Genomic DNA, 71,887 nt, shown 5'->3' on the forward strand with positions numbered 1-71,887 from the left:
TGTAACAACATGTGAGCTGTTTGAATTGTCTCAGCAAGGAAGAACTGACTTATTGAGAACCCAACAGAACCTAGCTACTTTGCATGACAGCAGTCTTCAGAATGCTATACTCATTATAGGCCCATTTGGGAATCGAGGGATTTGTTGGCGATTTCTAATTACAGAGGGTGGATTTATAAGTGGAAGCCTTTAAGTTTCAAATGTATCTATCCAAAACCACCAAAATAACTCTGGCTGCACTCTCCAAACGAGCTGGGCTTGTAAGCTCATATGGAAAGGGCTTACTGTTTTTAAAATAGGACAGGCCAGTCTGTTATATCTTCAGCTCCCTTCTGAGATGCCTCATTGTTTATGCCAACATAGTAAGTGCAAAATGTTTCCATGAGGAACCAAGCTGATGTTTTGCTAAATTTACCTTGGTGCCCATGCTGATGAGCTGCCAGGTATCATCAGTCACTGAAGCACATGCTTCTGCTGTGTGGTGGTGCACAGACAGTGTTATAACAATACTACACCACACATGCAGAAATTTCCTTAGAGTGAGGAAAATGATGAAGATAAACATAGACATAAAAGTCTGATAGCTTAGGACGGTATATATTGGGAAGTTTCTTTATTTGATGCCACATCATTCATGCTTATCGTTCCATGTACCTAAAAATACAAAATGAATATCAGCACCTAATGACACTAATTGCTAAAAAATTTCAGACAGCTTTGTGCCATCCACCCCATTCAAATAAAACAAAGGAATGTTGCAATTTGAGATGCCTAAAAATTTAGGCTGAGATGACAAGAATAAGATCTGGCTCTGTGTGGTCCAGGAGCTTGGGCTGCACAAACACAAAAAATAATCAGATAATCAGTGTTCAGAATCCATCATTTGCTTGGGTGGAGGGAAGGGGGCACATAAGGCTGGATTCAGTCTCCCTTCCTCAGTCCACTCCATGAACAGACAATTGGCAGTCCTGAATACTAACAGACTAGCTTCAGGATCAAGCTCTCAACTCAAGGAAAAAGGCACACAGTTGCCCTTCTGCACACACTTTTCTTTGTATTCGATCAGGGCATTAGACACAATCCTATGCTCACTTACTTAGGAGTAAACTTCACTGAACTCATTGGGACTTACTTCCAAGTAAAAACATGCATTGGATTGAACTGCATGACATAGGCTGCCCACAATAAACATTGTGTGCAGGCAGATCCCATAAAGGAGAGAATATCAGTATAAAAAACAGGGAAGACACATCAAATAGGAGATAGCTAAATTCATGTGCAGAGCATGCTTTAATAAATGAAAATATAGTCATATCTTCAAAAATAAACACCTCAAAATTTCATAAAAGTGCAACAGAGCAAACCTCCCCTAGACATACTTCTTTAGTAATTTCCCATCCCCCCACGCAATGCCTTGAGGGTTAGCTCCAGCCTATGTATATCCCACCAGCCTCAGTGTGTTGGGGAAGGTCTTCCTCATCCCCATGCATTTCTCCTGGTCAATGAAGAGGGTATTTGCTTTGACAGCCAGGTCATGTTCTAGATTGGCTTTGGTGTGAACCAGTGCCTGGAGCGTATCTTCTGCATCTCTTAGCCTCTGCTGAAGGTCCTGGATGGTGTCATCAATTTCATACACTTCGTTCACAAGGCTGCATGGAACATAAGAAAGAATGTTAGCAAGTTCTCCGCTTTCCATTTTTCTAGGGAGTCCTCCTTCCATCTTTCTAGCCACACTGGTACCCTCCAGATGTTGTTGGACTCCAAATCCCCAGTCAGCATGGCCAGTGGTCAGGGGTGATGGGAGCTGTAATTCAACAACCCCTGGAGGGGTTGGCTAGTGAATCTTCCGCCTGCTTCTTGGTGGCATTCAATACAAAATAAAATAGTTGTGATCTCCTTGCTCAGGATAGTGCTCAGCAGGCTCTCTTTCCATTAGGGAGCGAGCACAGTACTTTTTAGCAAAGTCGTAAATAGTCCTTTCCCCCATGAAATGAGCAAGACAAAACTTTAGAGTGAATTACGGAATAAGTCCATGCGACAGGCTGTACCACTTAGGGGGGAAAGAGAAAAAAAAGAAAGAAAGAATGGAAAGCTGTGGTTTCCTGTTCTCATTTTGGCATTCTGGTTTGTCAGTGTGTTGTTTTTTTTATGGGGTTCACATTCCTCTGACAACTAATGTGAGTAGGCAAAACCCAGCAGAATTCACAAATTAAAGAGTGGTGAATAAATGAAAGGTAAATAAAAGCACTCAGTGTGCCAAGGGGGCACTCTAAGGTGAGGCCCATTTGTTTCCAGTTAGTGAACCTTAGAATACCAATGTTGGTTTAGACGAACAATCCATTTAGCCCTGTTTCCTGTCTCCAGCTGTGGCCGGTCCAAGGAGGTCAGAGGAAATGTGCAAGAAGAAACAGTTGTTCTTTGTTACTGCTATATAAGATGGAACCAGCTGATCTAGAATTCATTCACAATACCTAACCAGTCAGAAAGTCAGGATAACCTGAATATGCGCTTGCATCTTCTGGCTCTGGGTTAGATCCAGAATAAGTTAGATGCTCACAGGCCTCACTTAAATCAACTAAGGAAGTTAACATAAATCTTTGTAACTAGAAGACCAACTCTAGGAAGGGTTAGGGAAGTGCAGAAATGTTAAGGTGGGGCGTCCCCCCCCTCTTTTTGCTGCGTCAGCTCCAGCAGTGTTGTTCCATTTGGAGCTGTGCTTTTATGCAGCTGGTAGAGGGGTAACTGCACTGCATCCTAACCACCACTACTTAGCCATCAAAATAGGGGAAAGAAGGTGGGATTGCAGCCTTAGACAGGATCTAACCCTACGTGTCTCCCTACATCAATTGCAGAGTATGGGTCCGATTAATATCTTCCTGGTCTGTGCGTGCACACACACACAAATGTGATGAAATAGACCAGGCATAGGCAAACTCGGCCCTCCAGACGTTTTGGGAATACAAGTCCCATCATCCCTGACCACTGGTCCTGTTAGCTAGGGGTCATGGGAGTTGTAGTCCCAAAACATCTGGAGGGCCAAGTTTGCCTATGCCTGAAATAGACAATTAAGTTCAGAGGACTAGTCGTCTTTGCTGGCTGAATTAATGGCAAGTGGAGATATAAGAGTTAATTTAGAGACATACAAGTGCATATAACAAAAAGAAAAGCTGCAAAATCACTGGTTTGGAAAAGCCTAAGCACCCTTCTCAGTCTCTTACCACTGATCCAGTCCAATCATGTCTCTCCCCAGAAGCAGCATTTACAGTTTAAAGCAAGGGTTGTTGGGGTAACACTGCATGAAATTACGTGCATTACATCTTGTTTGGCCCAGGACCAGACTGGACTTCTGCAGGAAAATATGCTGGCTTTCACAGATGATGTGAGTAAATATACTCCATCATCTGTCCAAGAGGATTCGTTGTTTCCAGAAAACAAACACAAAACAATCTAGCATTTTAATTCTTAGCAAGAGGACCCATCTCATGCGAAGAGATGTGTGATTGAAGTTCCTGTTGATATTGGTGAGCATTGATGACACCATCAACATTGCACGGCAGGGGACAGTCATAACGGCCCAAGACCACACCAGAGCAGATGGAGAATTTGTTTCAGTGCTTTGTTTCCAGCAGAGGAAGAAGGAAACTATTCCAACAAGTTTCCTGAGAAGGTACAAAGGCCTTGTGGAAGGTCATTGCACTATTACCATAAGCCCAGGGAGCTAATTCATCTGCAGATGATTTATGAATGCACTTCATCCAAATATGTGGCTGGACCCTTGATGCCTCTAGGCGTAAAAGACTGTAGACATCAAAGGAGAGCTGGTAGGGCTGGTTACTCAAGGGAGGGACTGCAGCTCAGTGGCAGAGCACATGTTCTGCATGCAGGATTGCCACAAGTTTAGTCTCTGGTGCCTGCAGTTAAAAGGATGAAGTGATGGGAAAGATCTCTTGGAGTGCCACTGTCTTGTCAGAAGATACAATACTGGGTAAGATGAACAATTTGCCTGTACTGTAGTATGTGGCCGATTCCTATGTTCCTATTTTCAAAGGGCATGGAAGGCTGTAGCAATTTATGAGACTCATCAAACAGCATCACATTCCCGCCTTCCCCACAAGGAAGCAAGATGGCTGCCTTTGCTTACCGTAATTGGGCAGAGTCCCGGCAGAGTTCTATGTTGGGTCTACGCAAGCGCTCATCCAGACGTGTTTGGGCAACCTTCAAGGAACACCCTTTGTCCTTGATGGCCTTACGAAGTGCTTCTATAGTCATCTCTGTCTCAAAGATTTCTTGTAGAGTCTGCAAGTTGGAGGAATAAGGGGGTTGAAAACCCAACAACAAATGTCTTCCTGTCTTAAATACAGAATGTACATTAGTAGAGATTTCCCCCACTGCATGTTTTATTATTATTGCACTTCTGTAATAAAACCTGAATCCATCCAGAAGCTGGTATGTTGACTCAACAGAGTTCCCCAGACTTAGTGCGGTGACTCACTGGTCTTCCATCTGAAAGCCCCTTGAATAACTCTCTAAAAGCAGTGGATCCCCAAGAATAATGAGGATACTCATCTCAAGAAAGATACAGCATAGAACAGTCTGCCCCAATCTGTTGTCTTCAATACAAATCTGAGGTTCTGCACCCACTAACAAAAATCCTGGCTATGCCCATAACTTGGAGATGAGTTCTTTTGAGGACAGAGTGAAAGAATATGGCATGTTTAGCTGACCAGAAAAGAAGACTGGGGAACAAGAAAAAACAAATATTGTGCTTCTCAGGAAAGGATGAAAGAGAAGATTTATGTTGAACATTCAAGAAGAACTTTTTAATTGCAATAACAGATTTACTATGGAAAAAGTTGCCTGGAGAGACGATGGATTCTTCAACACTGGAGGTTTAAAAATATATGAGTTTTTTTTTTCCTTCTTCCACTCTCCCACAACCCCCATGTTGTGGGGGAGGAGTCCCTCTTCAAGGCATGAACTCTCTATGGACTCTTTCCAGCTCTATGTTTCTGAGATTAAACAATCTAATTACTGTAGAAAAGCCACATCAATTCATTATCTCACTTTGCTCACTCAGGGGGAAAAGGGAGGACCTTCACCAAGTGTTGCTGTCTCCCTTTAAATATATTTTCAGCATGTAGCTGTCAAAGTCCATCTGGATCAGGCCAATGGCCCATCTAGTCCAGCATCCTGTTCTTACAGTAGCCAAAAACATGCATGTGGGAAGCCCACGAGCATAAGAGTCCTCTCCTGCTGTTGTTAATCAGCAACTGGGATACTGCATCCACCAGTGGAGCCACTGATAGCCTTATCCTCCCGCAATTTGTCCGAGGCCCTTTCAAAGCCATTTAAGTTGGTGGTCGTCCCTATTTATTGTAGGAGCAAGATCCATAATTTAACTATAAGAATGTACCATTAGGCTACCCCTGCTAAGACAGAGAACCAGAAGATTACAGACCTCCTCAACAGACTAGACAGTACTCCTTTCTGTTCCAGAAAATGTTGTTTTTTATAGTGAAATTCAAGGAATAAAAAATGCAATCCTGTGCATGTCTAAGCCCCACTGAGTTTAATGGTACTTGCTCCCAGGTAAGTCTACATTTAACCAAGCAGCACATATCCCCCCCTCACCAGACAACAACCCCCCCCCCCCGAACAACCCTGTGGGATAGTTTAGTCTGACAACTAGAGAATGACAAAACAGCACCCATTGAGTTTTATGGCTGAGTTGGGATTTTAACCCAGATCTTCCCAATTCTACACTCTAACGACAACGTCACACTCAAATGCTGCCTTGATCCATAAAATAGGACACAAAACATAAATCCATTTGAAACGTGCCTTGTAAAATAAGCAGGAATCACATTGATGTTTTGGAGGAGTAGTGGAGGAAAGGCTGGATTTAGTCTTCTTACTCCCTACCCAAAATTGCTCAGTGCAATGATAGCTTATTGTTCAGGGCTACGCAACTGCAGCCCTAGCTGCTATGTGTATACACTGTTGCACAGGTGTGGGGGATGCCTTGTGAAGGCACCATGCAATTCCTACGCAAGTTGTTGTGCTTTCAGTGCTGGGCACATAGAATCAAGGATTTGTAGCAGATCTGCAGGAGGTTAGAGAAGGCTGTGGTGTGTGCCACAAGCTGAGAGCAGGCACAAGGAAGAGCAACAGTAGCCAATCACGTGCAGTCCTGGTGTCGGATTTGGACTCCCACCAACCCCAACCAGCCTAGCCGACAGTTTTGGATGCCTTGAGCTGTAGTCCAGCCACATCTGGGGGGCACAACATTGGCTTAAAGGTAAAGGTAAAGGTAAAGGGACCCCTGACCATTAGGTCCAATCGTGACCGACTCTGGGGTTGCGCGCTCATCTCGCTCTATAGGCCGACGGAGCTGGTATACAGCTTCTGGGTCAAGTGGCCAGCATGACTAAGCCACTTCTGGCAAACCAGAGCAGCACATGGAAATGCCGTTTACCTTCCCGCTGGAGCGGTCCCTATTTGTCTACTTGCACTTTGATGTGCTTTCAAACTGCTAGGTTGGCAGGAGCAGGGAACAAGCAACGGGAGCTCACCCTGTCACGGGGATTCGAACCGCCAACCTTCTGATCGGCAAGTCCTAGGCTCTGTGGTTTAACCCACAGCGTCCCTAACATTGGCTTAGCTCCAGACAATTCATGCAAGCAGGCAGGGGAAGGCAGTTAACCCCAAACCGAAAGTTTGGAAATGAATCCCACCTTAGCCAGATGGGCCTGGATCTTGTTTTTGGCATCAGCCGTTTCAGAGATGCGGTTGGTAAAGGCAACATTCACTTTGTTGAATTGGTTCCACATCTCATTGGCAGTCGTCACGAGCAGCGTTTCAATATCATCCCTGAGTTTGCCGGAGGCAGCCCGCTCGCTCTGGGAGCGCATAATGTTATCATCAGTAAACTTGGCCCAGGATTCTGGCACAGAAATCCTGGGAAAGCACAAAAAGAGACAAACAAAAGAGTTTGTACACATCGTTTGCATGGGACTTCCTGAAATAATAAAGCCTGGAGGATACAGAAGGAATACCAGCTACATTGGCAATATATTGCATGTTTTAACATTTCCACGAGTACTAGTTGGACTTTTGGTGTGTTTTTTAAACAAGTGTAACTGCTTTTAAGTAGATTTTCTGGATGCTAATTCTGGAGCATCTTTTTAGATTACTTGTGGAATTCGGGATGGGAAATAGGGAGGGAAAGGGGTTTAAATGAAGAAGAAGAAGCAGAAGCCAGAAACACTAACATTGCATTTGTGTCTCCATTCCATTTCCCCTCCCACCCACTATTTGCCTCCACACCCCCTCAACAGCCAGCCAGCATTCTGTGGCTACTGAGCAGGTTCAGTTTTTATTGGGCTGCTTGAGGTTTTCTTCACCTCACCTTAGCTTCCACCCCACCCTTCTGCAAACCTGGGGCTATCCCAAGCCTACTGATACCTCCCCTCTTGTGCATGGATTGTGCCATATGCAACAGCACTTACAGCCTGATCTTTGGAAATAGAGTGAATAACAGATGATTGCTTAAGACAGCTCAGTTGGTTAGAGCATGGTTGCTGATAACACCAAGGTTGCAGGTTCAATCCCTGTAAGGGACAGCTGCATATTCCTGGGTTGAACCAGATGATCCTCAGGGTCCCTTCCAACTCTACAGTTCTATGCTCCCAAACTAGTTTGGGGCTCAAACACACATGTGTTATCATCTGTATCAGGTGATGGTCTTCATGGATGAGGCATCAGAGGAAACCTGACATCGCCCAATGTCAGCTGTAGCACAATCCTTGTTTCTGTTGGCATGCCTTCTGCGGCTAGATCTGGTGCTTGTATGCCAAGCTCCAGGTGATACTTACGTGGCATCAACTCGCTCGACGCCTCGATAAAAGGAAATGCCATCCGATGTGTTCCTGAGATGGTGGCACTTGTCATCGATTCGTTGAGCTGCTTGCTTGTCACTCAGGTCTTTCTCCAGTTCATGCTGGGCTGCTCTATTGGCTCTGTAATAAAATGGGTCAAAAGATGCTCAAGGGAAAAGAACCTGAGTAGTTACAACATAAATAGCCACACACCCACACCCCGAGACCACCTTCTCAACCTTCTATTTCCCCTTCATGACAACGGTAAGATGTTCAGTTTTAAATCCTTACTTCATGTTTATGGCATTCCTATGATAAAGAACTCCAGAATTGTATTGGCAGAACTGACTGCATACATCATCAGCATGTGTACTAGGGCACAAACCAGAGGTTATAATCCTGGCCTTATACCATGCATTCATCTCCTGTAGAGACAGCACATTTTGCACTTGGAACATAGACATGGTTTCTCTATAGACAGTAAATCTTCTGTAAAGACGTTAACATCTCATGCAGTGTCTGAATGGTCAGACACTGACCATTCAGGCAGAAGAACTTAAGATGATTCCATACATTATTACTAGGGCTGAGCCAAAGAAGCACATTGCTCGCTTTGAAGTGGCTTTATGGCAAGGGTGTGGAACTTTCTTGAGACTGAGGACCACTTTCCCTTTGGGGGGCCACATGCCCATGGGTGTGTGGGGCCAAAGGTTGACAGAGCAATGAGTGTAAATGTTAGCTTTGTGCAGTAGGCTGGTATCTTTACACTCGGCCTTATCTGTCCTCCATCCAGGGAAGCATTATCAGAGAGCAAGGATACATACAAGCCAGGAAGAAGTGCTCCAGGTGGGTGCAAAAGTCAGTCAGTAGGGGTGGGCGGCTGAGGAGTGGGGGGGGGCTGGGGGGGAGGACTCCAGAAGGCAAGATAGAGAGGCTTGGAGGTCTGCATTCACCCTCATAGACCCGAGGCTCCCCTCTCCCCCCGTTTTACATCATCATAAAGCCAAACATTTCAATTCCACCGAAGTGCCAGTTTCATACCAAAGTTGCATGTGGGTGGATATTTGGCACAGATGAAATTGCAAATGCTACAGCAAGCACAAGCACACATGTGATGTACATACACACATGTACCCACTGTGTACGCACATCTAGCAACCCTGGCCTAATCAGCTTCTCAGCATAAGTGTGTGTGGTGTCTGCATAATATGTGTTTGTTGTGAAAACCACTAATCCAACACTCCAGAACGTGAATTTTTGAATTAGAAAATGTTGTACTTTGTAGGATAGATACAGTAGATAGTTAAAGCTTGTTGACTAATTTTATGGTATCTATATCATTTTTAAAAATGTGGGCCTGATGAAGGAGAGCATCAGCTGCTTTATATTGAACTAAAACAAGCTTCAGTAATCTGGATGGGAGACCACTGGGAGTCCCACCTAGGAGCAGGATATGAATATTTTAAAAATCTGTATTTTTGCACTTCACTTTTTTCAACAGTAACCATGATTGGGAATGTTGAAAAGCAGTTCACTTTAGCAACGAGAGGCAGATGTCTCTTGTAAAACTTAACAAGTTCAGTATATGTGGAGAGACATCTGGATCAAATCTGTGCGCTGCTATCGGGGTAGCTCTTTGGGCTGTTGGAGATGATTTATTGTCCTGATTTCCCTTGCCTTTCTCTCTGCTATATCTATCCCTTCTGACTGGCTGGATTCAGACATCATGCAAAACTAAGCTTAGTGTGATGAGTACAAGCCCGTGAGCCCTGGGTTTGTGCATCCCCCCTTCCCCTCTGGCACAGCTACATGGAAGAGATGAAAAGCTTCTGCTTCCATTAAACAGTTAAGTGTTATGTCTGAACCCTAAAACGGTGGTTAATGGAACCAAGCCAGCTTTGTAAACCATAGTTTCACATTCTTTTAGTTCCCTGTTTCTATAAGGTGGCATGCACACTGGATTTGGCAAGCTGTTCTCCCATAGGGAATTTCCATTATCCCCCTAGGTAAAAAGCTAACTTCCAGGGTCATCTTTAATCTTGCACATCTGCCTTTTAGTATGTATGCTTAGAAGGCAATTTTGTAACTCTCCTAGACATTTGGTTTCTTTCTGGTCTTGTTGAATGAAAAGGCCAAGAAGCATATTGGAGACTTTTCTCCCCCTCAAGTTGCACTACAGGGAAAATGGATGAGGTGCTTGCATCAAAATTTGTTTTTAAAGATCCTTTGAGAAAGGTGGAGATTAAAATTTTCCTTACGCAAGTTGGGCCGCTGTCTTACCCAGGTATCTTCTCATTCTCTCTTGGCATGATAGGATGACGTCAACCTCCTGATCAAGTTACAATAGCAAAAAATCCTGTCAACATTTCCCTTGATTAATGAAGGATAATGTGAATTACAGTTTTAAAATCCACTCCTTTATGGCCTCCTCAAGCATCGGAAGAAAATGCAATACAAGATGGTTAGTAGTTTGCCATTCTATTAGCACGGGAGTAATCAATGTTGCGCCCTCCAGGTGTTGCTGGAATACAAAACTGTATCATCACTGACCATTGGACATACTGGCTGAGCAACTGGGAGCTGAAGTCCAGCAACATCTGCAGGGCATCACATTGGCTATCCCTGTTCCAGTAAAAGAGTAAGTGTCCTCTCTTTTAAGATTGTTTGGAAAGGACCAATGAAAATTCCTTTCTATTTGTTGGGTCAGATTGGTAGGTGGGCACTGCAGGGGTTCATATTTTCGAATTCCCTTCCGCAAAAGCCTCAATTTGCAGACTGGCAATACGAGGCCTTCTTAAGACCACTGCACGCTCAGAATAACTTGAGTCATCAGAAGTATTCTTTTGGACTGGAGAGCCGTTCCCCCCTTGATATTTGCAATAACTGACTAGGTAAAGGGACCCCTGACAGTTAAGTCCAGTTGTGAACAACTCTGGGGTTGCAGCGCTCATCTCACTTTACAGGCCAAGGGAGCCGGCGTTTGTCTGCTCCGCAGTTTTTCCAGGTCATGTGGCCAGCATGACTAAGCCACTTCTGGTGAAACTAGAGCAGCACACAGAAATGCAGTTTACCTTCCCGCCGGAGTGGTACCTATTAATCTACTTGCACTTTTTGGCATGCTTTCAAACTGCTAGTTTGGCAGGAGCAGGGACCAAGCAATGGGAGCTCACTCCGTCGTGGGGATTTGAACTGCTGACCTTTTGATTGGCAAGCCCAAGGCTCAATGGGTTAGACCACAATACCACCCGCGTCCCTTATAATAACTGACTAGAGCTTTCTAATTTTAACTCTTGCCATGTTTAATTTCTTTTCACCCTTTACATTGTATAATAATTGCATTTCATGATATATTATATCTCTGAGCATACATGTTGCAAGTTGCTTTGAGAAGCTTGCCAGAAATTCAACATATAAATTAAGGCTAGTAATTTTAACGCTAATGTGACAAGACAGATGGGCTATTTGCTATCTGTTCATACAGAAGGCTTGGTCCCCAAAACAGGAGTGATGCAAGTGATTCTGCTTCTCATTTTTAATTCATTGGGCATGGCCAATTTCTTGACTGTGCAAAGAAATCCAAACTTTAATCAATCCAGGGTTTGCTACAAAAGGTGAATGAGCAAACTAGCCTATAGATCTGTCCTGAGCAGTGGTGGTTAGTACAGGGTAGAGAACCTTGCACACATGCTTCTTCCTTTTCTATCCACTTAAGAACATAAGAACAGTCCTTATGTAGGATCAGGCTATTGGTCCATCTAGTCCAGCATCCTATTTTTACAGCAGTCAACCAGATGCTCCCAGGAAACCTGCAAGCAGGACCTGAGTGCAGCAGTACTCTCCCCTTCTGTGGTTTCTAGCACCTGGTATTTAGAAGCATACTGCTTGCAACATTGGGAGTAGAACCATCATCATGGTTAGTAGCCTTTGGCAGCCTTATTGTCTATGAATTTGTCTAATTGTCTGTGATACATTCTCAGCAAACCAGAGTCAATTTTGCTTGACTTTGGTTTCCAGAAACACATTTAATGTCTGAAGCTCTCCTGATACCCACATGCCTTGGCTCTGGCAAATGAAGAAACAGGCAGCTCCCAAGGACTGGATTTTTCCATGTGGCGCTCCCTATTGGAAACTCCTTATTTCCTTTGGATGACAGCATCCTCCAGATAGCTTGTGGCATCCAGCTGTGCTGTAGGTTGCTTGCTTTCATGAGCTAATAAGCACCTTGGAACAAATGACAGTAGGGCTTGGCCGGTGCTATTTCTAAGGGAACAAAATTTGTGCTCTGGACAGAGTGGCAGGAACATTGATGGCTTGGAAATGGACATTGGAATGGGCTGGTGCTGCTGTTATTGACGTCAGTGTGAAATCTTCCATTGATGATCATGGGAGGTGACGCAGGATTTTAAAATAACATTGTGAGAAGGGACTCTGCATTGCCCAATTACCTTTCTTGCAGGGAAATGTTGTGATGAAGCGAACACCATGCAGAAGACCTGAAGCACCTCAATAGTCAGCAGGGGTGGGCCAGAACTGAGCTACACTGAGAAGTTCCTGATCCAGAATCTGAGCTCAGTGCTCTTCAGCAGGGCTAGCACTGTATGCATGTATGTTTGAGGGGAATCAGTAATTATAGGACAAATCACAGGGGAAAGATGTCACTGTCTTCACATATGAGGAAGAAAATGCAAGATAAGCAGACAGTTCATGTGGCAAGGAACACTAGTGGTAGTGGATGAAGAAGCAAACACTGGAGAGAAGGCAGCGCAAATACAGGAAGACAAAGAGGCAGGATGTACCATGGAAAGCAAGGCTGGGAGGCACATCCAGGTTAGCACTGATAAATACAAAATTGTTCTTGGGAAACTTCCTGCCTGATATGGCTCCAGCGAGGTTCCTAAATACTGTCCAGGAACTACTGGAAGAACAAAAATAAATCACAGGCAGGCTGCTGCTGAACTGATTCAGATGGTGGACTGCCAAGGCAGTACTTTGCTGTCCTCCATTTCCAGACTAGTTGCCTTTCTACTAAAAATATATTTCAACATGCAGCACTATAGCAATATACTCGCTGTGCATTTATCCCTTGTAATAGGATGTTACACTTATTTCTCATATGCCCCCACTTCTCAACTTTCAATGGCTGAGGTCAATGTGTATCAGTTTGAAGTTACCTCTGCGTAGCCAGCAAAGGCTTGATGTGGATATTCCTGGCTTTTTTATTCTGTACCTGCTCCTGACCCTGAAGACAAGCACTTACGTGAAGTACACTGAAATGCTCCTCCTCTCTGCCACAGTATTGTTTACAGCTGCAGAAAGAGATGACAAGGACAGCACCGTGCAGACCCAGTGCCGGATTTACGTATAAGCTAAACAAGCTATAGCTTAGGGCCCCACTCTCTTGGGGCCCCCAAAAGAATTTAAAGGAAAAAAACCTGGATGTGCATTTCCAAAATATAAGATAAAAACAAATAAAATGGATTTAGATACCTATTAGGTCCATAAATTACCATATAGCATATATTCAACACAAAAAACAGTGACAATTTGTTGTTGACAAAGGACAGCTGGACATATAAAGGGCACCATTACCTTCAATAGCTTAGGGCCTCATCAAACCTAAATCTGGCCTTGTGCAGACCACATTTAAGACTCCGAGACCTCCCCTGTTTTAAAGGTCAGGGTACAAACTGGGAGTGGGGAACCTGCAGTTCTCTAGAGATGCTGCTGGACCACAACTCTCATCATATGTGACCACTAGCCATGGTGGCCGGAGCTGATGGGAATTGGAGGTCCAATGGCATCTCACAGAACAAAGGCTTCCCAACCCTGCTATAAACAAACACTTGCATATATGTTCAAAGCTACTTACTATACAACATACCACTAGCCCACAGTTAAAAACTACAAATTTCATGTTATGTACTAAACGGGCAACTCACTGTCATTAGTTGTTTTTCCACATCATCATGAACAAGGTCAATGCCCATCCTCTTCTCTCGGTGAAGCAGACATTCCTGGGCTACCTGTTTGACATTACAGGGGAAAATGGTGAAAGTTATCTTTCTGTGTTTTTAACATGTAAAGTGGTATAAAGTAGTATATTATGGAATAAAACAAGAACAGTAACTTATCACTGTTACAAGAACACCTTGCCGATCTGGCTAGGTTGCCCCAGCCTCTCTGGACGGCTTCCAACAAAATATAAAGGAAAAATACATAAAACATTAAAAGCTTCCAGAAACAGGGCTGCCTTCAGATGTCTATGAAATGCACGGCTTGAACTTCAGCCGCGAAGCCTAGCCATAGATGCAGTTGTAGTACCGGTGTTTGAAAGGCAGGCTTCTTAAGCCTAACACAGCTCTGGTGTGCTCATTCGCCAAAAGAGAGAGCATATATTGATGATTTGGATCGTTGCCTAATAACCTCAAATGGGTTCAGGTGAACCCTAAGCAGAGTTTTGCATGGCTGTGTTTGCATGGCCCCTAGTAGTCTGAAGGTAAAGGTAAAGGGACCCCTGACCATTAGGTTCAGTCACGGACGACTCTGGGGTTGCGGCGCTCATCTCGCTTTACTGGCCGAGGGAGCAGGCATACAGCTTCCAGGTCATGTGGCTAGCACGACTAAGCCACTTCTGGTGAACCAGAGCAGTGCACGGAAACGCCATTTACCTTCCTGCCGGAGCGGTACCTATTTATCTACTTGCACTTTGACGTGCTTTCAAACTGCTAGGTTGGCAGGAGCAGGGACTGAGCAATGGGAGCTCAACCTGTTGCGGGGATTTGAACCGCCGACCTTCTGATCGGCAAGCCCTAGGCTCTGTGGTTTAACCCACAGCACCACCCGCGCATTACTGCAACCCAGCCAGATGGGTGGGGTATTAATATAATAATCATCACCATCTGCCTGTTTACCTGGAGTTGCCCTTCTGTTTCTAATATGGCTCTTTCAAGTCGTTTCTTCATATCTGAAAGAGCATTTGTCTCCCCAATCATTCCATCAATCTCGTGGTTGAGCTCTGATTTCCAAAATATGATGTCATTGACTCGTTCTCCTAGATTTCTTGTTGATTCCGTTTGGGTTTTCCTTATCTGCTGGTCCTTGTCTTGAATCATCCGGGAAGTGTCCACCCTCAACCTCTCGGCATTGTGGCGTGATGCCTCTGATTCCTTGAAATTTGTTAGGTTAGCTCTATACCAGTCTTCGGGAGTGTACCTAGTGAAGAGTGCTGTTCTGTTGGAAACATAGGGGAGCATGTTGCATGGCGTGAGCCCTTGAGAACTCTTGGAGAAGGGGGCCAAAGTTGGAGTGATAGCAGCGACTTTGTAATAGGCACTAGGTCTCCAAGGAAGGCTCAAGCTGTGGGTCAGGGCATAGTGAGGGAATCTGTTCTTATAGCTCGATGCCATGGTGCTGATGGCCGGCAGAAAATTTGAGGGCGTTGGTCTTGGATGGGCATATGTTGCCGTCAAGGTAGAGCCTACAAGCTCCATGATTGAAAATGTCTTTCCAATCAAGTTTCCTATATCAAAGAAGAGCTAGAAAAATAAAACACATTTAATGAACACTTGTGCAGGTAGTCTAGAGAGGGTTCATGTCTATGAGTGTCTAAGCAACCATGACCCCCATATATTGCTTTTCTTACCACTATGCACCCAACTATAGCAGCATTTTGCTTGGTATAACAGAAAGTGGTACATTTCATACAAACAACTTCTCCAAAGAGGACAAGCACACCTCTGGTCCAGTTCCATTGCAGCTCTTATGGCAACAAGGTGGTCAGTCCCATGATGAACCCAATTTTAATGCAAATTCATAGAAAATGAATGGGTTAATCTAGAGAGAGAGAGAGAGCACCTCTTTTGCTTTTGGACACTGAATTAACAAGCCTATTCTACTAGTCTCATTAGTGGGGTTTACACCTGCCATCTTACAGACCCCACTGTAGCATGTTATTAGACTTGTTTGTGGGAAACCCAGGTTCAAATCCCCGTTCAGCTATGAAGTTCACAAGGTGTTATTGAATGAGTCACTTTCTTACCTAGTTATCTCACTGCATGAATGGCAATGACAATAGATGCAGCAATGACAAAGTGTAAGTATTGCAGATGAGGGAATTGTGGGCAATGGGGTGGGATAAGAGAGTGCAGTTGTCAGGGACTAGGCAGAGAAGGAATGGTGGAGACCACCTCCCCATCCTGACCCTTTCAGGGAGGAGGAAGAGGAAGACATTATAGATTTACAACAGGGGCTTGAGGGAGGTTGCAGCTCAGAGGCAGATGAGAGGGGAGGTTGGGAAATCATGGGAGAGCCAGAGCAACACCTGGCTGACACGTTGTCATTAGAAAGCATTCCAGACCCTCCATCTTCCAGAACCCGGAGAGCCTTAAAAGTAGGAGAGCAGAGAGCTCAAAGACAGAGGGCACTTAGCAGCACCCATAGAGGAGATGATGAGGATGACGAATGAGGAAATGGGAGAGGTGGTAGGTGGGGATTCACTCATGCCAACGCCATTATCCAAGAGGCTGGGTTCTATAGCCTCTCTCTGTAAAGATTGAAATAAAAAAGGACTGTAAGAAACTTTTCCTTGTCTTTATACTTTCCTGGGCAACCAGCTGGGAGCTGCTGACAGCATCCTGACAGCAATATAAGTAAGGGGAGATGGGGAAGTTTCAGGCATGTGGGATTTTCTTTATTTCCCACCCTGGAATGCTGAGGTGCAGCAACTGGAGCCAGAGCTGCTTCTCAATTCAGAATGCTGAAGGAGATGGACCTTGTTCTTAAGGATGTCCACACATAGTTTGCTGTATTTTGGGCTAATTCCAAGGGCTAATTGGTACAAAATGGATTCTCTCTCCCACATCTACTTTGCACAATCCATGTCCTAGAATCATAATAGAAGAGAAGAGTTGGAAGGGATCCTGAGGGTCATCTGGTCCCACCACCTGCAATGAAGGAATCCAGCCCACAGCCATCCCTGGGTGAGCTCAAACCACCAACCTTCCAGTTAACAGCCAGTTGCACTGGCCCATTGTGTCAAAGTGCATGTGCAGTTGTTTTCACAATCCAATAAGTGAGACGTTTGCAAGCAAATCCCAATACAGGGGCTCTTTCTGAGTAGTCTGCCTATATATCTAGCAGGGGAAACCCACTATTTATATACATATAAATCATATGTACACCACAAATATAAATCAAGCTCTGCAATCTTGGCCCTGACTGATGGTGATGACATAGTAAAGGAAAGTCAACATAGCATAGCCAACTGTAATCTTGACCAGGTGAATATATATATATATATATATATATATATATATATATATATATATATAAAATTATATGGAAGTCACTGGTTTGCAGCAAATATACTTAGCAAAAGAGATCACCCAAGGAGAGCTCTTTGACAGTGTCTTTTGAAAAAAAACATAATAACATTTCTGAAGTTATCTTCAAAGCTCACCTTGGAGAATGTAACCACACAGAGAGATTATTGGCTCAAGTGACCGCAAGCTGACTTGCAGTCTATTGTCCTTTTCACTTACCTAATTGTATGCTAGTGGAAATCTAATATGCATTGCTATCTAATGTAAATACTTCAGCATACATAATACACAATCCAGTAACAAACACAGAATAATCCATTCAGCGGAGGTAACCTTCACTTTGGTTACAAGAGTGGATTGTGGATATAGCAATGCCTCTCTAAGTTCATCAGGCAGGGTGATGGTTATTTTAAAACACCTTCATTTTCAACCTAAATATTTCCTTCATCAGCTTTTTCTTGGTTGTCTTCCAAGCCCATAGAGGACAAATGGTTCTAACGTACTCATAGTGGATGAGTTCTTTATGAGAACTCTTATCACATTCCATTCTGTGCTGGCTCCTTACTGCTTCACAAAACTTATTGTGCAGTTGTGGCCCCTTTGCATTTTTCTCACGTTTACTTGAGGGCTTTCCACCACACAGTTCCCTCTGCAATAGCCCTCTCATACCACCTGCTAATAAGCTAACTCCATCCTTTAAACTGGGAATGTGGAACCTGTGGCCCTTCAGTTGTTGCTGGACTCCAACACGCATCAGCCTCAGCCAACATGACCAATGGTCAGAAATGATGAAAATTGGAGACTCTCCCAATACATTTCATCCACTGTAATTTTCCTGTTGCACCTGTTCTGTGTTATCTGCTGCCCTTTAACCTTTATCTAGTTCATTAATATTACTTCTCTTTCTCCAACATGCATTTTTCTTCCACTGGGCATGGACTGAGGTTCTTATATGGTTCTTACACTGATAAAGAGTTTGTCTTTTATTTTTTACATTATTATTTTATTACAGTATTTGGGAACAGAATGGGCTTAAGACATCTAAATAACAATAACTATACTGCTACAACTACAACTATTATTACTAAGCATGAGAGCACAATCCTACCCACTGTGCAATGGATTAATGTCTGTACTTATATTGTGCTTTTGCTGAGGTGTGATTCTTCTTTAAAAAATGAACTCTGCTACTCTATTCCAGGCAAACCACTAAGATCTATTCATTGTCACATCCAGCGCATATTCAGGTCTTGGAAACAGAATAACGTGGAGAAAGTGGTGAAGATGTTCACATGGCAGCAAATCCTCCTCCCACCTAAGCAAATTATATTCCTTCTGTTACTTAAATCCCACACCTCTACATTTATTCATGACCTAAACTTGACAATAAAGGTAATGAAAAGCTGTTTTCCAGCACTGCCTGCTCCCAGTTAATATTACATATGTCTATATCCTATTTTCCCTCCCATTACTTTCCACACCTCTGCTCTCCCCTTTTCACAGCATCCTTACCACCTATTGACAGTAAGTGGCTCTTTTGTGGTCTGTGCAGTGGATTATTATTAATTTTGGAGTGGCTCAAGAATACATTCTTTTGACTGCTTCTCCTGACCAGCTTCTCCATCCCTTTGCCTCATTTCCCACAGGCAGATGCAACCCCCTGTCTCCAAGGAAGCCATCCTTCCTTGGAGGATAACTGGCCCTGCACCTAAAGTGAGGTAAACATCTTCCGACTACTTCTTTGCTCAGCCAGGGAGCAGTGGGGCAAAGTGTCCTGCCCAGGCAGTTTGTGTGTTCTGTGAAGCTGGTGGCTCCTTAGTAGACTTCTTCTTCTTCTTCTTCTTTGCCCTACTGCTTCCAGACCTGCTACTCACCTGTCTGCAGGTTAGCTCTGAGGAAGAGAAAAGGACGGGCTGGAGGGGAGGGAGCCTCCAGTATACCCAGGCTGCTGCTCCCCAATGCCCAGGAGAAACATCTTCCTGCTCTTCCCTCCCACACAAGACTTCTATCCCGCCCTCGCCCTTTGTGACACGCATACTTCCAACACTTCCCATTGGTCCAAACGAGGGTGGAAGGGAAAGGAGGGGGAGAAGCGGGGACGGGCGTCGCTAAGGACTCAATAGCTGCCTAGTAACTCTATTCCCCTTCGGGGCGGGGCGGGGGAACAAGGTGGGCAGGGAAGAGAGAAAGGAAGGAGGGAGGGAGGGTTTTTCTTGAACCTGCAGCTCTTGTCACCCGCGCATGGGGGCTCGTCTCGTCCCGCAGCAACCAGGCTCTGTGAACGGCTGCCGTGCCCCGTTGGCCATCCCTAGTGCCCATTTTAAATGGGGAAAGAAAAGATCGTGTGTCACCTATGCCAACAGTGTCGTCCTCCAGATATGATAGAGATCTGAGGATATACAGCGGGGGCGGGGCAGAGGTTAGAACATCGGCAAGTTAAAAGCGCCTGTTGTATCTTGCTGTCTTCTGCCACAGTGTATACCGAACAAAGTACTAAAAGTGGGCAGAAGGACGCCCCGCAAGCGTGTATTGTGGGTGCCTGTTGTTGTTATTGTTGCTATTATGCGCTGTCTTTACGCTAACAGCGACTCAAAGCAGTTTACAGATAAAATAACAGCTAAAACCATGTGCGCGGGGGAGGGGGGGAACCAATCATTAAAAAAACAATTGAACATTAGGATTAAAACTAAATCTATATAAGATCTATTGAAAATGTGCAGACAATCATAACAAAAACAGCAGGGCACTAGCCCCCTCATTCAAAGCAGTTAGTTCAGCAAAGCAGGTTGGAACTTGCCAGCAGAAGAACAATAAGAAGGGAGCCAGTCTAACTTCTCTAGGGAAGGAGTTCCAAAATGTGGGAGCAGCAGCCACCAAGTTTGAGCTGGCCCATCAGTTTAACATTAAAAAATAATAATAGTTGTCTCGTATGACTGCTCTGATTTTATTGTGTTTTGATTCTGTTTGTAAGCTTTAAGCCTTTACAAAAGCAGGGCTATTGATTCCTGTCCAAAGTTCCAATACCTTGGAGAAGGAGCGTAATTTCATATCCAGGGCTGGGGAGAAACTCCTTCCTCCTTTTAATGTTCAACCAATAATCCATCCATTTTAATGTCCTGGTCCTACGCATGTTTAGGGAAAGGGAAAAAAATACAGTGAAATCCCAGAGAGGCTAGTCCAAGGGTCAGCAAACTTTTTCAGCAGGGGGCTGGTCCACTGTCCCTCAGACTTTGTGGGTGGCCGGACTATATTGGGGGGGGGGGGGAATGAACGAATTCCTATGCCCCACATATAACCCAGAGATGCATTTTAAATAAAAGCACACATTCTACTCATGTAAAAACATGCTGATTCCTGGACCATCCACGAGACGGATTTAGAAGGTGATTGGGCCGGATCCGGTCCCTGGGCTTTAGTTTGCCTACCCATGGGCTAGTCCATTAGGGCACATGGGGCACCGCCCCACCAACCTCAACCTGCCCTCAGCCAGCCCCCACTTGCTCACCTTTTTACTTAGAACCACAGCAGGGGCTGTTGCTGCCGGCCAGTTTCTTCCTCTAGTCTTGCTGTTGCCCCTTGGGAAACTCAGCAGGGAAGGGGTATAACATAGAATTAGCCAGCTGTGCCTGCCATTGGCATTGACTCCACTTGCCTTCCACCCTACCAGCCCAAACCGTCACCAGTTGCCACTGAGGCAGTGGCGTAGCGTGGGGGGTGCAGGGGGGGGCCGGGCGCAACATCTGGGGGTTAGGGTTAGGGGGCGCAAATCCACGGGTTAGGGGGCGCAAATTACTTGCCTTGCTCCGGGTGCTGACAACCCACGCTACGCCACTGCACTGAGGTAATTGAAGTGACCACCCATACCTCTGGGTGTGGTTAGTGCTCAGATGGGGGACCACACGTACACTACTTTGGGCCCCTGATGGTGGGATCTAAATATAAGAAAATAAATAAAATCAATTTATTTATCGGTCTCCTTCGGGAGGTGGTGGACTCTCCTTCATTGGAGGTGTTTAAGCAGAGGTTAGATGGCCATCTGTCATGGATGCTTTAGTTGAGATTACTGCATTGCAGGGGGTTAGACTAGATGACCCTTGGGGTCCCCTCCAATTCTATGATTCTATGAAGGCTTACTAAAAAGTAAGCCCCGTTGTATTCAATAGGACTTACTCCCTAGCAAGCAAGTTTAGGATTGCATCCTAAATTTATCCATGTGGTCACCCAGGAGTATAAGAGAGGCAGTGTGGTGTAGTGGTCAGAGTGTCCAACCTGAGAGACCAGGGTTCAAATCCCCATGGAGCACACTGGGCAAGCTTAGGCTAGTAACTGCCTGACCTGCCTCACAGGGCTCTTGTGGGGATTAAATGAGGAGGGGGAGAGCCAGGTACATCACCTTGAGAAAAATGGTGGGGTATAATAGTGTGTTTTTAATACAGTGGTACCTCAGGTTAAGTACTTAATTCGTTCCGGAGGTCCATACTTAACCTGAAACTGTTCTTAACCTGAAGCACCACTTTAGCTAATGGGGCCTCCTGCTGCTGCCGCGCTGCTGGAGCCCGATTTCTGTTCTCATCCTGAAGCAAAGTTCTTAACCTGAAGCACTATTTCTGGGTTAGCGGAGTCTGTAACCTAAAGTGTATGAAACCTGAGGTACCACTGTATTCGATTGGGAGCTGCTCAGAGTGGCTGGGGAAACCCAGCCAGATGGGCAAGGTATAAATAATAAATTATTATTATTATTATTATTATTATTATTATGTGATACATATTTGGGGCTTTGCTCGTAAGAGCTGAATGTATGGGGCATACATTTAAAACATATCAAGGTTATTTCATCCCCAAAGTGCAAACAGAAACTAAACTAAACAAAAAATGTCACCAAAATTTGAGGCCAAACTTCAAAGCGTTGCCAGGCAGCATTCCTTCTCGCTCGAGGCCTACCTCTGTGGTCTTGGCACACAAACAGATGGGATCAACAGCATTTTGAACTCTTGCTGCTGCTGCTGTGCAAGAACCTTGAGAGAGCAGAGATGTACAGCTCCTTGTTTCAGGACTGCTCTATTATTAATAATGAGCTTCAGGGTTTTTATTTATTTATGTTATTCAGGGATGAAATCAAAGCTAACGTTCAGGGACGAGCCAGACGTGCAGCCCCAGCACACAGAGTGTCCCAGACAAGCCTTTGACTGGCAAATCTACGAGACTTTTCCAAAGGTTTACTTTGCTTAAGTGAGATTTTATTGAGAGATTATAAAACTTCTATGCCAGAGCCTCTTAAACCTGTGTGCTTGTGGAGACACTTGCTCAGATATGAGACTTCCAGGTATAGGGAGGTGCATAAATTCAATTAATAATAATAATAATAATAATAATAATAATAATAATAATATACTTGAGAGCTGATTTGCCCACTGCTACCCATGCATCTACTGTCATTTGAATCCCCTTGCAAATTTTGTGCACAACATTGTAATGGGTAGGTAGCCGTGTTGGTCTGCCGTAGTTGAAACAAAATAAAAAAATTCCTTCCAGACAAAGTCTCTAAGGTGCTACTGGAAGGAATTTTTAAAATTTTGTTTCAACATTGTAATGGTGTGTTAATAGGGCTTCAGATTCAGCAGAGAGCTGCTCTGCCACATGGTAGGATCCGTTATCTTCACCGGACCACCACTGCACTAAAGCAATGGATACAGCTGTAGAAAACGCATCAGGATAACTTTTTGGTATATAGATCAACCTACCAGTGACTAAGCATCTTATCTGAAGTCTGGTCCTGGAGCCAAAGGGTCAAAGGACTATTCTGTAGTCTCTGACTGACTAGAGTACACACTTGAGATGGGAGTAAAGTAACTTGCACATCCTTTGCTAGTTTTATTCATTTACATTTATATCCCACCTTTCCTCCAAAGAGCTCAAGGTGGCTTACTGGGTTTTGCTCCTCCCCGTTTTTATCCTCACAACAACCATGTGAAGTAGGTTGGCTAAAAGTTAGTAGGTTGGCTGGAAGGTCACCCAGTGAGCTTCATGGCTGAGTGGAGATTTAAACCCTGGTCTCCCAGGTCTTAGTCCAGCACTCTAACCACACTGGCTCTGTTCAGCTTGTGGAATCAGTCTGGACACAGGTGTAGTTCAGTCTCAGACACAGCTCCCTGTTATTGGCAACTTTCCAGGGAACCAGACAGCAGCCTCCTTTCTATACCACCCTGCAGAGCCTCTCCTGTCTCCGGCCTAGCAGCGGCACAGCAGCAAATCTCACTGTGCTGCATCTGAGCATTAAAAACCGTCATTTCCTCACATTAATTCACCACTGGATAAAAACCAGCAAGCTGCTCAGTTTCATCCGCAGAACAGAAACCACCCAGGCAGCTGCTGCAGGAGACAAAGCAAATACCTTTGTCTCATTATTGCACTCAGAGTAACTCTGCTATAGGTTTTGCCACATGATCCATCAAAGCTGATCCCACTCCAGCCAGGGCTGTAGAGGAGGTGGGAGGGCAGCTGTCTCTTTTCAGTAACCCACATGCACTGTAGATTTGTACAGCTCAATCCTTTGGTGGTAAATCCCATTGAGTTTGATGAGGCTTACTTCCCTAGTTTGCTTGCATAGGATCATAGGTGCCGGCTCCCTGGGTGCCCGAGCACCCACAACATTCCCCATGAAGAGGCCAGGCACCCACAAATTTCAGCACCAGGGCAATGCACACTGCGTAGCACCCACGACCTCAGGCACCCACAGCCGCAGAGCCAAGCTGGCACTCCTGCATAGGATTGAGGCTTAGATTGGGCAAACTAGCTCAAATTCTACCCCGCCCCCCACCGGCATCATTATTGTTGGTATTACCGTATTTTTCGCCGTATAGGACGCACTTTTCCCCCTCCAAAAATGAAGGGGAAATGTGTGTGCGTCCTATGGGGCGAATGCAGGCTTCAAGAAGCTATCCGCTAGCTTGCCTGCACCCAGAAGCTTGGGGCGCGCTGAGCTCAGCACGCCCCAGGCTTTGGGCTTCGCGCAGCTCTCCGCTAGCCGTGGGGGAGCGGTGTGAAGTCGCGCAGCTCTCCCACAGCTTGCGGATAGCAGCCTGTTCTGGGGGCTGGGGTCGGGGGAAGCTCCTGGGGGGGAAATTTTTTTTTTCTTTATTCCCCCCCCAAAAAAACCCCTGGGTGCGTCCTATGGGCCGGTGCGCCCTATGGGGCGAAAAATACGGTATACTGCAGGTGACAGTCTTTGATAGGAGGCTTCCTGCTTCATGCAATTAACTCCGCCCATGATGCCCCACCCCTTACATGCCCCACCCCTCACAATCAGGATTCTAAATCACAGTGAGCTTTCCTGCATAGATGATGATGATGATGATGACAATAATAATAATAATTTATTATTTATACCCCACCCATCTGACTGGGTCTCCCCGCCACCCTGGGTGGCTTCCAACAAAGTATTAAAATACCGTGGTCTGTTAAACATTAAAAGCTTCCCTAAACAGGGCTGCCTTCAGATGTCTTCTAAAAGTCTGGTAGTTGTTCTCTTTGACATCTGGAGGGAGGGTGTTCCACAGGGCGGGTGCCACTACTGAGAAGGCCCTCTGCCTGCTTCCCTGTAACTTGACTTCTCGTAGGGAGGGAACCGCCAGAAGGCCCTCGGCGCTGGACCTCAGTGTCTGGTCAGAACGATGGGGGTAGAGACGCTTCTTCAGGTATACTGGACCGAGGCCATTTAGGGCTTTAAAGGTCAGCACCAACACTTTGAATTGTGCTCAGAAACGTACACAAAATCAGGCTCCCTCCTTCAGACCTTCCCCTGAATGTGCAGACAGTGTGTGGGGTGACTTGAGCAGCACTAGTAGAGGAAGGGGTGTGTGGTGGGTGCAGCCCACCATGGGTGTCATCCTTGGGGGGGTGACATCGCTGCGTGAGCAGTGACCCCCAGGAAGCTTGCCCCGTCCCTGTGGGTGGCTAGCCCCATCCCCACAGGTGGCTAGCCCCATGCCCCCGGGTGCACAGCATGTGTGCCGCTCCAGGTGCCGGAGCAGCTAACTCCGCCTCTGTTGAGCAGGGCTGGGCAATATCTGCTTTTCAGCATGTTGATATATCACCAGCTAAACATCGCAATATGCAGATATATCACAATGTCTGAAATTAGGATGGAGCTAGGTAGAGGCACTGGCTGGCTTTGCAGTTTTCCCCTCATCGTGATTTTGGCTGGCGCCTGCTCTTGAGATTCGCTGCCCCCCTGCAGGAGACAGGGAGTCTCTGAGCCGGCAGAGTTAATAGGGGCTGCAGGAATTGAGAGAAGCATTGGCTGGCTTCATGGTTTTTCCCACGTTGTGATTTTTGCATAGCACATGATATATTGCCAGGTCAAGAATTATGAAACCAATATCCCAATATGGACTTCAGACTGGTTTTGGATAATATATCACGCAGCCCTAGACTTGAGCAGGGCATTGGGACATAATGCAGCACCGCCTGCCTCTGGTGTGGATCATGGCCAGAGGGCGGGCCTCTGCTCTCCTGCATTGCATGATGTCAACACAGGCATAGGCAAACTCAGCCCTCCAGATGTTTTGGGACTACAACTCCCATGATCCCTAGCTAACAGGACCAGTGGTCAGGGATGATAGGAATTGTAGTCCCAAAACATCTGGAGGGCCGAGTTTGCCTATGCCTGTGTTAACAGCATGGAGCAAAGTGTCGAAAGAGGTTTCCTATGAGGCTTACACTAGGACAGGGTTAACCAGTGTAATGCCCTCCACATCCCTCCAGCTCCCATCTGCCCCAGCCAGCATGGCTCACAGTGGTGGATGGTGGGAAGTCCAACACTCTTTGGTGGCCACCCTGCAGCAGTAGCATAGGGGGGCTGGGTTTGTTTGTGCCAAAAGCATCGGAGAAAAGGTATGCTAAGATGCACAGGCCTTGCTTGTCTGGTAGGCTTGAGTCCTAGCATGTTTTGTGTTAGAAAACAGATCTCAAGGAGCAGGACAGGAAGCAAGTGGAACAAAAGAAATCCAGATGGCCCAAGTCAGTAGCAGTGTTAAGGTGGTGATGGGTGCTTAGGGTTACACTTGGGGGCACTGTGGGTCAGTGCAAAATAACAAAAACCTAAATCAAATCTGTTAAAAGTTATATGATTTAATTGTTTTATTAAAATAAAACTATAACAACATAAACAAATAAGTGCCAGATGCTTAAGCACTTATCAGTTGTCCAGAAGCGTTGCACTCTTTGGCCAGAATACAGGAAAGCAGGAGCTAATTTATTTCTTGCTGAGCTACTGAACTATCTGAATATATTCCCCTTAGCATAACTGAATATTGGCTTGAAATTACCTCCTTTCCAGAAAACACAATACAGGGGCCTTCATTTCAACTAGCCTTGTATTGTAATCTCCATTGCAACTAGTAATTCAGAGCCAATCAATCAAATAATTTAGTATTGTTTTTGTAGATTGGATAAGAGACTGTTAATGTACAGTATGTATTCATTCATTATTATAAAATGCATCCGTGCCCCACCCTTCCACAACTATCATAGCGCTCAGGGCAAGCATGAATCAATCCTTTCTTGGGGAACCAACTTTGATAGCACACAAGCTTTTAAATCACACAAAGCTGTTCAGCAGATTGAATGAAATGGTAGCAATAACATGTTACCTATAAAGAGAGCAGATACAACATACAATCAGATGTATAGTAAATGAAGCAAAAAGTAAGAACTGGAATCTCAAAATGCAGGCTTGTTTGTCAGAGTTTGTATGTATAAATGTATTTATTTATTTTTAGAATCCTGAAATACACACACACATCAAAAGCAGGCAAAAGTTGTTTGGCAAAAATGATTACACTGTATTCTATTTCATTTTTGTCTATGACATCTTCATTGGGAAATGGTTGAAACCTTAAAATTCACATATCCTTGTGGTGATGGTGAGCCCTAGAAAGCAGGAAGGAGGGCAGTGATGAAGGGAGAAGGGGAGGAGGTTTATAGCATACAAATGCCTCTAGAAAAAAAAATCACAAAATAAACAGATTTTTTGAAACATGTGTTTACTTCTAATAGGTGAATGAAAGATATTTCTCCATTAACAGTCACCGCGATTAGCACAAGTCAGCCCCCCTCCTATCCTTCTGCACTGGGCTGTAACTCTTTTCAGGAACTAAGCACATTAGCTAGCCAAAGGCGCAGCCACAAGCTCGCCCCAGCAGTGTAGAATTTTACAGTGGATTTTATAAAATACACTTTGCTTTGCATAAACATTTCCATTTTCCAGCATCAGCCCCTTTTGCTTCTTCCATATGTTTCCACTAAAAACACTTCTATAGCTCAAACCCTCAACTGGATTTCTCCAGCATAACATCTGCATGTTCCAACCAGCCCTCCTGTGGGATGCTCAGTGGATTCAAAGGTTACTTTCTGCCTTGGGGCCTCTTCCTTTCACCTCTCCTCTCCTCCAACAAGCTCAGGGAAGTGTTAGTGTGGGCAGGCCAGGCTAGCCTCCCACAAAACTGAGGCCAATCTCTCTCGCTCTGTTTCCTGCCACCTTGGATAAGAAAGAGTCAACAGACACAGGGCCCTAATTAGAAAAAAAAGCACAGCTGTGTTGCATTTTCAAACATGTACATTATTAACACACTCGGAAAGAGCTCTTGAACCGAGGCACTCTTAAAAAGTTCTGGTTTCCACAGAGCTGGATGCTATGCGCTTGCTTTTTTGTTTAAATCTTAATGAGCCAAAGAAACCCTACTTTCCAGGAAAGCCAGACAGTTGAAAGTAAATTAGCTGGGGACCTACAGCCACCCGCTGTACCAAATGGTTTGACATTCCGACTGGTGTAGCAGGAAGTAGGAAACTGTCTGCAGAAATTGCTGCAGGATTCCAGTGCCCCTCAAAGGGTGTCATGCACTCTCTCTGAGGAAGCCAGTGCTGATGCGGATATGCCCCATGTCTGCAGTGGCCGATATGCCACGGCAAGTCCAAAATATGAGACAGTGCAAGCTACTGTATATATGGAGCTAATAGGGCTGGCCTGCCTGTAAGGCTAGGTGAGGCAGGTTCCAGACAGCTGTGTTCCAGCAGCAGATCTGACCTCTGTGAAGTACACCCTGCACTTGTCAGCCACTTCCTCCTCCTCCTCCGATGTGGGCCCAGCGGGACCCACCACCAGCCACTGCTGCTGGGTTGTGATGGGCAAGCTATGGGTGCACAGCATAGGGGGAGGCAGGCTGCAGTATCTTCTGTATTGCCTCTAGTGGCAAAAACATCCTGGACTGGCTCTGGGAGCCAAAATATGGAACTTCTATTTCTTTCACCAGGTGTTGTGTCTGTTCTACCCAGTGGTGGCTGGTTTGTCTTCCCCACTCAGCCTCTCCTGTTCTAAGCGCTATGGTTTACCTAGTGAAAATGACCTCTCATTTCTCTCACAGAACCTGTGCTGTTTGTCAGCGTTCTGCTACGTGCAGCCTCCCTCATAGCGTCTCATGACAACACAAAAACTCAGCCAACAGCTGGCGGGTGGGAAGGTGGGTTTGACTTCAATGCCTTTAATACATTCTCTTATTGAAGTGTGCACGCCTATCTATAATATCCACAGAGAGAGTTTGATTCTGTTAAGACCAGTGTCCTCAGTGCAGTGCCATGGTCACCATGGCAACCTCAGACACTTCATTTGATACCCCTGACCCACCCCTATCCTCCCAGGGATGCCTATTTTGGGGAGGGAGGGGGTGTTCCTGCCTTTTTTCTGTTTTATTTGTTTGGAGGTGTTGTTTATATAGGTATTGTGCCCTGGAGTGGGGGCAGGTTCTCAGCATCTCCAGTATTTTGTAGTGTCCACAACCATTTCTTAGATTTCCCCAACGAACCCCCTGCTTGAAGGAATTGTGGGGTGACTTGTCATGGTTTCTCAAGGAGAAGCGGAGAGTGCCAAGATGTGATTGTACATTGCACTTATTTATTTTATATATGTTGCAAATGTATATCTTTCCTTTCAAACAAATACTCAAGGCACCTTATGTTCAAGTAATGAAGACAAAGTCCTAAAAATAAAACAAACAGCACAGAACTCCAAAGGAGTCATAACTGCATTGAAACAAACAGCAACAGAGGGCAAAAGCAAGATCTCTGTATACAAACACTAGAGCATCAGTCAGCACCAAGAGCCATATTATGACCATATGCCTTGCAAAATAAATATGCTCTTCAGCACTCTCCTAAACCAGAAAGTGGTGGCCTCCGACAGATTTCTCTTGGTAAAGCAATTCATAATTTAGGGAGACAACAACAGGCATAAGAATGTCAGATCATAACACAGATGGGACTGTGCTGCACATATGGACAAACTCACTATTCAGTGAATAATACAGCTAGGGACTGTGGAGAAGAATATCTGCCATTGCAATTCACAGAGAAGGATTTGAGTGGCGGGACAAACTTGTTTGGATCTCCACTGTGATAATGTGGGGTAAGAACTCCTTGCAGTGAGGATCTGACGATTCTACATTCACATGGTGGAATTCATCACAGCAATGGGAATGAAATGCCATTTTTGCTGCAGTGAGAGTATGTGCAATTGACTATGGGAGAAAGGGAGAAGATGCTTAAAGTCTCCTGTGGGTGCTGTGGAGGAGGGCCACTGGCAAAATGTGGAAATGACTTTGCATTTGGTTTATGGTACTGCTCCATAACTTCCAAAGCCATCCTTAATCCCCAGCTTCGAAGACTTCTCTCAGGCTTATCCTCACTTCCTCCTGCTCACTGTCTTCCCCTGGGGAAAATGGCTCTTTAGCACTCAATTGGAGCAAATGGCAATTCAAGTTTTCTCTAGATTGAGGTTTGCTCCGATTTAGAGTGAAAGAGCAGGCTTTCCCTCGGAAAGGAGTTGGGCAAGTGGAAACTGCAGAAAACTGCTCTGACACCTGATTTCTAGGCATGGGACAAGCAGAATTGTGGATGAGACCTCAGTGAGAAATGCCAAGTATGATGCTTACCAGAGCCAGGGTGCCATGTTGTCCTCAGTGCACCTCTGTCTTGTGAGGGGCAAAGGCCTACCCACAGCACCAACCTGTAAGTAGTGCTGCCACCAACCTGCTTATAGATGCTTCAAAGTTATTGAGCTGCAGAGACACCTACATGGCTCAGATGCTTATCTTGGAAATGGGGAAACTGCCAGAAGACTCTTACAAGTCACTGCTGGAAGTCAGCCCATCCTTTCCCAGCTTCCTTGTTATCCCAAACTTTGGAGCGTGATGCTGGAGGCCCGTGGAAGATAAACAGTTGTGATCTAAAACAACCAGGACTCCAAAATGATGAAGAGATTCTTTTAATAAGTAGGGAAGTGGGGGGGACATAAGTGGAGTACTAGATAAAATAAAACATAAACTTGGCATCAAGTTAGCTTAGAGCAAGTTATGAGGTTCAGTTTACATGCCTGGAGGATGGATGGTTCTCAAAGATGTTCCAGTGAAGTGAAAGACTAATAAAACAAACCACGTCACCTACATCAACAAAGTTGAAGAACTTGGGCCTGTGATACCAGCTTTTCAAAGTCATTTACACCTCCAGCAACCTTCTGCCAACCCTTCGCCTCTTAGCGTCCCTCTAGGTACCCACCACCCCTTTTGGGAACCACTGTCTTAAGATATCTGAAGCCCTGTGTAGTTATTTCTTTGATTCTGAGGGATGGATAAGTTCTCTCTTTTATATGGCAGTTCTTTCCACTTCTATCTCTCTTTGTGCTGAGAAACGGGTGAAGCAAGGGGAGTGGGCCAGTTAAGGAAGTGGAAACATAAATATGCCATCTCCTTCACAATTCAGGGGAGATGCTCCATTTCTGCCCTCCATATGAACCTGTTTTTAGTCAAAGGTGCCATGCAAATTCAGCACAGAAGAGAAGAGTGAAAGAAGAGTGCAAGTGGTTGCCACAAATCAGAATTCCCTGTCTACAAGCCAATGCATGAAACCACAGTGCCACATCACACTTCAAGTGCAAGAAGGAGAGGAGAAGCATGTGCACACTCATCTAACAGGCCAAAACGTATTACCTCCTGGGTAAGTGCCTGATGGTGCCAGACTACTACTGTGTGACAGGACCTGCTGTTACCAATTCCAACCATTGATAGGAACTATTTGTGAGGATCCCAACATCTCATTTCTGAAGCAAGCATCTTTCTACAGGGCTGGCCCAAGACATTTTGTTGCCTGAGGTGACAGCCACCTGCTGCATCCCACGGAACAGAAACCAACTGAACTGGCAATTGCAGGGCTAAGTCTTGGGCTGGCATATTTGAGCAACTGCTGAGGGTCCACATCCTAAGAGGGGACCCATTGGAACCAGCTCCTCCTCATCCCTATTGCAACCTTCTTGTTTGGGCATAGGGGGTTGAGCAAGGAAACATCTACAGTGGTGCTACAAATGAGGAAGAGCTTCCTCTGCCTGCTTGCTCATTGGCTTTGGCAAGCAAGAAGATGGTAGCAATGTTAATGAGGCAGAGGAGTGGGAACAGTTGCCAACAATAGAAGTGAGGTGGTAGGCTCACTGAGTGAAGGGAACCCATTGAAGGTGTCTTGCCCAAGTTTTCCTGCCTCCCCCACCCCTGCCAAATCCCTGGAGCCTCCATAGGGCAGTTGAATCTTACTTCAACACTGGTAATGGTGGGGAAGCATTTTCTACCACACCCAAGAACAGAAGGGTGTTTAGGGGGTGCAGGCCAGGCCACATGGCACACATAGTCCTGACTTCCAAGACTTTGCCTCCAAGTATCTGCCACCTGAGGCAGTTTCCACACTCCGCCTGATGGTAGGACCGGCCATGTCGGTTTGTTAAGAAAATGACTGACTCTGCTGTCTGCTTAGGCTAGCAGGAGCCTGAGTGATTACACACATGTGCTTGGATAACAGCCAGCGCCAAAGTTGTCCCCTCTTCAGAGCTGATGTTTCCCTGATAAAGGGAGAAGCTTTTCAAAGGCTAGAGAAAGCTCTTGGAGACAGGGCAACTCTTACTACTCCCGCTGGGACTATGAACTCTCAATAAATTACCCTCAGAATGTTTTTTGATGTCAGCTTTACCTCAAGGCCCTACCACGGCTGTGGCTAGCTTATAATAAAGTAACTTTGTAAGGAGTTGGATCTCCTGAGATACTGCTGGGGGGGGGGGGCATCTACTGAAACCATGCAGTACGATGGACAGGAAGCAGGGCCTATTTTGCTGACTGTGCAAGTCCCTGGTTCTTAGGGAATTATGGTTGAAACAAACATGTTTCATTATTATTATTACTGTTATTAAATTAAATTTCTATACCGCCCTTCATCTGAAGATCACAAGTCAGTTTACAATATAAAAACACAAAAGTACATACAGGCAACTCCCCATTTACACAGGGTGATGTTCTGAGGTACCACACATTTATGTGAAATCATGTATGTTGGGAACAGCATTGAAAAAGCCTGCAAACACCCTCTAAACATCTGGAAAGCCTTGAGAAACCCTTTTAAAAAATCCATCAAACTCCACCACAATCACTCCCTCAAAACCTCCATGCTCAAACTCCCAACTCTCCACAGGCCTCAAAGGTCAGTGCAAAGGCTCCTAGGTTTGCACTTGCAAAGGCTCATGGGACAGCTAGATGCTAATTTTGCATCATTTTTGTCATTTTCATGCTCCTTTAGCGCCATTTTTGCCCCTTTTTTGTGCCACTTCCAGGTTCGTGGCAATACGTGCGCTGTTGTGTGTGCCTTGAACGTGTGTAAATGGGGAATTTCCTGTACCATAACAACAAATATAAACAATAACTTCATCCACAGTTTAAAAGGACATAGATTGTAAATTGTCAAAGACCCGGGAGAAGAGGAATGTTTTTGTCTGGTGACTAAAGATATGTAATGAGGGCATCAGGTGAGTATCTGTGGGGACTCTACAATCATCTTTAATTTGTGCTATTTTATAATTATACAAAAAGTTCATTATAATTTATGGCTAGTCTCTATAAACATAATGGGCAATAATACCCTATCTTTGATGATTTTTTTTTTAAAAAAAACCACAATTAGTGTGAGCATGTGTGCCCGCATGTGTACACCTTTGCCTGTTTTAGAAGCTGGCTATGAAAGTAATGGAGCAAGCCTTTTATTACCTAACTGAAATTTCAGACATTTGTTAAAAGCCAGACATCCCCTAGACTTTCCTGGAGCGTGCCACAGTCACCAAGTGTAGCTGAGGTGTTCATGAAATAAAGTCTCCCCAGTGCACTGCCCTTGGTTTTGTGTATCCCCAAACATGATGAAACAATACTGACAGCTTACCGATTTATTTAGGGTTTGTAGATCCAACTGTTTTATTGCTTTCTTCCTTATCTCTCTGGAAGCTCTGCATCAACAGCAGAACAAGCTAACAAATGGCTCAGTGCTTCCAGCTGTGATGATCATATTCTCTGCCCAGTCAGCACACAGAGACCTTGGAAAGAGCCAAAGACCAACCCCAGTTCTTTTTAAAACCACCAAATGTGCTTTTAAACTTGATGGATCTTAGAGACGCCTGCATTATTAGCCCCTTGTTAGTACACACAGAGTGGTGGGAAACCCAGGGGTCAGGAGTTTTTTTGCCAAGGGTCATATAAACCTTTGTTTCACTTTTGGTTCATGTAACTTTGCTCTGCATGCCCACCTCGAATTTTGCTAGAGTGGATCCCAACATGCAACATAAAATGAGAAATCTAAACTCAGCCAGATTTGCCTGGCTTTGGGCCAGACGTCTTATAAACGGCAACATTGTAAGAAAGGAGGAGAGAGTTGAAACATATTTTTAAGGTCTACAATGGAAGGAGACTGCATAGATTTGTAGATTTTCACCCACTAGGGTCCGGAAGACAGTCTGATGTGATGCCTAATTCTGACATAAACTCAGAACTCTGTATCTAAGGGTCAGGTCTAGACAAATGTCTTTTTTCAGAGCTATTAGAATGAGCACATTTGCAATGGACCAAACCATAATCAAAGCTGCAGTGTTTTTAAAATTTGCAACTACTTTGTGAAGTTATACAAACCTATTACAGTGGTGCCTCGCAAGACGAAATTAATTCGTTCCGCGAGTTTTGTCGTCTTGCGATTTTTTTCGTCTTGCGAAGCACGGTGTCGGGAAAGTTTTGGAAAAGCTTCAAAAATCACCAAAGTCTTTAAAAACCTCAAAAAAGGCTACCACACCGCGTTCTATGAGCTGCTCCTCGAAGTCAAGTCGCAACTGTATTAATGGTGTTAAGAAAAAGGAAACAAACTTGCAAGACGTTTCCGTCTTGCGAAGCAAGCCCATAGGGAAAATCGTCTTGCAAAGCAGCTCAAAAAACAAAAAACCCTTTCGTCTAGCGAGTTTTTTGTCTTGCGAGGCATTCATCTTGCGAGGTACCACTGTACACATGAATAGCAGGCCTGGGAGACTACTGAAGAAAGAACTAAAAGTAACAGTTCTGTGAATTCACTTATCATCTCACTATCCCATGGCCCTGTGGAAAACTATCGCCAGCTCTCAGATGTACTTTGTGGTGCAAAGGGTTAACTTTCAGCAAGGGGCATTGCTTATTGCCATCACACAATCCCTTGACTAAAATTAGGCAGGCTTCATCCTGCAAGGTGTCAGCCTCATGGTGAGAGGCACAGCAATCCATCAACTACCACACACACAGAGAACTGGGCAGGGAAAAGGGAAGAGTTCAAGTCTCCCTTTCTCCAACAGGTGAGTAAGGCAACCAGCAAAACATAATTTAAAAAAAAAAAATAGAGGCCATCAATGCTAAGAATAAAGTATGACACCAATATCAAATATTAAAACAAAGCATGAAATTGAAAGAGATGAGATGAGTTGGCTCTTGAATGTTGTAATGTCCGAAGATAGATTACTACAAGCCCAGACTCCCAGGCTAATCCCCATCAGGAATGTAGAGTGGCTGTTGCCTCCTTCAGGATGCTGAATTTATTGGGATGTGGGTTCTGTCTCAAAGGTGGACGTGCCTTGTTCAGGCTATAGGAGAGAGAAGAGCTCCCTGTTTCACTTGTGGAACCAGGCACCTGGTTAGGTTTACATAGGGCTCATTAAACATTCAAAATGTGTGACCAGCTCCTGGCCACCCCGATTGTTGTTGACAGGTGTTTCCCTGGAGACAGTTTTATTCTTCGTGGACACAAGCTCGGTGTGTGTAGCTGGAAGAGATCAGCGAACAAGAAGAACAAGTCACATGCTTATCAGGCTTTTCATTTCTCAACGCTTTTCATTGTTGCATTGCTTTACTAAATCTTTATTCCCTGTGCACATGGAAATGTTCCCCTTTCCTCCAGTGGGAATTGGAGGAGCTCAGAAAATGCTGGGAATTTGCAATAAGCAAGGATAAGATAAGAATTCCTCGCAGAGGTTGCATAGAGGCTGAGGAATGTGATGTACGGCATAAGTGTTTATGTTAAGTCAACTGTATAAACCAACCTTTATAGAGGCATCTGCCCAGGAGAGGAAAGATTATATAATGGAGTAAGTTTAGTATAATATTCAAACCTTCTCCTCCCAAGTAGCCTGCTGGTCAATTTCATGGTGGTTCTGCATCTCCTGACTGGCTTGCTGTTGCCTCTGCTCCTGTAGTTGTGGGGAAGATGAGAAGGGCTCTGAAGGCCAACCAGGAACTCAGGTAGCATCCAGTCCCAGAGTAGAGACATCTACATACAGTTGGGTCTTCAGAGTCATCGTCACTGTGGAGTTCTACTGGATGGTCTTGTTCCCTTTGCTCTACCTCCTCCAGGTTCAAGATCTGGGCAGGGCTAAATGATGACACAACTCACCAGTGCTGGATTTATGTATAGGCTAAGTAGGCTGAAGCCTAGGGCCTCTAAATCTAGGGGGCCTCACCAGCCTGCCTGCTCCCCAGCAGGCAACCTCCCCTCTCCCAAAATTGCAAACCCAAGACTTCATGCAAGGGCAGGACAAGTCGGGCCTCTAAATCTAGGGGGCCTCACCAGCCTGTCATCTCCCCAGTGACGCAGTCTCCTGTCTCCCAAAACTTGCAGACCCAAGACTTCATGCAAGGGCAGGGCAACTCAGGCCCAGCAACTATGAGACTCAGGGCTAGCCAGTGGGGCCCAATTTGAAGAAGTGGGGCCAAACTTGAGGGTTGTTTTTGTAGGGCCCCAGTTCACAGCCAAATTCTGCAAAATCTTATAGATATAAATAAAATCCATCTAGACTGCACTGGTGTGAGGACCCCCTTAGGAGCAGCCCGTGGGGCCCAATTTATAACAAACTATAATGCCCAGTATTCTGGAGGAAAAGCCATGACTGTTGAAAGTGGTATGATACTGCTTTAAATGTATAGTGCAGAACTCCATGGCATGTTCAAACATGCCTTAAAACAGGGCTGGGGAACCTGTGCCCATCCAACAGTCAAGGATAATGGGAGGCATGGTAGTCCATTAACACTGGAAGGGCCACAGGTTCCCCAATCTCTGCCTTAAAAGGACCATGGGAACTGGTTCTGTGTAACTCTTTTTCTGACTGAGAAACTGAGGAAGGAGTTTGGTTACTCATAGGCCCAAACCTTGACTGGTTCTCTGCTCTCCAGTGTGCAAGCCATCAACTCACACACCATATAGATAGGCTCCCTTACACTGGATGTTGGCGCTTGGAGGCCCCTTGTTGGAGGATTAGGGTTAAAACCATCTATAAATTAGCCACTGGCTAATGGAGCTCATACTTGTGGCTTTCCTGAACTCTTTTTTTCTCCAGGCAACATCCTGAACCAGGTTATAACCTATATTTAGAGCCGATTTTGGTCAGGAGATTGGAATTAATAACTTTCCTTCCTGTAAAGAAAACAATCATGGGGATATTTAGAAATTTCCCCCTTCCGTGGCCTCTGCTAGAAAGGCATTTATTCTGACCATGAAATAATACAAATTAACTTGTTAGCACAATATTTACCAAACAGGCCCTACACCCTGTGAGGTCTGACAAGAGGTTCAAACAAGTTCCCCTAAAATTTACGAAACTCAAGGGACATTTATTTTAATGCTTTGAGTAAGTGCCTGCAATTGGCGTGTGTGCCTGCCTTCCATAATGTCCATGTCTCCTGGTTCCATTCACCAATTTTCAAAGACTAAGAGCAGCTCTCAAGTATTGTTCATTTTCTTTCCTTCTCCACAGAAGAAGTGGAGTCATCATCTTCAAGATATAGTGAAGCTAACAGGCTACATGACTTGATGTGCAAGAGCAAAATAATTTATTTCCTGCTGTCAACTGTTGGATACATTCATTATTCCCCCACCCAACCCCGAATATGCTTGTTTACATGTGGAACCACAAACATCAGTCCTCCCCACCCACCTACCAGCCTCTTAAAGCAATATGCAGCCTGAGAGATAAGGGGCTTCATATATATAGGCTGCCCTTTCTGACTTGTCCTTGGTCCATCAACAAACAACCACTTCCTCCTTGGGATACCGCTTCCTGCCATTATAGGGCAGGGTGCGCCCTTCCTTCGTTCCATCCACCTGCCTGACTCCTGCTCCCAGACCAAACACAAACATCTGTCTAGAGACTGGACAATGGAAGGCATTTTCCAGGAACAGCTTTGCAAAGACATGCATTTAATGTCTTCCATCCTCCCCTTTTGAGGGCTGCGCTGCACTGTTCTCTTCAGAACCTTTTGCTCATCTGACATTCTCCCGTTGATCTACAGCAGCCTTTCTCAACCTGTGGGTCCCCAGATGTTGCTGGACTACAACTCTCATCACCCCTAGCTAGCAAGGCCAGAGCTCAGAGATGATGGGAGTTGTAGTCCAACAACATCTGGGGACCCACAGGTTGAGAACCGCTGATCTACAGTGATTCTGCCAAGACTCCATGACCTGGTTCAGTGTGCGTATGTGGACATCTTGTAACACATGCATGCACAGTATTAGAAACTGAATGTATTTGCCCCAGAAGTTCTTTGGCTCACAATGTTAAAGGAGATTGTGAATGTGCATGATCAGCCTTCATTAGACCAGATATTCCAACACCAGCTTGCTCTCAATGACATTCTTATTGATAACTGTGGAGCTACGGGAACTATATTGACAGCCACTTGGTAGTTTCCATTATTTTAAATGGAAACACATATTGATTGCTGTAACTTGCATGATTAGACCTTTTGTTTTCTGTTTGGGTCAATGATTCCTTGGAAGAGTTTACATTTCTGTAACTTCCCTATCCATATTTAAAACCCACTCTAGTTTCCAGGTGTGCATTTTTGTTTGTTTAGTTGACAGGGAGGACATTGAAATTCAAAATAGTTCTCCACTCTGGGTGGTTGGGTGCAGGTCAAGTGAAACAAAAGTACACTTCCCAGGGGGCAATACGATGCACACACAAAGCCCATCAAGATACACACAATTAGATCTGACTGGATAGGGCTGCAGATGTTTATAAAGAAAGGTTGACAGCAGTGTATCTGTGAGTGTTAACATTCAGGGAGGCCCACTGTAAACAAGCAAGACTGAACTGTATTGTAGCTGTTAAGAATCCCCTAATTTTCTGCAGATGTACATTAACAGTACCCATTATGTTCATCTTCTGTCTACACAGCATTCCCTGAATGAACAGCTCAAGAGATGAGACAGATGTTACTGTAAGCAGGGAGGGAAGAGAATATATTGGGTGTGATTATGTCAGGCCTTGGGGGGGGGGGAGAACATGTTGAATGTTCTTTGAACTATGGGTTCCTTCTTCTACTGACCTTAGATCTGTCCAAAAAAGGCACTTCAAGTCCATATTTATTCTAAGAGGGTTTCATTTGTTGCAGCACACAAGCCCTAGAGACTGCTGCCCTCTCTCAGTCTTAGATCAGGATCACAGAAAGTTTGGGTTAAGTCAAATGCCCACCACTGTCAAGCTGTCCCGTTCCCTCACCCACCTGGTTGCTGTTAAGATGCTTAATGCTTTTTCAGTCAGTTCAGATTTTGCCTTTTTCACACAGGTCCCTATTGCATCAGCACCCTGACTCGAAGTATCTAGTTACAGATAGGTAGCCGTGTTGGTCTGCCATAGTCAAAATAAAAAAAATCCTTCCAGTAGCACCTTTAAGACCAACTAAGTTAGTTCTTGGTATGAGCTTTCGTGTGCAAGCACACTTCTTCAGATACATCTGAAGAAGTGTGCTTGCACACGAAAGCTCATATACATCTGAAGAAGTGTGCTTGCACACGAAAGCTCATACCAAGAACTAACTTAGTTGGTCTTAAAGGTGCTACTGGAAGGATTTTTTTTATTTCGAAGTATCTAGTTAGGGGTTGACAGACAGTATCTGAAGAAGTGTGCTTGCACACGAAAGCTCATACCAAGAACTAACTTAGTTGGTCTTAAAGGTGCTACTGGAAGGATTTTTTTTATTTCGAAGTATCTAGTTAGGGGTTGACAGACAGGAGCTCAGGTTCTCATAGGCTGGATCCCTCTGGCAGTGAAAATGAGGCTCATTGGTAGGTAAAAGCACTGGTGGAAGAATGGGGGGTGGGCAGGGGAGCACACCGCCCCCAGCACCATCGGGGAGGGGAGTACCACTGCAGTGCACTCCGGACACCCCCCACCGTGCCGGGCACCACGCCCCCGCAGGCGGCACACCACATCCCCCGGGCGCCATGTCCCCAGGACGCACACCACTCTCCCAGGATGCGCGCCAGCCATGCCCCCGCCTGCTCTCCACCCCTGGTGCCGGAGCATGCAGCTTCACCACTGGGTAAAAGGTAAAGGTAAAGGCCCCCTGGATGGTTAAGTCCAGTCAAAGGAGACTATGGGGTTGCAGCACTCATCTCACTTTCAGGCCGAGGGAGCCAGTGTTTGTCCACAAACAGCTTTCCAGGTCATGTGGCCAGCATGAGTAAATTGCTTCTGGCACAACAGAACACTGTGACAGAAGCCAGTGTGCACGGAAATGCTGTTTACTTTCCTGCCACAGTGGTACCTATTTATCTACTCGCACTGGCATGCTTTCAAACTGCTAGGTTGGCAGGAGCTGGGACAGAACAATGGGAGCCCACCCCATCATGGGGATTTGAACTGCTGACCTTCCAATTGCCAAGCCCAAGAGGCTCAGTGTTTTAGACCCACGTCTCCTTGGTATTCACCCCCCTCTGGTATTTGTGGAGCCTTGTCTCCCTGGGTTTACATGATTTGGCCACTGATGGCTCTTGTAGTAAAGGTCGATAGACAACTCTAGTTTTGTAAAAAAGAAAAGAAAAGAAAAAGGCTGAATTAATTGGCCAGAGCTCTGAGGTATCCAGCACAAACCTCTCCCAATGGGCTAGTGCATAAGAAAGACTGGCAACTCTTATTGTTGGGTGGGGTCTCTTGCCCATATCCCAAGGATGTAGCTATGTGTGAAGCCCATTTCCCATAATCCAGTTTTCTACCAGATCCTTAATATCATCCAAAGAAACCCAGCTTCCTCATAATATTTCACAGGACTAACCTTCTACAGGAATTCCACAGAGAAGGACAAGTCCAGACACAAAGTCTTCAGCCACATAAATAGAAACCTACAAGAGAAGCCAATATTAATGCAGGCAATAAATATGTTGCCACATGCCCATTGGCTGAGTCTGGTAGGTGAAAAATAACTTCTTTATACCCCAAAGCAAAAAGGCTTGATTGGACAAAAATGGGGAAACCAAGCGATTTCTCTGATCGATGTTATTTAAAGGCGCAAACGAGTGAAAATGCCCAGTGTTTTCCACACAGTGGCATGGGGCCATGGGGCTCCAGAGGAGCACAAGTAGCCTGTTTTGTTCCAGGAACAATTAGTGCATTCCATCTGAGCCACTGGGCAGGGTGCAGAAGGAGAGAAGAGGCTTCCTCATAATAGCTTTGGTCAGAAAGCTCCAAGTTGGTGGGAGTTCCTCCAGACACTGTCCAGAAAGCAGGCCGCTAAGCTGAGAAGTCCTGGATTTCCCTCCCCTCCCCATGCCAGCAAAACTATGCTGAGAATGCATAGGCTTCAGATGAAGCTGAAGCAGATACTTCACAACCAAGGGGGAGTAATGTTCCCAGCGGAGGACAAGGAACACTCAAGAAGGGAGGGCTGTCTGGAGCTCAGAGAACAATCCCTATGTGTGAAGCTGAGAGATATTTGGAATGGATTAGATAGAAAGGGGGAGGGATGCTGCACACGAGGAAGGAGGGGAAGGGGTGGCTGTGTGTGCTGCAAGTTTATTTACTGCTGCTGTCTAATAAGAGAGTATGGCATAGCAGCTAGAGTGTTGGTTGGAGGTGGAGAAGCCAGCTTCAAATCATGCTCCCTGGGTGGTTTTGAGCAAGAGACTGTCTCCATGGTTAACTTATCTCACTTGTTGTGACCTGAGTTCTCCCCGTAGGAAGGACACAGAATACCAATAAAATAATAAAGGTACTTAGGATTGCAATTCTTCAAGACATTTATTAGAGAGTAAGGATAGGGAAACGGTGTTTCCGTGCACTGCTCTGGTTCACCAGAAGTGGCTTAGTCATGCTGGCCACATGACCCAGAAGCTGTACGCCGGCTCCCTCGGCCAATAAAGCGAGATGAGCGCCGCAACCCCAGAGTTGGTCACGACTGGACCTAATGGACAGGGGTCCCTTTATCTTTACATTTGAGAATAGGGGAGACATTTTGTACAGTACACAAAGCTACCTAATTCACCCCTCCCAAAATATACAGACAAAAAATGCAGCTAAGCTTCAAAATTCACACCTCTAGGAATTTTGCAATACAATGCAACCATAAAATGGGCACAAAACTTGTATATTAGAGGAATGTGTGCATGGAAAAGGTACATGTTAATAAAAACAACCAAGATGCATTATATTATAGAAAGTTGTTTTCAAAGTGAGTGTAATAGGCAGAACTACATAAAAATGTGTATATAAGGAGAAAAGCACACTAAAATGTTGGCAAACTTGCATGAGAACTTTTTTCTTAACTCACAATGCCCATTCCGAACATCAGGAGGAGGGGGGGTTGCGGGCTCACGACCCCGCCCACTCTCACCCCCGCGAGGTTGGTGGCCGCCTCGCGGGAACAGGGAATCCCCTTAATTTGCATCCCCTGCGGCGTCAGCCAATCGGCTGGCGGCAGGGGCGGGCCTCCCAGAGGCCACTTAAGGTCGGGGCAGCCCTAGGCTCGCCCCTTTTCCCCCTAGCAGCTGACGCGGTTGTTTGGATCGGATCCCTCTCGTCGCGCCGCTGTTTTTCATTTCGCCCTCACCTTTTGTTTTCCGCATGTGGCTGGCCGAGCGGATCTTTAGCAGCGAGCCTCTGCCAGCTAGTTCTCTTCCGAACGGATCTTCAGCCCTCGGCCAGCTAGTTCTCTTCCGTCGCCTGTTCGCCGGCCCACGACCGGGTGCGACCGCACCGCTTACGGAGCTACGTGCGCTACTTAGCTTTTCAATTGTGGTTTTACTCGTCGAGCCTCGCAGCCCCCCAACGAAGGATCTTAGCGCTTCGCCGAGGGATCTTCAATCGTGAGCCGCTGCAGCGCTCACGGGGAGGTAGCAACGCGGGGAGCTTTGGGGGGAGGAGCGGGCTCTCGGCGGTAAGCGCTGGTGTCGTCGTGACGTCCGTTGGTCCCCTTTTATAATCCCTGCGTTGTTGTGCTTAATCGCCTCTTCCTCGCCTTATTCTACTCTGGGGGCTTCTCCGTTGTTAATTCCCGCTGCGGTCCGCCTTTAAAAATCTTTTCCGGCGTCCTGGTTGCCTGGGCAACGACCCAGCTCCCAGCCATTTTCCAGGCACCACGTGGCTTGTAGGGGCGGCCATTTTGAGTGCACCACGTGGTCCCAGCGGCGGCCATCTTAGGTGAGGCAATTCTAGCCTGGGATCCATAGACTCGCAGCGCACCCCCTGGTTCTTTATTTCAGCGGTTTTTGGTTCTTTATTTCAGCAGTCCTTTATCTGGTTCTTTATTTCAGCGGTTTTGGTTCTTTATTTCAGCAGTTCTTTATCTGGTTCTTTATTTCAGCGGTTTTGGTTCTTTATTTCAGCAGTTCTTTATCTGGTTCTTTATTTCAGCAGTTCTCACGGCTTATGATACCTTGCCCATTCCCTTGCTGGTGGTAATTTAGTTCCTTATTAGCCTTATTGTTTATTTGACCGTTTATTCCTTTTACCTCTATTATTTCATTGACCTTCGCTGTTTACTTGGTTGGTAATTCAGGGTTTGCTTACGCCTTTAGCCTTATCCCTTCATTAGTCTTTGCAGTTTGCTTAGTGGGTCATTTTGGGATCGCTTCCTCCCTTTTTAGTTTTATTCCCTCATTAGCCTTCGCAATTACTTCGCAGTTTCGGCGGCATCTAGGCCTTATTTTCCCCCCCTGTAGTCATATAATTCCTGGTCTCTTGCGTTGCTGATTAGTACCTTCTGTACCTAGCTGCTTTTGTTCCTACCTGCCGGTTGCTAGCTTGTTTATCAAGTAAATTGGGAAACTTGCTGTAGTGGGTCTGATCTTTTCACGTCAAACAGTTAGTACAGGATACGGACTAAAATTGATTGTTGATACTTTGATTTTAGTGTGGTACAATATTAATAATTAGAATTTGGAAACTTTATTGAGACAATTTTAATTAATTAAACAATAAATAAATAATTAGAAATACAAACGTGGTATATACACATATATAGCAGCAGTTGATTGGTGGTGCTTTCATATAAGTCGCTGGGCAGCGGGCAACTACGCCTGAGTCGATGATATAGCTATAAACAAATAAGTGCAGTATAGATAAACAAATAAAACAAATAAATAAATAAATAAATAAATAGGAAATAAATAAATAAATACCAAAAAAAAAAAAAATTAAAGAAGCATATAGATAAATATAAATAGAACAGTCACTCACTGAGGCGCGGCTTCCGGCTTGCGCATGGAGGGCAACGGCAACCCCCAGCAACCTCAGCTTGGCAATGCCCTAATGCCAACAGGCCCAGGTAACCCGCAGGTCGTGGCTCAGCTCTTTTCCGCGCTGCAAGCATTCTACGCGCAGTGCAGAGCACCCATCACTCCCTCCCCGAACATCGTTGAATTGACACAAGATTGCATACCAGACACCCCCCCCCAGCCAGCAGGGTCAGGATGGTCCTTCCACTAGTGCAGCTAACGTGGTTGAGCAGGCCCCCAGCAGGCCACGTACGCGCTTACAAGCTGCCAAAACTCAAAAATCTAAGTCGGGTCCACTGAAAGGCAAGGCACCAGCAAAAAAACCTAGGTCAAGCACACAAAAGGCCAGGCCAGCGGTGGCCTCGGCATCGGCCCCGCGCCGGGAGGTGATTGACGTTCCCAGTGTTTTCCAGGATAACCCTAGACAACCAGGCACTTCGGAGGAGTCATCCTCCGAGGAGGAGCTGCCCCCTCAGCAGGTGGCCACTGCCTGCGACCTGGCCCCCCGTGACGACGCACCACGGGGCGGAAAGCGGAAGGCGAAAAAGAAGCATCGGTCGAAGAAAAGCAAGAAGAGGGACACTTCGGACTCCGAGGAGGAAACAGGTACCTCGTCTTCAGATGGTGATAGTGACGCCCCTATGGAAACTTATTGGGGGGAGGGGGAGGAAGTTGGAGCTCCTCAATGGGTGCATGAACGTAGGGCCAACTCGCACAGGAAGGCATTTAATGGCACACTCGATTGGAAGGATGGGGCTCTGGTCCCAGACGTTAAAGTCTCGACCAACGCTGCCACTGACTTTATTCTGGGGAACCACCTCTCTAAGAGGAAGAGGAACAAGATATTGAATGGCAATTACGTTGATATGTTTTCCTTGCTGCCACCAGCCCAGGTAAAGGGAAAAGGGGAGAAAATTAAGTACTATGGGAAAAGGAGGTACAGGGTACCCCGGGTTGAGCGATCCTTTGAGAATTGGCTTAATGGCTATCAGGTATTTATGGCTGTCGTGTCAAGTTGTTATCCTAAGAGGGGCGCGCACCTTGTGTCCTACCTGGCTCACGTCAGGAGGGCTCGGGAGCAGGCAGGTGATGAAGCCGCTTTGGCGTATGATGAAGACTTTCGGAGGAATGCCTCGCTACTGTCTTCAACGCGCTGGGACCAAAAGGACAACAACTGCTGGTTTGAACACGTGGGGCCCAATATCGAGAAGAAAACTGCTCAACAGCCAAAAACTGGTAAGGTGGAGACCCAACGCCGTAGGCAGTGCTGGGACTTCAACAAGGGTACCTGTCAGCGCGTTACCTGTAAGTACCTGCACGAATGCGAGAGGTGCTTAGGCAGCCACTCTGCAGTCAACTGCTTCAAAGGTAGGCAGCAGCCCTTTCGGGGGGGCAGGGGTCACCTCTCCCGGGGAAACAGGGGTGGCTCCGCCGGACCTGCAGCCCCCGCCCAAGGGCCAGGTGGGGCTCGGTACTAACGTCTCCCTAGGCCTTGCGTGCTCTCCGATAAAATTGGAGCCCTTGAGAGCACTCTTGAAGTTCTATCCGAATAGACGTGCAGCTCAACTACTTGAGGAAGGGTTTTCTGAAGGTTTTAGAATTCCCATCGCTTTTACACCCAATTCCAGTTGCCCCCCTAACCAGAAATCAGTGTTAGAAAGGCCTGACATCGCGCTTAAAAAGATACAGAAGGAAATTACAGCTGGCAGGGTAGCCGGTCCATTTGCAACTCCGCCTATTGAGGGGCTTCATATCTCCCCGTTGGGCATAGTTCCTAAGAAGGCTCCCGGTGAATTTAGAATGATACACAACCTGTCCTATCCCAAAGGCACTTCGGTTAATGACGCCATTCCCCAAGAGATGTGCACGGTGAAGTACTCTTCATTCGACCAAGCTGTGCGGTTGGTGCGGAGCTTTGGCAGGGGCGCCTTTTTGGCAAAATGCGACATCGAGTCGGCATTTCGCTTACTCCCGGTTCATCCGGAAGACCACCGCTGGTTGGGTTTCAAATTCCAGGAAGCGTACTTCATTGACAAAGCTATGCCCATGGGTTGTTCTATTGCTTGTGCTGCGTTCGAGACCTTCAGCACGTTCCTAGAATGGGCCCTAAAGTTTAGAACTGGCTCTCTAGGGGTGGGTCATTATCTTGATGATTTTATTTTGGTGGCAAGTGACGCTGGGGAGTGCAGGTCTCTCCTCATGGCCTTCGAGTCCTTAGCCAGGGAACTGGGGGTCCCTCTAGCAAGCGAAAAAACTGAGGGTCCGGTCACGACCATGACCTACTTGGGGATTGAACTTGATACCGTAGCCCAAACCTCGCGCTTACCAGCTGACAAATTGGTTGCCCTGAGAGAGCTTATCAGCCAAATGCTGCCTTTGAAGAAGGTCACCTTGAGGCAAATTCAATCCCTCCTGGGACACCTCAACTTCGCCTGTCGTGTAGTTTCCCCCGGCCGTCCCTTCTGTGGCCGCTTAGCTAAGCTGTCCACGGGTTTGCGGTCACCCCATCATAGGGTTCGCCTTTCCAAGGCAGTGAAGGCAGACCTCCTCGTCTGGTTGCAATTCTTGGATGGTTTCAACGGTATTTCGCTTTGGCAAGATACCTTGGCGCTTCGGTCAGATTTTCAGGTACATTCGGATGCGGCTGGGTCCCTGGGTTTCGGGGTTTACTTCAGGGGCCAGTGGTGTGCACAGCGTTGGCCCCCCTCCTGGCAAGGTAAACCAATTCTGCGAGACTTGACATTCCTAGAATTCTTCCCCATTGTGGTGGCAATCCACTTGTGGGAGGACCAGTTCAAAGACCATAGGGTTTGTTTCTGGACGGACAACCTAGCGGTCGTGTCAGTTTTGAATAAACAGTCATCACATTCTCCTAGGGTAGCTTCCCTGTTACGGTACTTTGTCCTTTCCTGCCTGCGGCTGAACCTTCACGCTTCAGCCAAGTTCGTCCCCGGTTTTGATAATAACATTGCGGATGCTCTATCTCGTTTCCAGATGGAACGCTTTCGCTCATTGGCGCCGGATGCGCAGCCGCAGCCGCAACCATTCCCGGAGCACCTCTGGAGTATTGGCAACGAGAAGCAATAAAGGGAGTATTGTCTGCGCTAGCGCCCTCCACCCTGAGATCGTATAATAAGGCATGGCTAGACTTTACATCCTTCCGCATTAAAAAGGAGCGGTTCAAGCCTGGCAGACCACCGTCCAAGTCGGAAGTCATAGAGTATTTGGTTCATCTTAGAGATCTTGGTCGGGCCCCCAAAACTCTCAACATTCACTCAGCAGCGATATCCTTCTTTTCTAAAACCTTGTTTTCTGTTGATCCTTGTTCGCATTTTGTGGTAAGAAAGATGCTTGAAGGCTGGCGCAGGTCCAGGCCCCACGGCCAGGACAGGAGAAGACCCATAACCCTAGACATACTCACCCAAATTCGTAGGAAGCTGAGGGCCCTGTGCTGGTCAAGATTTGAAGCCAGATTATTCTCTGCAGCATTTTCTTTCGCTTTCTTTGGCGCCCTACGCATAGGCGAGGTCGTCTGTGAGGACAGCGCAGACCCTAAGGGGCTATTGCTGGAGGACGTAACCGTGGCCAGTGCTCATGTGCTAATAAAAATCCGTAGTTCAAAGACGGACCAGCTAGGTAAGGGAGCCTTGGTCCGCCTTCAGGCGACTCAGAAGGCGGGCCCTTGCCCCGTTAAGGATGCCAGGAAATACCTGTGTGTAAGACCAAATTCTAATGGCCCCTTTTTCTTACACTCAGACGGTTCCCCCTTATCAAAACAACAGTTCACGAGGGTCATGCGTAAAGCAATTGCCGCCATCGGGCTTCCTCAGGAGGAGTACGCCGCGCACTCCTTTCGCATTGGGGCGGCGACCACCGCCGCCCATATGGGTTTACCGGCTGAGAGAATTATGGATATGGGGCGTTGGAAATCTAATGCATACCGGGGTTATATTCGGAAGCCCTTCTAAATTACCCTCAACCCCCCCACCCCCGACACTCCTCCTGATCCGGTTCTTCAATTTCTCATTTCAGGTTCTGATGTGGTTCGACTATGGGTTATCGGCCATAGCATCGTATATTGGGCTAAACGGCGGGCCGAACATAGGGGCTGGGATACTGAGCTACGATTACCCAGCAGGGTGCAAGTGTCATGGATCACTAGGAGGGGTATGCGTTGGGAGGAGTTTCTCCCAGCGGTATCCAGGAAAATCGCGGTTGAGGGTCCTCCCACTGCCTTGGTCATCCAGCTGGGCGAGAACGATCTGCCTTATAGGAAAGGGGTGAACTTGATGTGGAACATTATCAATGACCTGGAATTGTTGAGGGCATCTCATGAAAACATTGTAATAATTTGGTCTTCTTTGCTGGAAAGGCGATGTTGGCGGGACGCGGAAAAACCTGTGGCCGTGAATAAGGCAAGGAGGCTTGTGGAGCGCGCGGTAGCGCGTAGGGTGGCCGCGTTGGGAGGACGGGTCATCCAGCACCCATGCATACGATTTGACAAGGAAATGCTTTATCGCTGGGATGGCGTGCATCTATCTGATGCTGGCAATGATATTTGGTTGGCGGATATTTTTCAAGGCATTAGGGATTGGTTACAGGATTGAGGGTATTGGCGGCGAGCCGGTTTACGGCTCGGGTGGCGGTAGGCATTGGCCGGGGTATTGTCATGCAAATGAGGTCGGGGGGGAGGAGCGCCATCACCTCCCCCAATGCTTGAAGGGTAGTTCGTTAAAGGACTCCGAGGGGCGACGCCTCGTCCGAAACCTACGGAGGCTAGGGCCTAAAGCGCGCCCCCGAGCGGTAACCCCTCGGGGAGTGCCTAGGGATACGCATCTCGGGTGGCTCCCCCTGTTGGTGTTTAACCCTTCCCGGTCAGACCGGATAGTCGGTTAGGGGCCAATGCCTAAAGCCAATACCCTTCTTACCTGTAATCAATAAAGTTGTGGCCATTTACGCCCATTAACCTAAAATTCTGTGTCTGTTGTCTTTATTTCACCGTGGGGGGGAGGGAATAGCCACGCAAACAGATGCAGAAATGTGGCAGGTTGGTAAAATGAGAAAGGGAAAGAAACTAAAATTGATAGATTTGTCTATGACTACTAGGGAGTAAGCCTCATTGAATCTACCTGAGCTTGCTTCTGAGTAAAGCTGTGTAAATGTGCATTCCCTTTGCTACCTTTGTTCCATCCATAGGATTCTTTGGCAATTTGGCCATGATTTACTTGGCTGGAATCTATTCAAATGTATTTGGATATGGAAAAGCTCCATCATTCTAGACAACAGATATGCATCTTAGTTTTAATAGCTTTTTCCAGTTGTCCAACAGCACTGCAAATCAGAGGTTAATTGGAAGATTTTATTGTAGTGTTTTGCTGGCTGCTACCCAGTCAAGCATTAGCCGCTTTCACAGGACAAATACATGGGCACAGAACAGGTGGAGAGAGGAACAGGAATATATGCACTTTCTCTGCATCTAGTGAACTGTGAACAGAGCTTGCAGGACTATACAAGTATGAATATAACCAGGGTTCCCAATCCCACAGAGAACAAGCAGTGATCCCACTTCTCCATGCATGTGTGAAAAGAACAATCGATACTTTGCTAGCAGAAATGCACACACTATGCTGTGCTTGTGCATTAATAGGAGGTTGGATTAGCTGTTCTTTGAGATCCCTTCCAACTCTCTGTCTTTAAATAGGTTAATTTTGTGAAGATGAAATACATACTGCATTACCATGGCATCTATGCCATCTATGCTGCTCAATATTAATTATCTTACAACTCAACTTTCAAATACTATTTAACATTGACTACTACTGCATTATCACCACAAAATACAGCTAAACAGGATACAACCTATGGTAAATTGTCTGGGGAATTTTGAGCTGTTTGGAAGCTTAGCAGGTTCCATAGGAAGAACAACTGAGAGACTATTATTCATCCACCAGTTCCCATTTTGCTTTGCTAAGTGATGTACCATTGCACACTAGATGTTAGTATTGCATTGCATGCCAACAGTCAAAATAAGCCAAAATATTAACTGTCAGATATCAGATTCTGAACCTGCATATCTGTGGGTGTCAAACGCAAACATCCGGAGAATATCCAGAAAGAATATCCAATATCTTTGCCAAGTTGGCTTGAAAGTGAACTGGCTTCACATCCTGATACTGGACACTTACAGGCTGGAGCAATAAAATAAAAACAGTGGCAATTGTGTTATTTGGTGGTTGTGAAACTTTACCTGTTGATGACTCCCCAGAACTCAGTTCATGAGAGCAAAGAACCACTTTGTCAGTTAATTTATGAATGACAAAGAGAAGGGACACTGTACTTTCTTCCCTTAAGTATGGTCCAGTCTCTTCCCTTAGACGAGGGGCAACCCTGCTGTAGCACTGTATTTAGATTTTCTACATGGGAGTGTACATAGATCCTGAGTCACATGTCAACTTAGGCTCTCAGTTGCACACTTCATCATGGGCGTGTGGCCTGGCCTGGAGTCATTAGACACCCATATCCTTGAAGCCTGGGGTGATTTGCTTGACTTTTTCCCTAGAGTCTACTGGGGCTCATCCACTGGCACTCAGACTGGAACCCATTTCAAAGGCCTCTCTAGAAGATTGTTCAAAAGTATCTCTGAAGAGGCTGCTCCTGAGTTTTAGGAATCCCCAAGGTGGGCAAGGGGAAACCTTACCTCTGCTCAGTCATCAGTCAATGGAAGGTCAGTTCTTCATTCAAGAGGTGAGTGTTTGGCTCTGAGTCAGAGCATGGCAGTTACCAACACCTGTGTGAAGCCCAAAGTCATGGTTCAATAGACAACACAGCTATTCCCCACTAACTGTCTCCCCAATTCCCCAACTAAATCAAATAGTTGATTTCTGGGTCATTAAAAAAATGAAAAATTCCAAAGTCCCACTCCTTATAGTGCATCTCTGTGTTTCTCCCATTGAGAGCAGGGCTTCTTGCTCTCCAGCCCCCAGAACTCAAATTTGTTTCGTAATTTGTGGAGTGAGGCCATTTCAAACCCATAATGAGGAGCTGCTGCTTGTAGTCCTCCGTCTCAGAACTGCAGGCCTGAATCCAAAGTCTTGAATGTAATGGGAATCTAATTGTGTCTTCCACTTGATTAGATTATGCTGCTGCATTTCCTAACTCATTTATGTTCAGTTTGCAATCCATCATGAACCCGGTGCCTCCACTGATATACTGCCAATTGCTAGCATGAGGGCCATTAATGTCTGAAATGTTGTTTTTGAGAGGCCGGTTGTGGGTAAATGCATCAGGGTTTGTTCACCAATTAGCGGGTTTTCAGGAACCAAGCTTTAAGCTGAGTGATGAAACACTAGCTTGTGCTAGAATGGATTTAGGAGCTGGGACATGGGCCTGTTTAAAGTGCTCCTGTAACTACCATCATTCTAAGAACAGAATATCACTAGCTTTAAGGCCATAGTTTAAAGATACGGGACAAGGCTCTCATTCCCAATAAAGAGAATGACAGATTGCTAAAATTCTAGTGATTTAATCTTATGGAAAAGACTGTTGCTAGGAGAGATGCTTCTTCATCCTAAACAGAATAGCTGTGTTCAGAGAGGGAACTCATACTTTTTCAAAGATAGGGCACTCTCTCTCTATTAATACCTGGTCAAGACGCCTCCTATTGAGCTACCAGAACTTTAACCTCACCTGGCCAGCCTTTCATAGAGCTAGCACTGAGAAGCAGATGCCAATGTGATTGCTGTCTACTCTCTGCTATACCAACAGGTCTACTCCACTGATTTCAGTAGAAGATTGTGCATGCAAGGCAGCCTCCTCCCATCTACATTAATATGGAAAAGTTTGTGTCTGGGGGAACTTCATTTGCACACCAAAACCTCTACATGTATCACTTGCAATGCCCAGTGAATCTAAACATGATGAGTTTGAGCTAAAATAAGCAAGTTTGGGGCTCAAAATTTGCTTGTTAATGTGCTTTTGATTTCATTAGGATCTGAAATACGTGGGCTGGTGAGAATCTCATCAATGTCATTATTTCTAAATTTTGAACCAATTAGAAATAAGTCTTGAAAGAACAAGTTAATTTGTTAAGTTGAATAAGCTTGGAGTCCTTATATCCAGCCATTTATGTATGTGTTAAAACATGACTAGCTTGCAATGAGAAAGAAATTGTTTCTTCTAGCAACGTTGAAACTTCTTGCCATTATCTTTCAAAGCTACACCAGCGTTGGATAAAGTTTTGTTATCTCTGTAGCCGGGTAACTGACTCTGGCCTGCACATTAGCCATGTAAAATCTTGCATTTTTCCGGATTAAAGTGAACATTCATGCCAGGTTGACTAAAGGGGTTAGCAAGCATGAAACAGCCCGAAGTGCAGAGACCTAAGATTTGGGTGTAGACGGTTTAATCACAGCCCATTACACGTTTAACCTCCATCTGAGGCACTGTAGTGGGATAACCAAAGTCTGGATTCTCTGGCAAATTAATTCTGAGTCTTCAAGCCCATACGTCTCAGATATACTTTCCATAGATACTGGACTTTCAAGTGCTTGTATCAAAACTTCTATGCCTACGATGGAGCTGTTTGTGCCTCTATGATTTATGAATAGCTGGGTGACTCTCAGAAGAAACCTACCTTGGTGAGATGCATATGTGTTGCAAAATGTGGAGAGAAGGCAATTCTGCTCACAGGCCTGGCTTCCCTGGAGAAAGATTTGTCTGCATTAGAGGGAGATTGCTCTAATCCACTATGTGGAAAGAAAATACTGTAAACATGAGGCTGGAATATATTGTGCTGAAGCAGAAGGCGCAATGGCGGTGCTTGAGCACTATGCTCTTTGCGACTGGGTGGGTCTTGAACCAATGGATTTGTGCTGTGATCAGAAATGAAAGCATTCAGATTACTCCCCACCCACCGCCCAGGGGTGGCCCATCATTATCTAAAAAAAATAAACCGGATATACTGCAGAATATAAATATTCACCCTGCAGAGGGCTTGTGATGTCATCGCAGGGATACCTGAAATTCATGTTAGTGATTTTGTTTCACCTGTGAAAATATTCTTTGTAACTCCCCGTACTGTAGCTTTGCAGTCGAAGAGCAGACTAAATGTAAACAGGCACTGAAAGTAAATAAGAGCATCTTTTCTTCTACGGTATAAGGCTGACACATAGCCAAAACAGAAAGAAGTAAAGCAGAGGGGATCTAATGGATGCATAATAACATCTTGGTGCAGAGAAGGAGGATACCACATCAAATAATTATACATTCTGCCTTTATAGTATTTGAGTGGCTGCAGTAAATGCTGTAGGATGGAGCACTTAGCGTAAATGCATAATATGGGTACCAGATTTCTCAGGGTAACACAGCCTGGAATGCTTGCAAATTCTATTTTGAAAAAGCAATTATCAGCTGTGGAGTTGTGAATAGTCACAGATGCCATTACCATTAGTAGCACAGCACCCCCTAGCAAAAAGCCAGAGAACTTGCTCTGCTAATGACTCAAAGGCAGACAACCATGTGCCACAAGGGCTTCCCAAAGTATGAAATGGGGCTTCTAGGGTGGCTTGTTCTCCTTTTCTGAATTCTTCCAGACCTTTTTCACAGGCAGCTTAATTGGACCTGGTGTCGTTGTATAATTCCCCCCTCCCTGTTTTAACCACTTGTGTTTGTAGGTTTCTGGGGAGGTGGGGTTGCAAATGGCTGCACGACTCCCAGTTTGTATGCGCCTGTCCTGGAAACATAATGCGTGCAACCTGCTCTCTCTGTTTTTTTAATCCGCCTGACTTGAAGATGAGAACATTGCGCCCCTGACTGAGTCTGGCTTCTGTCAGGTTAATTATCTGTAAGAAAGGCCGAACAACTACTCATTGACACTCATACCTGGACAAAGATTAAGCATTCTGAGCACTAGGAAGGGTCTGTTGATTTCTGAAGTATGTTGAGATATCTTTGGGGAAATCCCACATGTGCATCTGTACGCAAAGCTCAGCATCGCTCATGGCAGCAGCTAATATTTCAAGAGAAGACATCAGCACTTTCCCTGGAAATATAAAAAAGGGTGGGGGTGAAAGGGAGCAGCTCAATTACAACAGCGTGGTAGCAGGAAGTCACCCCCCTCCCAGTTAGTTCACCAAGGAAACGGGCGGCAAGGTTGCTCTTGAGTTTTAACGGCTTTTGCGGTTCCCCTCTCAGTTTCCTGGCCCTTCTTTTTCATAACCTGAAAAGCATTAAAAGGGGGCTGTTTTCATTGGTCCTGGCTCCAGAAGAGTATAAAATGTGTCTGAGGCCCAAGTGGGGGAGAAATGTAAATGCAGGAAGCATGAAGCTGCAGAGATATATTCCTTCAGGACCAGCGGCATTTTTATCTGCTGATTCATTGCTTCCTTTTTTTGCATCTGGCTTCCTCTCCAGCCCTATACCTTAATTTGTTGACTAATTACCGTATTTTTCGCTCTATAACACGCACTCGACCATAACACGCACGTAGTTTTTAGAGGAGGAAAATCCGTAGGCATGCCACCCGTGGGCATTCCCTCCATAACACGCACAGACATTTCCCCTTACTTTTTAGGAGGGAAAAAGTGAGTGTTATGGTGCAAAAAATACGGTAATTTGCTATTTACAGCTTGGTTTGCTTGTGAAAACAGCCAGCCCGCCTCCGTTTGCTCTATGTCTCAGAATTGTACTCTGTCGCCATTGATCGTACGCTGCGTCCTTTTCCCATTCTTATTTCTGTGTCGGATCTGGAGCAGCCCACTCCCCAAGACTATTGCTATTGCAAATAATGTGTATAACACGCTCTGCATTTTACAGTTTTTTTGGGTTTTTTAGCTGTCCAAGGGTGGGGAAGGTATGTCTGTCTGCATGACTGGCCTCTGCAGAAGAAAGAAGATCGCCCTTCAGATAGATTTTTATCTGAACTTGGTGCAGAGTTAAGCTCAGAACTGCTGTTCATGTGGTATTCTCCTCCAGTCCGATATAGCCTCAAATGTGTACCTGCCGATGTGCACTACCAAGCCCAGTGCTTTTTTTCTGGGGGGACGCAGGGGTATGCATACCCCTAAACATTTTGTGAATCTATCAGGAGAAGAAACTAAAAATTGTAAAAAAAAATACAATTAGTTTCTTCTCTAGCACGGTGAATCGTCAGTTCCATTGCTACCCCCAATGGCGGCCTCATTTCCTGTCATGGTGTATCCTGAGTATCAAACGGAAGTGAGCATTTAATGTGTCAAGTTGGAGTTGGAATTTAGCACGGTGATTGGTCAGTTTCGTTGTTACCACCTCCGATGGTGGCTTCATTTCCTTTCCTGGTGTAATGCATGCTCTTTGTGCTTTAGTCCATTTACTGTATTTATTTTTCCTGATTTGAACTATAAAATGATGGTTTTCTTGAGTCAAAATGAGAGTACCCCTAAGCATTTTTTTGGGGGAAACAACACTGACCAAGCCCATTTCAAAGTTTTAGTGTTGTTCTACAAAGCCCTGAGCACAAGACTCATCATTGTTTTTAGGGCAGGGGAAGACTTGTTTGCATGACACAGGAAGAATGAAAGCATGCAAAGTCCACCCAAAATGAAAAACCTCCAAAATATTAAGCAGAATGTCAAGATCTGGAGATGTTGCATTGGTGGGTGGAGGAAAGGATGCTCAGCAGCAGCTCTGAAAGGCACTTTTGAGGGTGTGCTTTCTGCTGCTGTGCAATCCATAGGAAATCTGCCAAGGGAAGGGCCATAGCTGAACACATGCGTTGCAGGCCAAAGGTTCTGGGTTCAATATCTGGCATGTCTGACATGGCTGGGAAAGATGGCATGAAACTATAGAGAGCCACTGCCAGTCAATGCAAATGCAAAACTGAGCTACATGGGTCAATGATCTGCCTCTGCTGCATAAGGCAGCTTCTATGGAATCTCTTCCTCCAGACTCTGCTCTCACATAGCACAATATGGAGGCAATATCATTTCTGCAGGGACTTGTGTGGTCTTTCCATTTAATGTATTGAATCAGTTGTCTGAGTGGGTGGGGTCTGGGCTGGCTTTAGGCTCCGTTGATGGGTGGGGAAAGACTCCTCAGATCTGGCATTGATCAGTCGGTGGGATGTTTGTTTAATTGTTAGGCTGTGTAAATAAAGACAGGATAACATTCCCCGTAGGGCGGAGGCCCGCAAGAAGGCCAGACAACACTTATACTATCCCCAATGGGATAAGGGTGGAGTAGAAGTTGAGATGAAATAAACTAAACAGAGGTTTCCAGATGGCCAGGGCTGTCCTGGACAGTGGAACCATGCTGCTTACAATCGCATTAGATTTAATGCATGAGCAAGTTTATCACAGTTGTCTGACTGTTATAATGTGCTCCTGTTGTGGAACTTAAGGTTTTTAGTTTAGGATTCCAGCACCTGCAGTCCTGATCCAGCTTCACATAGTAACACATAACGACCATCGGGCTGAGATGCCAATGCACAGCATAGCCCCATTGGCACTCAAACCAGTTCCATAAATTACCATATAAATTACCATATAGCAACACAAGAAACAGTGACAATTTATTGTCGACAAAGGACAGCTGGACATATAAGGGGCCCCATTACCTTCAGTAGCTTAGGGCCTCATCAAACCTAAATCCGGCCCTGGATACAGACATAGCATCTCCGAAGTGAATCTGCCCATGCACTTCCTCTAGCAACAACAGCAGCCCTGGGAGCCACAGCAGCAAATTCCTTAAACAGGAGCTATGTCTCATAATAATAATAATAATAATAATAATAATAATAATAATAAATTTTATTTATTTCTCATGGGAGAAAGGGACACCCCAACCCTTGGTGATGGCTGCTCTCTGCAGCCAATGGCATTTTTTGAACATTTCTATCCCTTAATCAGAGAAAATGGTAGGAAGCAATAACTCCACAGTCCTATCTATTCCTTCTTCAATATAAAGTGCAACAGGAGAGCAGCAATAGAATATTGTGATTACATTCTAGTCTTCTTGCAACCACCAGCACACATTTGCACTGCCAAAATGCATATACCTCTTGGGGATGCAAATGGTGCTATCTTCTCCAGGAGTTGATTTGGCTATGGATGTCTGCGGTACCCATTCCTTATGTATCCATTAGCGAGTGATTCAGCAAATGTCCAACTCACTTATGATGTATCGGCTTCCTTTTGAAAACCAAAGTCTACAATTATGCTCACTGCGTGTTGTCAGGGTGGGAAACAGCAAAGGGCCAAGGGGGGCTGTTTGGACAGCTCTTTCCAGCCACAGAAAGGTTGGGCCTTTTGGGTGTGTGTTTTCTGCCCGGCCAGCTAACTTACAATGGTGATATGTGCATCAACAGAGGCGTGGAGGAAGCATCCTTTTCAGGCAATCAATAGTAATTGGATTCATTAAGGTGCCAGGAAGGGGCACATGCATCTGCAGAGCAGCTTCAGCCACTCCTGAACTAGTTCCCAGAGGGTGGGGGTGGGGAGTACAAACTTGCATGAAATAGCCCTTTGCTGTTTCCCAGAAAATAAATGCATCCATCCTTCCTACATATCTTGTGTCACATTGCATCTCAGATGTATTCTATCTGAAATAAACTTTTAGTCCTCCACTCATTACAGTGGTGCCCCGCAAGACGAATGCCTCGCAAGATGAAAAACTTGCTAGACGAAAGATTTTTCCATTTTTTGAGTCGTTTCGCAAGACGAATTTCCCTATGGGCTTGCTTCACAAGACGAAACGTCTTTCGAGTTCTTGCGAGTTTGTTTCCTTTTTCTTAAAGCCGCTAAGCCGCTAAGCCGTTAATAGCCGCTAAGCCGCTAATAGCTGCTAAGCCGCTAAGCCGCTAATAGCCGTGCTTTGCAAGACAAAAAAACCGCAAGACGAAGAGACTCGTGGAACGGATTAATTTTGTCTTGCGAGGCACCACTGTACTACTTCCATAATGTTGTAAACATTTAAGAACCACCCCCAACATATTTCATGTCTCCTCTTTAATCATTCTTAATTGACATGAGACTCTTAATCTCAGGGTTGTGTGTTCAAGTCCCAGGTTGAGCAAAAGATTCCTGCATTGCAGGGAGTTGGACTAAATGACCCCCGTGATCCCTTTGAACTCCAGAATTCTTCATTCTTTGACACGTGATTCCTCCTTGTTTCTCATGGGCATGTACATCAGTGGGTAGGCTGTTTCTCTCTCTCTCTCTCTCTCTCTCTCACACACACACACACAGAGAGAGAGAGAGAGAGAGAGAGAGAGAGAGAGAGAAAGTGAGAGTGCTCCTGTTAAAATTGACATATTTAGGTACAAACCTTGTCAGTTTCACAGAGTTCAGAATCTGGATTTCCGGTGAAACTAGCAAGCTTGGTCTGAAACCTTTTATATCCTCATAAGAGAAAAATAAACATTCAGAAAGGACTTCAATGAAAACACCCTCTTCAGATCCAGTTCATATGGGGAGCCTTCAGTGGTATCATGGGAAATGTTGAAGTGCAGCCTCTAATCACGATAGACTTCACAGCTACACACCCAAGGAGACTCGAAAAATGCAGGCAGCTGTGTTACTTCTACACACATAAACACCAAAGAGCTTCAGTGCAGGGCACAATATCAGCACCAGCAGGATGTAAACACTACTGAGTTTGGTGGTGCTTACTTCTGAGTGCATGGGCTCAATTGGTAAAATTATATAATAATTATTATAAAAATATTTTTTTTAAAGCAGACAGCTCAAATGCAACCCTTAGCTTTCCATGAGAAATGCAAAGAAGTGTTACCATTTAAATGGCAAGTGTAAATTAGAAACTCCAACAAAGAAGAAAAGAGCAGTATCTGCTTGATTATTTACCTCATTCTATGAGTACCTCTATGTGAATATGTCACAAACGAACTCAGAAGTCTCATTATCACCTCATTCCATCAATTGCCCTGGTGCTCAGTCCATAGCTCCTGCTCTGAAAAGAAACCCCCGAGTTCCATTGCCCTGCATCCCTCCCCCCGCCCCACTGCTGGGAGATCCTTGTGTGATATACAGCCTTTTTGCCCAATTGTGTTGCCTAAGAAGGTGCACAAGGGACTCCTTGTTTGACTGCTCCTTCATATAAAACTCTCCATCTGGAAAACTTGCACATTTGGGGAACAGACTAAGGAAGAGAAGAGCCAAGATAGCTTCTTTTTCATGCACATTCATTCCACACACAGAGATTTCCTCTCTCTCTCTCTCTCTTTTACAATCCTGCAAAATTTCCCCACAACCTGAGGACAATTTGAGCGCCAGGGCAGCTCCACACAAGCAACTGTGATTTCAGCCCTGAGCTTTAAAACCGAGTTGTCAATAAATTGAATCTGGGGCCTAATACAATCTTCTTAACCAAGCAGAAAACAAACAGAAACAAACAAACAACAAGCATTTGCTTTCATTCCTTGGAAATGACAGAGAACAAATAAGGTTCTGCTTTTTTTTTTTTTTTTTACAGAGACTGAAAAACGAATGTCCAACAGAAGGAAGACCATTTCTCCATCCACTTGGATTGTCTTCAGAATCCAATAATTGTGTCCATTTTCTGTTAACTGTGGGTTAGGGCAGTTCATCTGACTTGATAAAAAAAAATATGCCAGCACTTCTGGTGGATTGTTCTACAAGACAGAGCCATATGCACCAATGTAACATGCAGCATTTTATGGCCGAGAGTGTAGGATGCAATAGCATCTAGTATAGAATTTATTTATTCACTGCCCAAGCTGTTTTTAGCTGGTGGATTAGCTAAATGTGGGATGCTGGTATGCCATCCATCTCCTGACATTGCTAAAATCCAACCCAGGTTTCCAGCCTAGAGGGTGGCATTCTTTGGATGGCAGCAGAAGCTTAGATCAGCTTGGCATTCCATTCCCTTTGCTTAAGAGACCAGCATGAGCTTTTGGGTGATAGAATTGGGTACCACTCAAGCCTTCTCCCCTGCATGCTATACAAACACATACACACCCCTCTCAGGGTTACAGTTCCCAGCAACCCTTAGCAAATTACAGGGCCCAGAAATCTTTGAGAGGAAGAGCAGGCTTCAAATGTATGTTAAAGGTATAGTATGCACACAGCATACCTAATGTGGGTTGCTTGTCTCAATTGTCTTAGCTAGTAAACGGGTTTTGTGGAAGTTTGCAGCGCTTCAAAAACCTGTGTGTCTGGTCTGACTACACCTAACAACAGGGCAGGAGAAACAAGCATGTCCCAAATGGGCAATGATGTCCATCATCAAAATCTCTTTTCCAGTTCCAGATGCAGCTTATGGCTAGATTGAAGTACATGTGGTTTCCTTCTTTGACTAGATACCATAGGAGAAGCACAGGAAATAGGGAACTGGTATCTGTTCCATGACAGATTGTAGCCTTATTGGAGTTCACCGATTGGGTCTGCGTTGCTCCGGGACAGGAGGAAGGAAGTCAAAATGACACCGAGTTGGTTCAAAGAAAGAGTTTATTCTGCTCTCTGGATTGCAGAAGGCACTTGCGTGGTGAGTCCACAGCAAGTCCAAAGAAATGACAGGTTTCATGCAGTTTATATATCCTCCAGGCACCCTCTCACTCCTCCCCTAGGAGCCCAACCACGTCGGCCTACGTACGCAAGTTGACATCACATATGTTCCTGCTCTGGTACTCTCAACCATAAAAGGATCTTCCTTCCTGTACTTCTGACCATAAAAGGATCTTCCTCTTCCTACTCTTATCTGGGAAGACGTCATAATCTCCGGGAACACGCTTTTGGCGTTTTTCCCGGACATTGGTCTTGCGTGTATTTTGTGGTCAGCACATAAGATAAAGTTATGACGTGTTTTATTTGTTCCCTTAGAGAGCCAAGGCCATCCCTTGCCTGTCCTGATAAAGGACAGAACTGTTTATGCAGTTGTGTCCTTATTATGGTTTTGCTCAACAGTTCAAGTTTTACGCATTTAAAAGTGTTCTCTTTTGAAAGAACAAAAGGGGGGGGGTTGAGTCAGTTTTTAAACTTACTACACAGAAACCCATTCCTTCAAGATCATGGGTGGAGGGAGATCCAATATATGTGAAGACATGAAACGATTCTCACAAGTGTAGCTTGCACTCATGCCTTTCTTTCTTTCCTTTTCAAAATAATTTTTATTTATATATTTTTCATAATCATATAAACAAAATAAAGCATTACTTTGAACATCAACTTCCCTTCTTCTCTTCCATGTATTACCCCTTATTGCTGCATATACTAATTACTCCACATTTTCCTTTCTCATTTTTTCTCAACATAATTTTTACTGCTGAATTTACTCTAATCCCGCTAACGTTTTTACCTGTTTGCAATGATTCTTCAGATGTTCTACAAACATTTCCCATTCTTCCTTAAATCCCCTTTCTTCTTGATCTCTTCTTCTGCTGGTTAGGCTCGCCAGTACTGCGTATTCCATCGTTTTTATCTGTCACTCCTCCTTTGTCGGTACTGTTCCCTCCCTCCATTTCTGTGCAAAGTACCATTTGGTCTGTCGCAGTTGCGTAGAGAAACAGATTCTTTTGATCTCTGTACTCATGCCTTTCTTTTCTCCAAGATGGTGGTGAAAAGGCAGAATGAAACCAATATGATTTCTAAGGAGCCTTCTTGCCCCTCCCAAATGTTGGTGGTTTTCAAAATATTTGTTTGAAATATTTATATTTCAAGGCTCAGTTGGCCTTAGCTCGAGGCTCAGGTGGCCTCAGTGGCCCGGAGTGCCTTCCATCAGCTTTGGCTACACCCCTATCTGGACAGGGATAGCCTAACTACTCTTGTCTATGCTCTGGTAACCTCAAGGTTAGATTACTGCAATGCGTTATACATAGGGCTGCCTCTGAAGATGGTTCGGAAACTTCAGCTGGTGCAGAATTCAGGGGCCAGGTTGCTCACCAGGGCAAAATTGTTTGGGCATATTACACCAATCCTGATCCAACTGCACTGGCTACCAGTTAGTTTCCAGGCCCAATTCAAAGTGCTGGTTTTGTCCTATAAAGCCTTTAACGGCTCAGGACTGCAATACCCCAAGGACCGCCTCGTTCCATATGGACCTACCCAGACCCTGATATCATCCTCTGAGGCCCTTCTTTGTGTACCTCCTCCTCGAGAGGTCAGGAGGGTGGCAACATGAGAACAGGCCTTCTCTGCAGTGGCTCTCCATCTGTGGAATGTGCCAGGCAAAACTGTTCCTTTTTAACCAGGTCTTTGGTTTATTTGATTGACATCCTAACGTCTTTTAAAATGTGGGTTTGGGGGGAGGCAGGTTATTGGGTTGTTGTTTTTATTTCAATTATATATTTTGTGGTTTTATATTTTGATTTTGTTCTGTGAACCGCCCTGAGACCTCCGGGTATAGGACGGTATATAAATTCTAATCATAATCATAATCATAATCATAATCATAATCATAACTAAGCAAGTTGTAGAAGATTTGATGTGGTTGACCTAAGGACATCTGCCTGCTTGGTTGGTTGTGCATTGCACAGTTGCCGGATTTTGTGTATGAAGGCAACTCTTTGTTTGCAATCCTAGCTCCATTGGTCTGCTTCCTCTGACTCTTTCCTATATATACTGGTACTGAGAGGCACCTAAGGGTACTTCCACTTGGTGTGGTTTGTTGTGTGGATGGTGGCCATGCAGATTGCGCACAATTAGCACAGCTAACTCCCTAAGACACACATCTGCCAAAAGGTGGGCCACAGCAGTCCCCTGCCAATTTGCACAATACATGGGGGAGAGGATGCTATCCACGTGAGCCATGGTGCATTGCCAGTGTGGGGTGCCCCTGTGCAATTCCTCAGTGGGGGGTGATGGACAGGAAATGTTTTGGATCAGTTCGTTTGCAAAAGGGTCCTTGCAGCAGTACTCTGCGAGTGGTGTGTGTGATGCTGAAAGAGAGAGTTACGAATTTGGGAAGAGACAGAGTAAGGTAGCTGTGAGTTCAGCTGTACTAGGAGCATCTCATCTGAGCTTTAGGAGGCTAGGACCCCAACAATGAGCCCATCCTGATTTATCCCCCCTCAGTGCTCCTCCTCAGTGCTGCTGCTGACTGCCAGAATGACCACCTGCTGCCACCAGCCACCTCCTCTTGCTCTCCAGGCTGCCTCGGGCAGAGTTCATGCATGTGTGTCTGTGGCATTTTCAGTATTGCTAAGGGCAGAAAATGTCCTGGGCTGGCCCTGACAGGCTACAATCACACAAGAGGTTGGGTTGAGCTGGGGTTTGAATTCTGCACTTTAGTTGTACAGGTGGTGGACAAGGCTTTGTTAGTGGTTGCCCCTTATCTCTGGAACTCTTCCCTGCAGGAAGCATGTATGATTTCCTCTTTGTTAACTTGAATAGGGCCTTAAAAACCTTTTAATTTCCGTCTGTGGAGTCTTGTGCTGCACTTGTAAGCAGCTGCTGTTTTCAGGTTTGTAAGTAAATGTTTTGGTATGTCTTTTTTATTAAATTGTTTTAAATTATGTTTGTACACCTCCTTGGAAGGGTTTTGCCCTGAACAGCAGCATACAAATTGCTTAAAGAAATGGAGGGGGGGAGCTGTAAGCTAGCCATGCATCACCATGCCATGGCCAGCAAGCTGGCCCAAAACATTTTCCTGTCTGATTCCATGTACAGAAGCCAACTGGACCGGCTGTTGAATCACCCTTCAACACTGGTGAGATAATAGGATCCTCTGTTGCACCTGAGGCAGCAGGCCAGTTGCCTTGCTTTACCCAATGATAGGGACGGCCCTGCTTCCAGAGACCACCTGCACCTCTGTGTGCCGCATTGCCGCAGCACTTGAAGGGAAGGGAGAAAAACCAGACACCTGGGAGATGGCCTTGCTAGAATCTGTAGAGAAAGAAACAGAACACGAGAGCACCAAAGAGGCAGATGCAATTTGAAAACCATGAACCTTAAGCCAGTTCACAAAGCACCTCACTGCTGGCAGGCTGGAGAAACCCTCAATACCGCAAACTCTGCAAAATTCCACGGCACCTCTTAACTTTCAGGAGCTGCCACTTTGCTGGGCTCCTGCTATTGTTTTGCACAGCTCCCAGCCACAGCCCTGATTCCATGCAGCTCGCCTCTATTCCTCTCCCTCTGTGGGATGCTGCCAATCCCAAATTCCTGCAGCCCGAGAACAGAGTTCGGCTGCAGGACAGGACAGCACGTGCGGCTTCTCCTCTCTCTCCCCTGTTCAGGAGGCCAAGACATGCCAGGCATCTCCCTGTCTGCCTCTTCTTCTCCTTCCCCCCTCCCCTTCCCCCCTGCTACTGTGTCTGCTGTAATGGAAGCTTTGACATTCAGGCAATCTGCAGAAGCCCTGGCCGGGCAGCCACAGCCGCCTTTATTTGGGCGTGCAGCGCTTTGACCTCAGAGCGACACACATCTTTTGACCAAAACAGTCTTGTCATTCCAGCTTTGCCACTACAGAGGATCCTCCGGGTGGATCAGATGATACAACCATAGTAAACAGAGGAGAGGGAGGGAGGAGGGAGCAGGCCGGCCGGCCCTTTTTTAGCTGTGCCTTGGGAAGCAGCATCGAAAGGACTCATCCAAACAAGGCAAGGCTTACCTCCCGGTGCTGGCCAAGCCTGCCCAGGGATCTGCAGCCCACTTCCCCTGTAGGCCACTCAGATCTTGCAGGTTTGTCTCTGAACTCTGCCCACAGGTTGCTCAGTGGGACTTGTTGCCTTCTCAGAGCACCAGCAGCAAAATTCTCCTGCAGGCAAATCCAGGCCTGCACAATGACTTCTGTGTCTGCTGCATGGATCTCCCCAGCACGTCAGTGCACTTCTGGGGCCCCTCTCCATGCGCTCATATTTCAGAAACGGGCAGGCAGCTTTTTCCAGGGATATGATGCAAAGTCTTGAGGTTTAACGATGGAGTTGTGTGTGGTATTGTCAGTCGCCCTGGTAAAAGAATTGTCAACAACCAGGTGGGAAAACAGTAAAAGGAGAAGTCCCACCCCAGCCTAAAACGTGGCTTGGTTGTTCTTTTTCTCGGTTCAGATTGAATCTGGTTTGGGAGAAAAACACATCAAACGGCAGCATTTCACAAGAATAGATATGAATTGTGTGGGATGTCGTGTGTACACTGCTTTGCAAACCAGTGGTGGGAGCACCCTGGATGCCAAGTAAACTGGGAGTGTGCACACAGCCTGAATGTGAAACATGAAGCCAAGCCATGAAGCATCGAAGCTAAGGGAAGTTCTACCACATAAGAATTATCATGGTGTGTTGTGGAGGTAATGTCATAAAAAAAAGCATAGTGTAAAGGCCAAATGACTTTTCCCAGGATTGGTCCCTTGTACATGTTTGTGCAAATACCAGACTATCACAGTAGCCTGTTTGTAGTCATTGGTCTATTGGCAGGTAAAGGGACCCCTGACCATTAAGTCCAGTTGTGAACAACTCTGGGGTTGTGGCTCTCATCTTGCTTTACTGGCCGAGGCAGCCAGCGTTTGTCCACAGACAGCTTCCGGGTCATGTGGCCAGCATGTCTAAGCCACTTCTGGAGAAACCAGAGCAGCTCATGGAAACACTGTTTACCTTCCCGCCGGAGCGGTACCTATTTATCTACTTGCAATTTGACGTGCTTTCAAACTGTTAGGTTGGCAGGAGCAGGGACCGAGCAATGGGAGCTCACCCCGTTGCAGGGTTTCGAACCGCCAACCTTCTGATCGGCAAGCCCTAGGCTCTGTGGTTTAACCCACATCGCCACCTGTGTCCCAGGTCGATTGGTACTTTGTAATAAAAGAAGTTCCTCCCCTTTATCCATTTTGAATTGAACTTGGGAGTTGGGTTGTCCAGTGTTCCAATCTTATGCAGTGATGAGGACCTGGCTTCATTAGTTTTTAGGACAAGTGACTAAGCTATCAGAGGCCAGAGTGGTGTTTAAAGTCATGGTAGCAGAACATACACATAGCTATGGAAGAAATAATTGGTCTCTTGGTTCCCATGACAAGAGGAGTAAATGTTTCAGAGGAAGAAAGACAGTGAAGAAAGACAGTGAATGATCCACCTGTTGGCCTGTGGTGTGCTCTTGGGCTGGCTTTGAGAGCCTTCTTGAAAAATTCACAAGAATGGTTACAAACGATGGAGAACAAGCTCTTTCCTTGTTCAGTTGACAGCAAATGCAACCCCATGGAGTGCAAGTGCCACAGAATGTCCCATTTGGGATCTCATAATCTACAGTCTAAGTTTTTTGTTTGGGTGGGAGTAGGGTTGCCAAGTTTCAAAAAGTGAAAATCCAGACACAAAAGTTGTTGAGCTTTTTGTAAAATCTAAAAAAACAAGTGAAATTTTTGACCTATTTTTAAGGGAATTTGTAAAAAAAAAAAGGGGGGGAGCTACACTTCCAACATGGGTTGTCATACGTCTTTATTTTTCTGGACATTTCAGCATTTTCTGCCCGAACAATGTTTCCGAAGGCCAAATCCCAGTGATGTCCAGGAATTTACAGACATATGCCCCCCCCCCCAGGTGGGAGGAAAGTTGGTGGAGATGTTTTACTACAGGAAGTGAAGTGCGCCAAAATGGTAACCACAAACTGCATATGGCAATGACTACAGCTCTTGAACAGACTGCTTCCTAATGTGAGAGATGGATAAAGTACTAGCAATAGCATGAGCAACCTAAGTGTATGGTGTAAGAGAAATGTGTTGTTCTTTGAAGCCCCAGTTTTTCCTGGGCTGAAAATTCAGAGTGCTTTGAGGTTTGTTTGAGATAGGGAGCATCATTAAAATCACAACCCTGCATTAAAAGTATAGTTGTTTGAAGTCAGCACCATTTGACAGGCTAACATTCTAAAACGGGGTAGACAAAAGATGTTGTTCATCTACAACTCTCATCATCCCTGACTGCTGGCTGGGGCTGATGGGAGTTGTCATTCAACATCTGGAGGGCACCACATTGGCTACCCTTGTCCTAAAGGAACATTGACTCCACTTCCTAAGGAATGTTGTCTGACCAGGACAAGTCACAAAGACCATCATCTTCAACAGAGTGACCAAGGAGCAAATGATATGGCATTGAACACCCTACCCCAAAATTGGTCTTTCTGTCTGTCTATTTAATAGCAGTATTTCTAACAAAGTGGCCATTATGCATCCTTTCCTCTCCAGCAGTGAAATCCCCTTTCTGACTCAAAGTCACACGCGGTTGCTGTAACCTGGAGAAAAGGAGCAACAGCTTCCGCAACTGCGGCTGAGAGACATGCCTTGCGGTCATATTAATAAACTCTGCAGCTTGCCCTTCCTGGTTAGGCTGAAGTCACAAGGGTTGAGGCTCTTCAGACAATAGTGCTTGCTCTTGCGTAAATTACTGACAGAAATATAACCTTGGTCAGCAAATTCAGACTTTGGATTAACCTCAATCTAGCCCCAAATCACTTTCTTTGGGGTCCCAGCTATTCATTTGCACAAGCCTTTCCAGATCAAAAGTAGGCAGGGTAGTAGGTGTCAACAGCAGTTCTGCTTCATGGGTCAATTAAACCTGCTTGGCAATATTTTGAGGCTATGCAACCATCCTTGAGCATGACTCTCTCTGGACATGTGCTGGTCACAGTTCTGAGACACCAAAAGCCCTTCTGATACCGTATTGCAGAAAATATGCGGCTGACTCATAGTGGAAACACAGGAAATTCTATTTTGCACTAATCATGTGTAAAAAGCCTGAGAGTTAGGCAGCAAAGATGTGGGAACTTACAGCAGTGAGTAAGAGCAAGGGAAGCCCCATTTAAGCAAGGACAGATCTGAGCTCAACAAAGCTTATGTGTGTGATTGGGAGGGGGGTGATTTTAGTGGAGAAACAGCCTGTGGGGGGACAGTTAAGTTCTCCTGTACTGGCTTTCTACTTTAGTTTGCAACATCTGTGTTTGCATTTTGGAAATGCAGGGGGGCATGCGCAGATTGGCTCAGGTGGCAAACTACAGGCAGACTGAGCACAATAACCTTTTCTTCTCTTCTCATTTTCAACCTTAAGGCCAAACTACACCAGGGGTGGGGAGCCTCAGACCTGGGGGCTGAATGCAGACCTCCAGTCCTCAAGACTCCCCAGGCAATTCCCTATCCACAGACCCCACTCCTTCTTCTCTGGCCCCATCCTCTCCTCCTCCCTGCTACGGGGGCCTGCAATGGCGCCCACCTAAGAGGTGCCGGAACTGCTTTCCGGTGCATTCCTGCTGAAAAGAAGCCCTGCCTCTACCAGCCCTACTCTGCACCCTTCCTTGAGTGCTTTTGCCTGGCTGGAATGTGTCCTTGAACTGTGGCAATGCCTCTTGCATGTCTGGAGGGAGAGATGTGCAGGTAGAAACCTCCCGCCTTGGCATGGCTGGAATGTAGCCTGCTGTACAAAAGCCAGGGCTCATAAGCATTTCCATTTGTGCCGCGATTTCCAGGCATGGGCGCAAGAGGTTTTCCTTTTTCATCCGCCACTTTCCGTGCAGAAAACCCAATCAGCATTTGTTCCGATTCAGCAATAAAGCATGGGATTTCCCAGGGAAGGCAGTAGGACTGAAGGCAAAGCTTTCACATGGGATGAAGGCATGTGTGGATGAGCCCTAAGGATCATATCTGTTACTCTGCCCACTTTCCCCCTGGTCCCATCTACCACTGGCATCCAGCTCCTGGAAAAAGGTTCGCCACTGAACTACACAGTGTATTAAATATCATCATGTGCTTAACGTACATTTTTTGCAAAGTAGCAGTGCTGGGGGTGGGAGGGTGTTGGTTGAAGAATGGAAATGTGGAACATGGGTGGGTATAGGTCTGCCCCCACCCCATATCAAGGTCCAGATTACAATCCCTCCCATGGAAGGAAATCTGCTATTGTGAGCTACACTGTTCTGATCCTGAACAGGGTGCTTTTTTTTTTTAAAAAAAGGCATGTTTGAGTGTGACCATTACACATTTAAAGCACTCTTAGGCCACTTTGACACGGTCTTGCCTTTCGCCACAGAATCCTGGGAACTGTTGTTCTTTAAGGTGCTGGGATCTGTAGCTCTGCAAGTGGTTTCCTAACAACACTCAGCATCCTTAGCAAACTACAGTTCCCATGATTCTTTGGGACAAGCCAAGACTGTGTGGCATATGGGTGCTTTAAATGTATGGTGTGAATAGAGGTATCTCTCCCCATCGGTGGAATGTATTCCCTCAGTGTCCTCTGATATGAAGCAATGTTCTGGGTCTCTGCTTCATTACCCTGGCAGCTGATTTTCACTTTGAGGAAGCCATGGCACTGCAAACTATTCAACCACAGCAGCAGTATGAGAAATCCTTCCTATTTTAGCAGTCACATCATGAACTACAATGCCCTTGAGCTGCTCCTGCAGATGCATGATGTGGGAACACCCATCATCACATCCTTAATTCTGACACAACCAGTGGGTGTAGTGGAGATCTCATGGATCCAGATTTGCATCAGAAGTCATTTGACATGCACCCTGTCTGTAGGCTTGCACCCACATTTTGTTAAGCTTCCAGAAACAACGCAGCATGTGCTTCTCCAATGTCTCTATAATACATTCATACTAGCCTCATCTTACCATCACTGCATAAGTCCCCAGGGTGCACAGGACAATTCTATACCTCCCTAATGCTTTCAGATACCAATCCTGCTACAACATACAACGTTGCTGGATTCTGCACAGCAGCACTCAAAATTTGTCAGATGATGACCTGTGCCACAAACTAGATATAATGAGCACTCGTATTAGAGTGCTCTGTAGACTGATGGCTATAGTCTTATATATACTAACTTTTTTATGCTCTTTCACTCTTGTCTAATGTTCCTAACCCTTCTTTTGGACTCTCTTAGCTTCTTCTGGATTTTTATAGACTTTTATATATACTTTCTATTTTAACTTTTCTCTCTTTTTTGAGTTTTTTAAATGATTGTATCCCTCCCTCCGTATGCTGGTCTATGACCATAATAAGTAGTAGTAGCAGTAATAGTAGTAGTAGTTGTAGTTGTTAAGCTTCCACTCCAGACCCCCTCCTTGCCCAAAGAGGTCCTCAGTGTTTCCTTTTCCTCATATGGGAGTAGAGCTTGCCATCCTGAGCGCACAACCTGTTCAACTCACTGGGACTGAACTTTTGATACAACCTGCTTAGATTCATGGCTGTGATATCTCCCAAGTCAGTTCTCAGAGTGATGGGCATGTCCAGAAACAGGCTGCTTTGAGTGCTACTGCTGAAACACACACACAATGCCATCAGCGCTGGGCATACACAAAGCACTTGTGTGTATGCAAAGAGCCATAAACACTCCCTTTCACACTTGCAGAGTTGGGGAAATGTATAAAAGACTTATTTCTGCCTCCTCCACCTCGCCCACTCCAAGCATTGACATCATACCAATCTCCTACAGAGGCAACGCTGCCCCTGAAATGTGGAACCGTGGCAGACCAGAAGGGAGTGTGAGGAAAAGAACGGGCATAGCATCGTTGCAGCCATTTGTGATTTGTATGTGCGAGTGTGTGCATTTTCATTTTAAGCACCTGGAACCCCTGGAATCTTGCACTGCTCAGAGATTGGGGTGACATGCAACAATATGGATCTAAAGCCCCACCTTAACAACACCGTCACTGCTGAGGATTAGAATTAGATGCATGGCTGCTGCATATGAGGTTTGCTCTGCAAAGACAGACTTCCTTTTGTTTCTGAAAGGGTGTCTCCTCTCGGAGGTACATGAGACTGGCAAGCATGGAAGCACTACAAAGTGGCAATTGGAATGGATCTTAGAACTTTTTATACTCCTAAAAATTAATGTCTGAAATTGCTGCTAGCCTGGTAAAGGGGAGAGCCACTGGCATTCAATGAGGCACAAAAACTAGAAATGGCGACTACTCTGACTGCCACTTGGGCTTCTGGGCAGCACCAGAAAAGGATGGAATATCTGGGTAACATTTCAAGCCTACAATGCCTGAGTAACAACAAAGCCTACAGCAAAGATGGCTTCACATGCACTTGAAGTTGGGATCCCCAGAGCAATCAAAGTAGGAGAAACAGCAGCTATGGATCATTTTTCTATAAATAAAAACTGTTGTGCTTGGAATGTGTTTGGAATCCATTCCCATAGGCGTAGGGGCCAGTGCCGGATTTACATATAAGCTAAACAAGCTATAGGTTAGGGCCATACTCTCTTGGGGGGCCCAAAAAAATTTAAAGGGGAAAAAACCTGGATGTACATTTCCAAAATATAAGATAAAAAAACATATAAAATAAAACCTACATACAGCAACAGTGTTTTGTGTTGTGTAGGCTCCTATGATGTAAGTAATGGGCCCTGCCTGCTAGCCTGCTCCCTAAAATGTCACTGGCTTGCTCATTTCTATATATAGGGTGCCTACATTCTGCATGTGCAAATGGCTTTAGATGCCTATTAGGTCCATAAATTACCACATAGCATATATTCAACACAAAAAACAGTGACAATTTGTTGCTGACAAAGGACAGCTGGACATATAAAGGACCCCATTACCTTCAGTAGCTTAGGGCCTCATCAAACCTAAATCCGGCCCTGGTAGGGACAAGCCCTCCTTACTGAGTGATGTTGGAAAGGGAATGTGCACATGCTCAGAGACTCTTTATTACCAGACATTTACATTCTGCACTGACTCTGCCCTCCATCCAAAGAGTTCAGGGCAGCATCCATTCCCTGAACCAGTCTCATTATCACAACAGCACTATGTGGCCAGATGTTTGACTGATCCAGGCCTACCCATGAAATGCTGTAAACCTGGCTCTCTCCACCGTAAACCACTACATCAGTACAATGTCCTTAGAAAAACCCTTAATCTCTCTTCT

The 71,887-nt window shown here is 45.6% G+C and overlaps 1 protein-coding gene and 1 long non-coding RNA gene across 3 annotated transcripts; both read right to left on the reverse strand.

Annotated features, from left to right (window-relative positions):
* Positions 1-1,271: 1,271 nt before the first annotated feature.
* TEKT3 (tektin 3) lies at positions 1,272-19,680 on the reverse strand. 2 transcript variants are annotated; one of them, XM_080993840.1, is made up of 8 exons: positions 19,549-19,680; positions 14,789-15,412; positions 13,817-13,900; positions 10,136-10,206; positions 7,875-8,018; positions 6,735-6,957; positions 4,142-4,296; positions 1,272-1,649 (listed from the first exon to the last, which is right to left on the reverse strand). In XM_080993840.1, the coding sequence occupies exons 2-8, from the start codon at positions 15,365-15,367 to the stop codon at positions 1,433-1,435; spliced, it is 1,473 nt and encodes a 490-aa protein (XP_080849966.1). In that variant the 5' UTR covers positions 15,368-15,412; positions 19,549-19,680; the 3' UTR covers positions 1,272-1,432. The 2 variants fall into 2 exon arrangements, with proteins under 2 accessions (XP_080849966.1, XP_080849965.1); XM_080993839.1 differs by lacking the exon at positions 19,549-19,680 and adding an exon at positions 19,072-19,230.
* A 31,115-nt stretch (positions 19,681-50,795) lies between these two features.
* Positions 50,796-54,014, reverse strand: LOC308470738. The gene is made up of 3 exons (XR_013982616.1): positions 53,978-54,014; positions 52,731-52,842; positions 50,796-50,885 (listed from the first exon to the last, which is right to left on the reverse strand). It is a non-coding gene; the product is annotated as an uncharacterized lncRNA (long non-coding RNA).
* Between the last annotated feature and the right edge of the window lie 17,873 nt (positions 54,015-71,887).

Source organism: Podarcis pityusensis (genome assembly GCF_964106645.2).
Source record: "Podarcis pityusensis genome assembly, chromosome: 2".
NCBI classification, from domain to species: domain Eukaryota; kingdom Metazoa; phylum Chordata; class Lepidosauria; order Squamata; family Lacertidae; genus Podarcis; species Podarcis pityusensis.

What these genes read in the sequence shown, in the direction of transcription:
- TEKT3 (XM_080993840.1), bottom strand. Translation starts at nt 15,367, where the DNA reads ATGGAGCTTGTAGGCTCTACCTTGACGGCAACATATGCCCATCCAAGA. An exon ending in AAACAGAAGGGCAACTCCAG is followed by an intron (nt 13,901 to 14,788) that starts GTAAACAGGCAG and finishes AATGTCAAACAG; the next exon opens with GTAGCCCAGGAATGTCTGCT. An exon ending in TCCAGGCCCATCTGGCTAAG is followed by an intron (nt 4,297 to 6,734) that starts GTGGGATTCATT and finishes TCCAACTTGCAG; the next exon opens with ACTCTACAAGAAATCTTTGA.